The following is a 65539-nucleotide window of genomic DNA, read 5'->3' on the forward strand; positions in this document are numbered from 1 at the left end:
CTGGCCCGGAATTCCTTGAGAGATTCTTCAGGAAGTCGCTTTATCCCGAACAGGTTGCTTGGTCTCTTGGCCATATCTCGCTACTTGCGAATTGTTGATTGAAAGCATTGATCAATTTCGCAAAATTCTTAATACCTCCATTTGGGAGATTGATGAACCATTGTAATGCTGCCCTGATCGGGGTTGTGCCAAAGCCTTTGCACATGCAGACTTGCCCGAGTTCTGGGTATTGAGGCGACCAACATTTTTTGTTTGAATATGGCAACATGATTTTGTGAATCAGAAGTTCCATCATAAGTTCTCATGGATGGGACCGTAAATTTCTTGGGTAGATCAATCTTTGCAATTTCATCTGCAAAGGGTGAATCTGCAAAGCTGTCAATTTCTACTTCAGCCACAGGGTCTGGTACTCCGGGTATATTTTCTATTTTGTTGTGGAGTTTTTGGATTTCCTGAAGCATAGCCATCATTATTGCGGCTTCAGTTTTGTTTGTCTCATCATTGGGAATGGTTGGAGTGCCGGATAATGTATCCTTCTCCGGGGTTCCAAAATTAGAGAAGTCTATGTTTTTGATGATGGATGAGAATGGGGTTCCTGGTTCGAATCTGGTCTTGGAGCCCGAAGCCTGATTTTCCAATTTCTTCCTCGGCTAGACTCGATTCCTTGACCTATTAATTTGCCTTCACTGAGCTGCTTTCTCTTGGATTGTTTCCAATTCCTTGATTTTGGCCAGAGCAGCCGCTAATTGTTGTTCAGCGGTGAGTTCCACCATTTTTGTGTGTGAATATTAATTGAAAGATAATAAGGAGAATTTTATTGGTTGAAGAACTAGATGCCCCACGGTGGGCGCCAATTGTTTTAGCAGGATTTTCCTGAAGGGATCCGGCTTAGTTGTATAGTGATCAGGGTATCTAGTTCTATGAAATTAGAATGGAATGAATAAATGACAAAGAAAGAAATGAATATGAAGGATAACGCTTTTTATTATTTTGATAGACCGGGCACAATGTTGTATGAATATCTGAATGCTCAAGAGTAGAAAGATAAAGTATAGATAAAATTAACTAATAATGAATATCTTTTACAATTGTTAAATTCTCCTATTTATAGTTCTCTACCGTCCTCTCAACGTTACAATGAATAACGTTATAGATGTATAACGTTCTCCCCAAAGGTAGGAGTTGTTGCCGGAATAATAGGGCATGCTTCCTATTAGTTCGCTTGACCCGTTCTCAACTCAACCAATCCTTAGCTTTCTCTCTTCTTTCCGTCCAGATTCATGGATTAAATAGTTTTAGGTTTGGACTTGGTCTTCCTTGAGAATAGGTCTTGGTTATCTGGCTTATACAATCGCATTTCTTGTTTATCTGCTTAATCCAGGCTGTTTTTAGTACTCCGCCAAGCTATGATATACTGACTATCAGGCTTCTTTTCCAGGATTTAGTAGTCTTCTTGCCACAATATTCTTCAGCAGCTAAATAGTAGTCAGATTTGTCCGGTTCTTGTCTTGATCAATCAGCCTTGTTGAGTCAGGCCAGGTTATGGTCAGACCAGGCTAAACTGGGCCTAACAGCCGGCGCAACTTACACTAGGCTGGTGGACAAAGTGTTCCAGGATCAAAAAGGGCGAAACATCGAGGCTTACGTCGACGATGCTATTGAAAAAAGCAAGTCTGACAGCGAGCACTTGGCCGACTTGACCGAAACATTTATTTCATTAAGGAAATACAAGATGAAACTTAACCCGATGAAGTGTAACTTCGGTGTCCGGGCAGGTAAGTTCCTCGGCGTACTTGTCAGCGCCAGGGGAATTGATGCCAATCCAGAGAAAGTCCAAGCAATACTGGACCTGCCAGAGCCGCGGAATCGAAAAGAAGTTATGATGTTGACCGGGAGGATGGCGGCTCTAGCCCGCTTCATCTCTCGGTCAGCCGACAAGAGCACCCCATTCTTCAAAGTGTTGAAGGGGAATAAAGACTTGGTGGGGGAGGAGGAACAGAGCACGACTTTCGTGCAATCGAAAGCTCATCTTCAAACTCTCCCAACCCTGTCTAGGCCGATGCTGGGGGAGACGCTATATCTATACATAGCCGTCACCTCGGCCACGGTCAGTGCCGTAATCGTCAGAGAAGAAGACAAGCAGCAACACCCAATCTATTTTATCAGCCATACACTCCTAGCCGCCGAAAGAAATTACCCACTGATCGAAAAAGCAGCCTTTGCTATCGTCGTTGCCACAAGGAAACTAAAACCTTACTTCGACGCACATCCCGTGACGGTCCTAACCGACCAACTATTGGAGAAAGCATTGGAAAAATTTGAAAAATCCGGCAGGCTCATCAAATGGGCAGTAGAGCTATCCGGCTTCGGCATTCAATACAAGCCGAGGCCCTCGATAAAAGGGCAGGCACTTGCAGACTTCCTGGCCGAGTTCACATATAAAGAAGAACCAAATCCCGGAGTATGGGAGGTATTCACCGACGGGTCCTCCACGACGAACAGCTCAGGAGCCGGCATCCTTATCATCAGCCCAAACGGGGACGAGTTTGAGTATGCCTTGAAATTTATCTTCTCGGCCTCAAACAACGAATCCGAATACGAGGCGGTGATAACTGGAGTCGAGCTAGCTAGAGCTGCCGGAGCAGAACACATTGTGTTGAAGACAGACTCACTATTAGTGACTAACCAAATCAGAGGAGAGTATGAGGCTCGAGACGATGGGATGGTAAGATACCTGGAAAAGGTAAAAGGCGACACAAAGAAACCGAAATCTTTCCAAATCCAATGCGTCCCCAGATCCGAGAACAACCGGGCCGACGCTCTCTCAAAACTTGCCAGTTCAACCATCAAGAATGTCACCAACCGTGCTAGTGGATATCAGGAATGCTAAAAGCATTACTGACACACTCTGCATGGTGGGCGACATACAAGCCGAGACGACGTGGATGACTCCGATAATGAAATACAAACTAACAAATGAGTTGCCAGAGAACCGAAGTCTATCTCAGAAGATAAGAAGGATCGCCGCCAGGAACTTGGTGTTCGAAGGAGAATTATACAGAAGGTCTGTAATAAGGCCACTCTTGAAATGTGTCGGCCCAGCCGACGCGGAGCTAATACTGACAGAGATTCACGAAGGCATCTGTGGACATCACATGGGGGCAAGAACGTTAGCCCACAAAGCTCTCCGAGCCGGCTACTTCTGGCCCACCATGCTTGAGGATTCCAGAACTAAGACCAAGAAGTGTAAGAACTGTCAAATGCATGCTCCGGTGATACATGCTCCTTCCCGAGACCTGCAACCGGTGCTTAGTCCCCTTCCTTTTGCACAGTGGGGGATGGATCTATTAGGGCCATTTCCAACGGCCTCCGGAGGAAGAAAATATCTGATCGTTGCTGTTGACTACTTCACCAAATGGGTCGAAGCCGTCGCAGTACCTGCCAAGACCACGGCGGCCGTAAGAAAAGTGATTTGGGAAAACGTTATAACTCGATTTGGATTGCCCCAAGTCATGGTGTTTGACCACGACCGAGAGTTTTGGAGCGACATGGTGATGAACTGGTTAGAAGAACTTGGCATCAAATTCGCATACTCCTCCGTCTGCCACCCTCAGAGCAATGGGCAGGCGGAAGCAGCCAACAAGACGATCTTGAACGGATTAAAAAAGAAGGTTGAAGACCTAAAAGGAAGGTGGGTTGATGAACTACCCGGCGTCCTGTGGTCACTTCGAACCACGGAGAAAGAAGCAACAGGATACAGTCCATTCCACCTTGTCTATGGGTCCGAAGCCGTCCTGCCAATTGAAGCATCGGTGCCGACATTCAGAACGCAAACCTTTGACCCAGCCGAAAATGAGGAAGGCCTGAAAGCCTCCCTAGACCTGGTCGAAGAAAGCCGAGACACGTCACGACTTAACTTGGCAGTATATCAAAACCGAATGAGAAGAGCATACAACCGTAGGGCCCACAAAAGAGACTTAAGAGTAGGAGATCTAGTCCTAAGAAAGTCAGCCGCAACCAACAAAGGAAACATTCATGGTAAAATGACGGCCAACTGGGAAGGACCCTACAAAGTGGTTGAAGAAATGAGGCCGGGTACATACCGGCTGACAGACATGGAGGGTGTTCCTCTAATGAGCCACTGGAACACGGACAATCTAAGGAAATATTTCATATAACGGCGGAGGTGTCCAAAACCATTGTGGGCACCCCAACGTGTGATTATATCTTATAAAAAGTGATCCAAGTTTTCCATCAAAATACTTGTCATACCAAAGAGGACGCCACGGCCAAGCCCGGGCAGTCACTACCGGAGAACAAAAGCGTATTAAGCACTGTTGAGACGCAAATCTGACTGCCCCGGCCAATCCGGGAGCGGCAGAGGAAGCAATCAATATGTCTACATATACGGAAAGCAGTTAACTGCCAACAGCAAGTTGTTACTCGCCACAACGACCAGCTTGCTTAGGAACGTATAAGCACTGTTGAGACGCAAATCGGACGCCTCGGCAAGACCGAGAGTGAAAGAGGAAGCGGTCAACACGCTCTGATCTGAACACCTCGGCGTTACCCCGAAGAGTGACGGGGACACAACGGCTGATACGTAACATGTTCACAACGGTGGTTGGGATAGCAAATCTGTCCGCCTCGGCTAAGACCGTGCGCGTAGGAGGAAGCGACCAACATGCCAACATGTTTAAAAAAAACGTTAAGTACAGTTGAGATACGCATTCTAACTGCCCCGACTAGGCCGATGGTGGAAACAGAAAAGAAGCGCTCAATTAATAACGTAAGAAGACAACTCAGACAAAAATGAGAAAAAGACCTCGGCCAAACCGGAGGCAAAACAAACAAACTCTTATTGAAATGTTTACAGGTAATACAAGAAAGAAGTCGACGGCCGTCCCCATAGGGATAGCCTAAACACTACCTACCAAGGTTTGCAAAATAAAAAAAAAGCGAACAGCAAAAGGGTACAGATATAAGACATGAAGTGCCAAAAAGGTGGCAGGGAGGAAAGGCTTAATAATTGGCCCCCGAACAGCTGAAGCTATCCGAGATGCCGGGTGAACCTGGTAACGACCGCCCGTCTCCCTATGCCTGCTGCTGCTCGCCACCGGCGACATATCAAGAAAGATCGTCTTCAGTCGGCGACCCAAAAGCCGACTTGGCAGCTTCAGTTGCCTTTGCCCTCTCAGCTTCCTCCCTGGCCGCCTTCACCTTCTCAGCATGGGCCGCCTTCTCCGCGGCCTCCTCTTTCTCCTTCTTCACCTCTGCCTCCTCCGCAGCCTTCGCCTCCGCAGCCTTCGCCTTATCATCAAGCTTAACATCAAACAGCTCGTCAAATTTTTGCCATGGGAAGGAGCCTTCAGGAAAGAGCTCTCCGATCACTTCCCTGGCGGCTTCTTCGGCCAGGTCCCGGTATTGGGCGCACATGTTAGGGAGGACGACGCTTTGGAGCGTCTCAATGTCCTCCTCCCTCTGGGCGATGATAGCCCTCGTGTTCCGATGCGCCTTCGACTGGGCCACATACAGGGACTTCCATTCCTCCCTCTTCTCAACAGCAAAATCGAAGGCAGCCTGAAGCTTGTCACGATCCTCCAGCAGCTTAGCGGCATCAGCCTTTGTAGCCTCAACCTTGGCTCTCTCAGCAAGGACCACCTTTTCAGCAGCCTCCCTAAGTTTTCGCTCAGCAAGGACCGCCTCTTCAGCCCCGACCTTGGCCCTCTCGGCTTCTTTCTTCGCAGCAGCGAGCTCAAGCCTGAGCCGCTCAAGCTGTGGGGCAGCTTCGGCCATGACCTTTTCTTGCTCCATAATATGAGCACCGACCATGTCAGCCCACTTCGCCAGCATTTTCCTAATCTGGGCGGGGGAAGGCTTCAGGGAGGAGGAGTCAACGACGACGTTTTGATTGCCCGTCTGCACTGGCCGCCTCTCCAATTGCCGTTCAGTGGGACCGGTAGCCGACAGCGGTTGATCTATAAAAAATTTAAACAGAGCATCCATGTCAACAGTCATTGACACGTCAGAGAGCCTATCATCAGGAACGCCTAATGAACCAGCTAAGTCTGAGCCACAGGTTAGATCCGTACCAGCCTTGGCCTTCTTGGTTGGAGGACCCCTTTCTTTACCGGCCTCAGAATCGCTGCGTGATGGCGGACTCGGTCTCTTTTCTCTTATTCCAAGAGGGAGGGGGACCCTCAGCAACGGTGACCTCCTCCTCGGTAATATCGACGACCACCACCTTCTCCTTTTAGACCGCAGGGATTGAAGGTTGAACTGAAGTTGACGCCGTCGCCGCCATGGACGCTGCCTTCCGTTGACGGCGCGACACTTTACTGGCAACCTTCGCATGGGCCGCCGTAGTATCTAGGGCCTTCAACTGCTGATCCATGAGGTCGTTTGGCGCCGGTCTGCGATCACGTGTCTCGGCCTTAGGATGCAAATCAACAACTTTCCCGTCCTTGTTGAGTCCCAACCTCTTGAGGATATCCTCAGACAGATCCGGGCCAAAACGGTCTGCAAAAGAAACGAAGCAGGAGTTAAACGAAAGAAGTGAAACCAAAGTTCAAGTACAGAAACATAAAAAGCAAAGGTGGGCCTCACACCGACCCTACTCACCCCGTTCGAGGGCCGGTATGAGGCCGACGTGGCAGAGCAGCTCATCCTGAAGAACGATCTGCGTCGGGGGCATCCATCCCTTCGACGTTCCATCCTTCTTGGCCTCAAACAGCCTCATCGCCCGCTTCTCATCCTCATTAAGATAGACCCTGCTGGCGTCCATCTTGAGCTTACTCCGGGAGACATACTTTTCACGCTCCCCCCGATTCTCACACCGCAAGTTCACACGGTGCTCAAAGGACCGGGGCAATGGATAGTCCTTCGGAACCTCAACGTAAACCCACCGCCCCTTCCAGTCCTTACAAGACATCAGCTTGGAAATGGTGACGAAGCCCGGCTCGGTCTGTATGTTGTACCACCCAGAGCCGACTGCGGTAGACTGTCTAAGATGGTGAAGCCGGCGGAAGAGGTTCACCGTTGGGGCCTCCTTCTTAAAAAGACAGAGCCACACAAAGCCAACAATCGTCCTGATGGCCAACGGATGCAGTTGGGCCACGGCGACGTTCATGGCTTTAATTATGGCCATAACGTATTCATTCAGAGGAAACCGGAGCCCATACTCCAGGTGTCTGATGTATACGCCGATACAGCCCTTGGGAGGGCAGCAGACCGCCTGACCTTCCCCTGGAATAACAATTTTATACTCCCTGCCAAAGGAGTAATGGTGTTCAAAAAGCTCAGAACCGGAGCAGCTAGCGAACTTATCGGTCCAGGCACGACTAGGACCGATCGAGCAGGCATCACCGTGATGCAAAACAGGCGGCCTCTCTACGGCAGAAGGGGTCGCCTCATCATCAGTACCCTCAGAATGGGTCCCTTCATCATCATCATCCTCCCAATCCTCCAAAACTTTTGGATCAACTTCAGGAGAAGGAGACCTAGGGCCCCCGGACCTTAACGGGATGGCGGCCAGTGGCTCCCCTTCATCAAGACACGACGGGGAGCCCCCCGGCGCAGGATTACTAGGTCCGGCATCAGTAGAAGACATGACAACGAATATTTAACAAGAAAAAAAGATTGAAAAATTTGTTTGATTACCTTGGAAGGAAATGTTACACCGAGTAACGATTCGAGAAATTAGAAAGAGAAAGGAACTCTGCGAAAGAAAAACTAAACAAGAGGAAATTTTTGAGAAAATGAAATTTGGAAGGCCAAAAGGAGGGGGTAACTGCCCTATTTATAGAGCAGAGCTCACTCAATCCGACCAATCAGGGCAAAGCCCATGAAGCGTCAACCAATCAACGCCGAGCCACGTGTCAAACATGCAGCCATGGAATGTCAATCGACAAACAGTTACAAGACTTCTTCAACACGCTCCTTGACAGAATGACAATCGACGTATCTTCTTCAACACACTCCTGGGTACCTACTTACCAAACGGCCCGCTGTTCAACCAAGCCTGGCAGCACCGGTTGGGGGCAATCAAAACGACACGGCACTCTCAACCTCGGTCTCAACCAGCACCATTTTCTTTTTTCCACATCTGATGTCCATTACACATCCATGTGGAGGGGGGATAGTATGATACGGCATGAGCAGAACCAAGCCAAGGAAGAAGAAGCCGATGGAGAAATTCAACATGCGCAGAATATACGCTCAACACACATCGGAGCCCATACCACGGCATAGACTACGCTGGGGGCAAATTGATGGGGCATATTCTGCACCCGCTGACCGAGTCAACATATTGAGCAAGGTCAAAGATATCCGCAGCAAGTCAACGTATCGATGCCCTAGCCGTCGGCCTATCGGCTGTCACTTGGGTCCCGGCTAGGACAACTAGCCAGTCGGGATACATATCCGCGTACTCATATCCAAGACCCCTCGGCCGGCCTGCCATGGGTCCATCGGCCGAGGGTAGAACGGTCTTTCCACCTGTTAGCCACTTGGCCACTTGGCCACTACGTGACAAAATGTGAAAGTCTATAAATACTCCTCAACCCTCATTGAGGAAAGGATCCAAAATATAACCTAAACCACTCATAATCTGGTATAAACTCCCTTATCTCTCTACAATATACTTTGCCAAGTATCACACAACTTAATCTCTTTAAGTTTACTGACTTGAGCGTCGGAGTGAGTACGCTCGGTGCCAAGCCGAGCCCTCAGTTTGTCCATTGTTTCAGGAGAGGCCAAAAGGAAGAGTCAAGCAAAGTCATCATTCAGTAAGCTCACGTGGTAACAACACTGCTCCGTAATCACACCCGGAACATCTTCAACTTTGCCCGTCCAGGAAATGGTCAGCCTCCAAACAACACAAATCTTCAGCATTAGCTAAGCCATAAACTATAAGGTCATCCCATCCTCAGCCTTGCACGTTTGTTCCCATTCCCAAATTGTACATTTGTACTCGAACACCAAAAACCAAGATGAGTTCGAAATTAGAAATTTTCTTGTAATCTATCCCTACTGATCTATTAGCTTAGCTACAGGCTAGAACACTCCTGTTCTTTATTTCGTTATTTATATAATCGTTTTATTGTTGTCAAAAAAAAAAAAAAAAAAAAATCCAAGATGAAAGTTTCAACTTTTTGTTACCTTGTTATTTTGCTAGTTTGTATGTCACAAACTGGTTTTACTGTTGCCCAACCTGGTATTCAAGGTCCTACATGCTCCGACACAAACGGAAACTATACTAACAGTAGTACTTACAACAGAAATCTGAAGACTCTTCTTAGTAAAATATCAAACACTCAAATCACGAACGGATTCAACAAGTCCTCAGTCGGGCAGGACCCGGATAAAGTATATGGAGTCGCGATATGCAGAGCTGATTACTCTCCTTCTGATTGCAGGAGTTGTCTGCATTACGCATCATTGGCCGTCCCTGCGAATTGTCCCGTACAAAAGGAGGCCATTGGGTTTTACTATGGAAATTGTATGCTTCATTATTCGAGTCAGGTAATTCCCAGAGTCGGAGAGAACAGTCCTAACTATTCACAACCACAAGCTCCATTGAATATTCAGGGGCCTGATCTCAGGAAAGCCAAACAATCACTGGGTAATTTACTCGAACGACTACAACGTAGCACATCAGCTGGGAATTCAAGTTATAAATTTTCGAAGGGAGTCGAACAGGTCACTGATGACCTTAAATTTTATGGTGTGGCTCAATGCAACCCGGATTTATCGACCGTAGAATGCTCGAATTGTCTGCAACTGGCTAGTAACAGTTTACAGCAATGCTGTAGTAATCTGACTGGAGGAGGACTTAATGGACCCTATTGCCAACTGCAATTTGGGAACTATCCACTACTACTCGATGGGGTTGGTGACGGTTTGCCGCAACCATCTCTACCGGCTGCTGCCAATCAATCCGGCGATAGCAGGGTAAAATCAGGTAATACTCCCTCCCATTCAACTAGCTGTTTACGTTTCTATTCTCTTGTGACACACTAATGGACTATTTAATCGAATGGGAAGGATTAAGTTTCATACGGTTTGTTGCGAAGGATCACACAATGACATTTTATTTACCCCTGTTATTAATACTCCCTCCGTTCCGGTCAATTGTTTTCCTTTTGTTTTGACACAAAAACCAAGAAAAGAGAAATGAGCCAATTATTAAATGACAAGTGCAACAAATTGGGTGTGAATGATCAAATTGTTCATCAAGTTCATTCTTAAAATAGAAAGGACAACAACTCGACAATAAATGACCGGGACAGAGGGAGTACTAATTACTAGTCTATCAGCCCCGGTCATTTGTTTACCTATTCCATTTTGGGTTGTCTCATTCATTTGTTTAACTTTCTCAATAGTCAAGGGCGAGAACACCTAAGAAAGGGAGAGGATGAATTTAGTGTCTATCTATTTAAAAAATTTTAAGGTTAATGAAAGTTTCTTTTAAAACTCTGGACACCTTAGACAATTTCAATTTTAAAACTCTGGACACTTTAGACATTTTAGAACTCTTTTAAAAATTTCAATTTTCTTGTCAGTAGGGGTTTATAATGACGCAGTAAATGTAGAAATATCGACAATTAAACACAAGTACCCAACTACTCCGTATTTGTCATGTAATTATGTCAAACAAGAAAGTCATAAATATGTTGCTAATTTCAGGAAAAAGGAATGGTGCAAACAAAATGAAGATTCTTGTTGTGGTTATAGTGGCGTTTATTCTGATTGCTGCTGCTATGTTAGGCTTATCAAGGAGAAAGATGAGAAAAGAGGGTAGGTGGACAACTATTTTAAGTCCATAATAATTTCTCTATTTTAAAATATAAAGTTCATCTAAAAAAGCACAAGAATTAAAAAATTAGTAAATTTTCTCGATGTTCTCTTTATGTATTCTTGAATTTAACCATATACCCTAGATTTTTAAAGGTTAAGTTTTATCACAAAAAGGTGTATAATACGGAGTAAGAATTATTTAATGACCTACATCATTTGGATTAGGGCTATAAATGAACTGAGCCTGCTCGACAAGCCATCGGAATCGGCTCGGTCAAAGCTCGGCTCGAGATCGGTCAAACTGAGCTCGAGCTCGGGCTCGAACTAAGCTCAGCCCAAACGGGGAGCTCGTTTGCGCTCGTTATTTTTAAGATTACTTAATGTTTTTCAATATATTTACTTAAATTGTATCAATTTAAAATAAATAAATTAAAATATTAGTTTATAAGTTACATAATAACTAGTTTTTGAACCCGTGCACTGCACGGGTGGGAACGTAAAGTATTATAAAAAGTAAACTTACGTGCTTTTTGAATTTAGTAAATTACTAATTAAACTTTAGAAAATGGTCTACCCATACACTTTTTATAAGTTTGTGTTGCTTAATTGTGAAGTACTCTGCTTTTTTTTCCTCGATTTTTTAAGTTATGAAAAGCAAAAGCTGAAAAGTAAATATAAAATTATTGTAGATTTCATAACATGTTTATTTATGCAATATACATTTAATTTTACTCATTGTTGTACGTTTTATATCATATTACCCCGCTTGTTAGTTCTTCTCTCAATTATTTACCTTTTCTCTCATCACTGACTTGACAACCTTGAAACCCACCAACAGACCTTTCATCACAGTGATGACTGCACTACACTAAACACCTTGAACCACAACGTCCCTCTCAACCCATATCTCAGCAGCCCCCACAAGTAACCATCACACTGCAATCCATATCATACGTCCTCCAACTACTCATCCCCCCTCTTGCCTCCACCATCCTCTACATCCGCCCAGCCCCACCCCATGCGTGACTCCCAACCCTTCTCGTAACCTTATTCAACTCCCCACTCCATCATTACCTACCTATCGTGACCCATCTCCTATCACAACCTCCCACCATTAACACCACCCATTCATTCTCTATTTACTAACACGTTAATTACTCATTATCTTTCAATGTCGTTGATGGGGCATATTCTGCACTGCTGACCAAGTCAACATATTGAGCAAGGTCAAAGATATCCACAGCAAGTCAACGACTTAGACAGCCTAGCCGATGCAACCCATCGGCCTGTCAGCCTGGGTCTCGGCATGACAACCTGCCAGCCAGGGCACATACCCGCGTACTCATATCCAAGACCCCTCGGCGGTGAGTCAACAGGGCCCGCCGGCCTGCCATAGGTCCCTCGGCCGAGGGGTAGATCAGTCTTTCCACCTGCTAGCCACTTGGCCACTACGTGACAAAAGGTGAAGTCTATAAATACTCCTCAACCTTCATTGAGGAGTGGATCCAGAAAATACACAACTTAACCTAAATACACTATTCATCTGGTAATATCTTCCTTATCTCTCTACAATATATATATTCCTAGCCAACTAGCACACAACTTATACGTTTAAGTTTACTGACTTGGGCGTCGGAGTGGGTACGCTTGGCTCAAAGCCAAGCCCTCAGTTCGTTCATTGTTGCAGGAGAGGCCGAGAGGAACGATTAAGACCAAAGGAGAATCCAATTCAAGACATCATTCAACAAGCCACGGGTGGTAACTATACTTGCTCTGGAATTACACCCGGAACAATTGGCGCCGTCTGTGGGGAAAGATACTAAAAGCTAGTCACATTCATTCCCAAACAAAACAAAAACCCACCCAAAAAGCTAAGAAGATGTCGAAACAACAAGAGGTATTCGTGGATCGATTTAAACCGTACGCCTGATGATACCGTCCATAGTGGAGTTGCGCGTGACCCTCCACCGGCCGGGTAATTCAACCGGAGTACGGGATGCCAATAATACCAGATACGCCGCCCATATCATACAAAGGAGAAGGTGACCCAAGCGACCACGCCGAGGCCTTCGAGTCTCACATGTTGGTATGGTCACATGCCAAGCGACCATGCCGAGGCCTTCGAGTCTCTGCTGCCGAGGTCTTCGCCCTGAGCAAGAGCGAGGGTCAGAAGTGGGAAAGACCTCCCAGGCCGAGGAGTGACGGTGACACGAGCCAGTACTGCGAGTACCACGGCCACACCGGTCACTTAATCGATAATCGAGGCATCTGAAGAATGCCATTGAAGAACTGATCCGGAAGGGGAGCCTCAGCAAGTATGTAGCTGGAGGCCCAGGACCAAGGTAAATGCAATCGAGCCAAAACCTCGATCACCTCGGCTAAAGCCGGGAGTGACGGGGGAACGAGCCGAAAGATGCAATCGAGCCAAAACCTCGATCACCTCGGCCAAAGCCGGGAGTGACGGGGGAACGAGCCGAAAGATGCAATCGAGCCAAAACCTCGATCACCTCGGCCAAAGCCGGAGTGACGGGGAACGAGCCGAAAGATGCAATCGAGCCAAAACCTCGATCACCTCGGCCGGCCGGAGTGACGGGGAACGAGCGGTAAATGCAATCGAGCCAAAACCTCGATCACCTCGGCTAAAGTCGGGAGTGACGGGGGAACGAGCCGAAAGATGCAATCGAGCCAAAACCTCGATCACCTCGGCCAAAGCCGGGAGTGACGGGGGAACGAGCCGAAAGATGCAATCGAGCCAAAACCTCGATCACCTCGGCCGAACCGGGAGTGACGGGGGAACGAGCCGGTAAATGCAATCGAGCCAAAACCTCGATCACCTCGGCTAAAGCCGGGAGTGACGGGGGAACGAGCCGAAAGATGCAATCGAGCCAAAACCTCGATCACCTCGGCCAAAGCCGGGAGTGACGGGGGAACGAGCCGAAAGATGCAATCGAGCCAAAACCTCGATCACCTCGGCCAAAGCCGGGAGTGACGGGGGAACGAGCCGAAAGATGCAATCGAGCAAAAACCTCGATCACCTCGGCCGGCCGGGAGTGACGGGGGAACGAGCAGTAAATGCAATCGAGCCAAAACCTCGATCACCTCGGCTAAAGCCGGGAGTGACGGGGGAACGAGCCGAAAGATGCAATCGAGCCAAAACCTCGATCACCTCGGCCAAAGCCGGGAGTGACGGGGGAACGAGCCGAAAGATGCAATCGAGCCAAAACCTCGATCACCTCGGCCGAAGCCGGGAGTGACGGGGGAACGAGCCGGTAAATGCAATCAAGCCAAAACCTCGATCACCTCGGCTAATTAAAACCGAGGGCGACGGGGGAACGAGTCGATATGCCTAGATATTTACAACGGCAGTCAGAACGTAAACTCGATCACCTCGGCTAACTGAGACCGAGAGTGACGAGGGAACCACGACTTGCCCTCGGCTAATTAAGACCAAGCTTAAGAATGTATAAGTACCGTTGAGACGCAAATCTGACACCTCGGCAAATTAAGACCGAGCGTGAACGAGGACGCAATCAATAATGGTCTATAGATACGAACGCCGTCGCGTTGTAACCCCGATTCCCTCGGCCAAGGCCGGGAAGCAGCGGGGCCACAACGACCGATACGCTAACATGTTTACAGCGGCGGTTGGGACACGCTCCTTGACAGAATGCCAATCGACGTATCTTCTTCAACACGCTCCTTGGTATCTGCTTGCCAAACGGTCCACTCTCAACCCTGGTCTCGGCCAGCGTCAGTTCCTTTTCCACATCGGATGCCCCTTACACATCCATGTGGAGGGGGGATATGGTACGGCCTAAGAAAGACCAGGCCGAGGTAAAAGAAGCCGCCGCAGAAGAAGCCGATGCAGAAATTTTTTTTACAAATTACTTGCGCAGAATATACGCTCAAGCATACATCGGAGCCCATACCACGGCATAGACTACGCTGGGGGAAAATTGATGGGGCACATTCTGCACCGCTGACCAAGTCAACATATTGAGCAAGGTCAAAGATATCCACAGCAAGTCAACGACTTAGACAGCCTAGCCGATGCAACCCATCGGCCTGTCAGCCTGGGTCTCGGCATGACAACCTGCCAGCCGGGGCACATACCCGCGTACTCATATCCAAGACCCCTCGGCGGTGAGTCAACAGGGCCCGCCGGCCTGCCATAGGTCCCTCGGCCGAGGGGTAGATCAGTCTTTCCACCTGCTAGCCACTTGGCCACTTGGCCACTACGTGACAAAAGGTGAAGTCTATAAATACTCCTCAACCTTCATTGAGGAGTGGATCCAGAAAATACACAACTTAACCTAAATACACTATTCATCTGGTAATATCTTCCTTATCTCTCTACAATATATATATTCCTAGCCAACTAGCACACAACTTATACGTTTAAGTTTACTGACTTGGGCGTCGGAGTGGGTACGCTTGGCTCAAAGCCAAGCCCTCAGTTCGTTCATTGTTGCAGGAGAGGCCGAGAGGAACGATTAAGACCAAAGGAGAATCCAATTCAAGACATCATTCAACAAGCCACGGGTGGTAACTATACTTGCTCTGGAATTACACCCGGAACAGTCGTAATGTTATGCATTAATTGTGAGATAATTTTTTGAAGTCACTTCAATTTATATAAATTGAAAATAATATGAAGTATTTAAATTGATTTTTTAATAATTTTTTTTAATGACTCTATATTATCTATTAATTACTCGTGATCAGATATATTTTATGGAATTGGTTGAGAAGAATCACAATAATCATTTATGCATTAATGGTCATTCATTAATAAACGCAATTGCTAAATCCTACACACCATTTTACTACATCATATACATTTTGTCACTTTTTTCCCCTCATACCCTTTCTCTTAAAACACAAAAAAAAACTCTATCCCCTCAATAGCCCCCATACCCAATGACCCAAACCCCTCCTGTCGGCGCCGCCACCTAGCAATAGTCACACCCTCTGGTCTCACCGGTTGATGCATCGAAGTCCTAGATTTCGCCGGTGTCCTTGTGTGCTATCATCTCCTCATTCCCGAAAATAGCACCGCACCATAAAATTCGAAACCCCACCATTTATGGCTCCAAACTGTCGCCGTCACATCAAAATTGAGACTATAGTGACAGATCTTCATAAAACGACGTTGTCGTCGGAGATATAGTTTCGCGAGTCCCCTATAATATTATCGATTTGTGTGACATAGATTGCATCAACAAAAGATGTTCTTTTCAGTACTGGTAAAATTTACACACCGGAGAAATTAATGGTCAAATTGGATGCGTCGTTTGTGCTCGCCGGAGGCCTCCCTGACACCGTAAATTAAGCAGTAGAACTGTAGAAGACGTTCTTCTTTTCTCTCTCTATTAAGGGTTGTTTGTGGGTATGGAATGGGAGGGGCAAAGTCGGAAAAAGTGTAAATTTTGTGTAGGATTTAGTAAAAGTGTGTAGGATTTAGCAAGTCCCTTAATAAAATACAATAATTTGTCTAATCGATATATATTTCGTTCTATCGTTCTATTCCAAAGGCACATGTTAGAAAAACCCTTATTTCTATACGTGTGGACGTATAAAAATTTAAATTAATACGTCAAATACAAATATATGCCAAAAATGGAAATAGATAACTATTGACCGATAAACCCAAAAAAAAGAAAATAGATAGCTATTGACCAGAACGATGAGAGTATTTTGAAAGGATTTAAAAAATTGAATAAATTAAAATATTATCCCTTAGTATTATAAAGAATGAGACCAATGTCACTTTTAGAGAGGAAGTGGTAGTCACTTAAGGCAATATCCGTAGTTTAATTATTTATCATAATAAATTTATAAAGAGGACAGTTAATTTCGAATAAATTTTAGAGAAAATAGGACAATAAAAGTAAAATAGGGGAAGTATCACTCTTGTGTTACATATTATATTTACAACCATGTTGTATATTTATGAGCGTGAATAATCTACACGTTTATAATTGGTGCGGGTTAATATCCGTATACTACCCTTTAATTGCAGGACTATAACGTAAATTTAAACATGCAATTTATAGTCATAAAACGATAAACACAATGAAATGATTAATGTATAGAAATAACCTCGGGTCCTTTAAAATTGCGGCGAAAAAGAAGTAAATCAAAGCGATTTCCTCCTAATTGTTACACCCAAGACTTTGTCCGAGATATGCCCTTGTGCTAGAACAGTGTTCTCCGATTGCCTTGCAATATAGGGAGAACGGATGTGAGTTTTGTCGAGATGAGAGATCTCGGGTTTTCAGAGAAGAATGCTCTTCAAAACCCTAATTTTTGTTTCAAATGATGATTAGGTTTAACGAGGAAGGAGGAGGTCTCCTTTTGTTCTCCTATTTCGGCCAAAACCGTGACCCACAAGGGGAAGTGGGCTTCCACTTCCTCTTGGTTTTAACTCGAGGTCCGGTTCGTTAAATACTAAAATGTATATGACGGGTTTGTATTATAAACTGTTATCGGTTATCGGAAATTAAGGCATCAGCTAATAATACGGGTTAGCTGAATTATTAATATGTGTCCGACAAAACAGTATTGTATAATTATTTTTAATATACATTTAATTAAATATAAATCACGTATATTTAATTTTACGAATTAACTGGTTAATTCGCCTTAGCCCATGATATTTAATCCGTATTAAATATAATATCTCAACATCACATATTTGACTAATTACTAGTCAAATAACTCGGACTAACTGGTTAGTCAATTTTGGCATCTACATGACAGTATTTTCATACCGTCACATCTCTCGAACGTATCCTATAGGTGTGACTTTTAGGGACCAGTTGATCACCGCCATCTGTATGACAATAACGTCAAACTTATCTAGCAAGCCAACCGTTATTGAAAAACGTGGATCAACTGATAATAATACCAAAGTATGCCCTTTGATCCTTTTAGAGGTTTATAAGTCCTTGCACTAGCTGTTAAGGACACCAACCCCAACAAGCTCCCACTTGTCCGTACAAGTGCATGTGCAATGACGTTATCCGCACTAACTGGAGGACACAAGCTCCAACAAACTCCCACTTGTCCGAACAAGTGTAGGTGCGATAACCGATTCTCATATTCATTTAAAATTTCTCCCACTCAATGTAAAACAATTTGCAGATCTGGATCCGCAAAGGTCGTATTTTACAATCGATCTGTATCTAGAGTGGTTTCCCCGACTAGAGAGTAACTTAACTGATAAAACGAATCCGTATTCGAGCATGGCCATGCATTTCGATTCTGACTCCTCGAGTGGCCCCGAGAAATATCGAGTACACGATAAAGGCTGAATATTTCCTTCAACTCGACTCCTTCCGATCTAAGCACGCATGAAATGACCAGAAAAAATCTACTTGGCCCCCTGTTACGGATGACCGTGAGAAAGAAACCAAAGTCACCCAAAATGCCTTAGTCTCAAGAGACAGTCGATAGTCAAGAGATTCGACTCTAAGGATCACCATGGAAGTCCTATCCACGACCGGGCAACGAATGTTATAAAACATTTAGGACTCCACGTCGATGTCACAATGGTGTCCTACGAGATATCCGTATAACTCGCCTCTGTGATTGGTCAGTCAACCGGTTGACTTATGGCTCGTTGAACCCACCATCAACCAACGTCACAAAATAATTGCCAGAGTTATCAGCTCATGTGGGCAATTAAGGACTAACAAGATATGATGTTTGTTGATTCACTTTGTGGTGTTCAAAATCGTCGTACAATTCCACATGAAAAACAAAATATATATATAAAATATCAAAACGATGATGTCGTATAGAGTACAAAGGAGAATGAATCTGATCCATAAAAGAGTACTACAACTTAGGAACACGTTTAATTCCCATGGAATTAACGTGCCCTTCATGCTTATCTTGTCGTAATGCTTTAGTGAGAGGATCTGCTATGTTATCATCTGTAGCAATCTTTTCTATCACTACTTCCTTTTGCTCCACGTAATCCCGGATTAGATGAGCTTTCCGTTGTACATGTCTAGACTTGTTGCTAGACTTTGGCTCCTTAGCTTGGAAGATGGCACCACTATTGTCGCAATAGATGGTGATCGGGTCATTCGAACTAGGCACTACAGATAGCCCATGTAAGAATTGACGCATCCATATCGCTTCCTTTGTAGCTTCAGACGCGGCATAGTACTCGGACTCGTCGTAGAATCTCTGTAACATTTGTTTCGAACTCTTCCAGTGATGCAGCGCCATTAAGAGTAAAAACGAATCCTGACTGAGATTTCGAGTCATCACGATCCGTTTGGAAGCTAGCATCTGCGTAACCGGTTGCGCATAGCGTTTGAGAGCCTCCATAAGTCAATGCCCAATCTTTAGTCCTCCGGAGGTACTTAAGAATGTTCTTGACAGCCAACCAATGTGGTTCACCTGGTTCTTTGTTGGAATCGACTTGTCATACTCAATGCATATGCCACGCCCGGACGTGTGCATATCATGGCATACATGATTGATCCTATAGTTGAAGCATAAGGAATCCGTGTCATGCGCTCTTTCTCTTCCGGTGTCTCTGGTGCCTGAGACTTGCTCAAATGCACCCCTGGAGCCATAGGAAGAAACCCCTTCTTGGAGTTAGTCATGCTGAATCTCTCTAGGACTTTGTCTATGTAAGACTCTGATCGAGAGATAACATCCGACGTGATCTATCTCGATAGATACGGATGCCCGTAATTCTTTGCGCCTCTCCCGGATCTTTCATCCGGAAATGGTTTTTCAACCATACTTTCACCGAAGTTAAGAGAGGTATGTCATTCCCAATCAGGAGTATGTCGTCAACATACAATATTAGGAAGACAATCTTGCTCCCACTCGACTTGATGTATAGACATGGTTCCTCGACTGATCGAGTAAATCCATTTTCTTTTATCACTTGGTCGAAGCGATGATTCCAACTCCGTGATGCTTGCTTAAGTCCATAAATGGAACGCTTAAGCTTGCACACTTTCTTAGGATGTACTGGATCGATGAAACCTTCGGGTTGTACCATGTACAACTCTTCCTCCAAAAAACCGTTTAAGAAGGCGGTTTTCACGTCCATTTGCCAAATTTCATAGTCATGAAAAGCGGCGATCGCTAAGATAATCCGAATGGAACGCAAGATGACTACGGGTGCAAAAATCTCATCGTAGTGCAAACCTGGCACTTGGGTGAAACCTTTAGCAACTAGTCGTGCTTTGTAGATATCTTCCGACCTTCCACAGAATGCTTTATCTTGTAAAGCCATTTGCATTGAAGGGGACGAACCTTAGCGGGTAAGTCAACAAGATCCCATACGTTGTTCTCATACATAGAGTCCATCTCGGATTTCATGGCCTCAAGCCATAGTTTCGAGTCGAATCTGGTCATGGCACCTTTATAGGTTGCGGGTTCACTACTCGTTAAGAGTAGAACGTCATCTATGTCATGTTCCTCGACCATACCAATGTATCTCTCCGGAGGAATAGAGACTCTTCCCGACCTCCTAGGTTCCTCGGGAATATTCACCGCAGTAGGGATTGAAGGAATAGGTTCCTCCAATAGTTGCTCGGTATTTGGTTCTGGAATCTCCGACAGTTCGAAGGTTCTATCACTCTTTGCATTCTCGAGAAATTCCTTCTCTAAGAATGTCGCACTAGCCGCAACAAAAACACGTTGTTCGGTTGGCGAATAGAAGTAATGACCACGTGATCCTTTAGGATAACCTATAAAGTATGTCTTGACCGATCGCGGGCCGAGCTTATCTTGGTCTCCACTTGACTAAGCCTCGCAGCCCCAAACCCGTATAAAGGACAAGTTAGGGACCGTTCCTTCCATAGTTCATATGGAGTCTTGTCAACAGCTTTAGACGGACTTCGGTTAAGTATTAGAGCGGCCGACAAGAGAGCATAACCCCATAATGAATCAGGTAACACCGTGTGACTCATCATGGATCGAACCATATCAAGTAGTGTTCGATTTCTCCGTTCGGACACACCATTCAATTGAGGTGTTCCGGTGGAGTTAAGCGTAGGGCAATCCCACGATCCTTTAGGTGTTGATCAAACTCGTGAGAAAGATACTCGCCACCACGATCCGAACGCAGTGTTTTTATCTTTCTACCCAATAGGTTCATGACCTATTCTCGGTATTCCTTGAATTTCTCAAAGGATTCACTTTTGTGCTTCATTAAGTAGACATATCCATATCTACTCAAATCGTCCGTGAAAGTGATGAAATACCTATAGCCTTCTCGTGCGGTGATTGACATAGGGCCACATACATCCGTGTGTATGAGTCCTAATAGGTCGCAGCCGCGCATTCCAACACCTTTGAAGGAAATCCGAGTCATCTTACCGATGAGACATGATTCACACGTGCCAAATGATTGAAAATCAAAGGCCGAGATAGCTCCATGTTTGATGAGTGTTTTACGCGTTTCTCATTAATGTGTCCCATACGGCGATTGCCAGATACGTTTGATCTTTGTCACCAACCTTTAACTTTTTATTCATTACGTGTAATATTTCCGAGGTCTGATCTAAAACATAAATTCCGTTCATGGAAAGCGCCTTGTCAGTAAATCATATCGTGTAATGAGAAAATGCAAGCATTGTTTTCTATTACAAATGAAAAACCAAGTTTATCAAGCGCAGAAACTGAAATAATGTTTTTGGAAAGACTAGGTACATAATAGCAGTCATATAATGACAACTCAAATCCGCTTGGAAGCTGGATCACATATGTCCCCTTGGAGATGGCAGCTACTCTTGCTCCATTCCCAACACGCAGGTCCACCTCACCCTTTACGAGGGGTTCGATGTTTTGAGCCCCCGCACATGATTACACAGATGAGAACCACAACCAGTATCAAGTACCCAAGTTCCGTAACTTGCGTGGTTAATCTCGATCATATGAATAAAAGTAGAAGAGAGAGAAGACATACCAACAGGTTTAACACGACCTGCCTTTAAGTCCTCATGATAAACTGGACATGTGCGTCTCCAATGCCCAGTCTTGTGGCAATGATGGCATTCCATGTTTTCACTCTTGCTCTTTGTCATGCCTCGATGAGTTACTTGCCTCACCAGGACCACTCTTCCCCGAACCCGACTTCTTGAACTTCGCCTTACCTCATCGTTAGGTTTTGCCGGAGCTTTGCCCTTACCTTTCCCTTTGTTTGACACAACGAGAACATCCTGTTTCGAACTCCCACTGAACTTCATGTCCTTCTCGGTCTGTACGAGGAGGGAGTGCAATTCATGGGGAGTTTTCTTCAAATCATTCATATAGTAATTCGCTCTGAATTGCGAATAACCATCGTGGAGTGAGTGAAGAATACGGTCGATAACAATATTCTCGCGATGTTACGATTAAAGGTCTCAGTTTCTCGACATTCTCAATCATGCCGAGAATGTGTGGGCTAACCGGTTGGCCCTTCTGGAGTCTCGCATCAAAGAAGCGAGTGGTATGCTCATAGGTCACGATTCTCGGTGCTTTCGAGAATTCCTTAGTGAGCGTGGTGAAAATCTTGTTTGCACCTTGGGCTATGAAGCGTTTCTGCAAATTGGGTTCCATTGCAAAAATAAGTACGTTCTTTACCGCACCCGCCTCTAAAGCGAAATCGTTATACTTGTCGATTTCGTTAATTCCAGCCGTGGGGCCTGGGTTTAACGGCATGGGCTCAAGCAGATATTTGAGCTTTCCGTCGCAGCGGCAACATTCCGTAATCGCCTCCCGATCCGCGAAGTTGGATCCATCATTCTTGATCGAGTAGGCGATTCATCCGACTCATGAAGATCCTAAGCCAGGACTCACGGTCCAATGTGGCACTTGGCATTGGGTTATCACTTGAACCAGCCATTTGATGTTTAGCAGTTTAAAATCGTGATCTACACTGAAAAAGAAAGAAAAACAAAACGAAATAAGCAACTCATCGAGGTGATTTAAGTCTATTTTAAAATTCATTTTAAACATGTAGACTCTCGCACTTGCATAATTGATCTCCCTCTAGAAAAGATACAAGTGATCCCAAGACTCAATTTCTGTAAATTGATAAGCCAACTGTTTAGCTAATTCTTCCGGAAGAACTCTTGGTCGATAGATTTCCGTAAATCCTATCTATAGTCCACCATGATCACAGGATCGTACGAGTGACCATAGTGTTGAGATAAAATAGGTCAATCGGTTCCAACTTACCCGACGTAGAAGGGGTCATAGTATGCCTACCGACGAAGAAGGGACTCATTGGAGTTTGACCTATAAAGACCGTTCTCAATTTTAGTTTATACGAGGAAGATCCCATCAACAAAATTATAATTCATTTTAAGTGAACGAATAACTAGCGTCTGTCGTGAATGAATTTATTTGGATGATGGCTTAAAACGTGTGACATGAGAATGTCAATGAAAACTAACTCGTGACCTCTACATGTGTCAGTTTTCATGCAATAAATTATAGGTGGTTTGGTTTTTAGGCGGAATATGATGCAAATAATCGTTGCGAAAAATAAATAAAGGAATGCAATACGTAAATAAAAATTTCCTAGTGTGGCCTATCCTAGTATAAGAACAAAATACAACTTTGGAATCCACCGTTGGACCCGAAAAGCTTGTCTTGATGTTCCATCTTGATCCAAGTAGCGGGAGTGAGCATCTGGTCTCCGTCTTTGGTCTTCTCAAAAATTACAATTAAAATTACAAAATATAAACCTAATTACATTCTAATAAAAACTGTAATTACAAGTGAAAAATCCAAAACGGAGATACGAGATCTCAAAATACAACCAAGACCGTGTTCCATCATTACGGTAACACGTTCTACTAAGGCCACACTAAGTTACAACCGTTTGCACAAATTAAATACGTAATAAAATGGCATTCACGACATTCATAAATATACGATAAATAAAATGCATCAACTAAAAAAAATTCATTCGTGACATAATTCCGTAATTATGTTAAAATTATCCAAACCACCTTTTAATGATTAAAATTCATGTGATAAAACCGCTTCTATCATTTAATTTTAATCCATTACAATCCGTCATTTTAAAGACGCTTTAAAACAACTATATGGTACGAGAGTGAACCGATTCACTATTAAGCGAGTGTACTATATCCGTATAAAGTACATATTGAAGCCAAAAGAAAATTTAAATCAAAAGAAACAAATTTTCAAAGCTGTCAAAGCAAAAAACCCTCGATCCAGTGACTCAAGTGATCGATCGAGGACAAAAAGGGCTCGATCGACTGAACTGCAAGTCGATCGAGAAGGTTGCCAAACAGAGAGTGCTCGATCGATCGAATCGGTGGTCGATCGAGTACTTTTATCGACTAATCCGCTCGATCGAGTACGAGGACAACTCGATCGAGCAAAAGAGGGTTCGAGAAGGGTCGATCGAGCACAACAGGGACTCGATCGATCAAAACAAGACATGAATGGCACTCGATCGAGTAGAAATACGCTCGATCGAATGCAAAATTGGCTGAAACTTCAAAACCCTCGTGAAACAGTTTTGGCGAGACAAAATGAACGCAATTTTGATCAAAACTGATTGAAAACAATATCTAACAATTGACAAAAACTTGACATGTTGCTATAATCTCCGTATAAAATAACAACATGTAAAAACAACAAGAAATTTGAAACAAAAAGCAGTGTAAAACATGGCACGGTTTGGTTTTCGAGACAAAACAACAACAAGAGCAACCGTGTAAACAAGACACGGTTCCCAAAACAACCAAAAAAACGCAGCAAATTAAAAAAAAATTTTGCCGAGTAAAAATATGGCTGGCTGCCGAGACAAATTTTTTTAACCAAAATTCATCGTTTCAACAATCGTTTGATGAAAAACACATATAAAAATTTACGTGGCCTCGCTCTGATACCACTTGCGGGTTAATATCCGTATACTACCCTTTAATTGCAGGACTATAACGTAAATTTAAACATGCAATTTATAGTCATAAAACGATAAACACAATGAAATGATTAATGTATAGAAATAACCTCGGGTCCTTTAAAATTGCGGCGTAAAGAAAGTAAATCAAAGCGATTTCCTCCTAATTGTTACACCCAAGACTTTGTCCGAGATATGCCCTTGTGCTAGAACAGTGTTCTCCGATTGCCTTGCAATATAGGGAGAACTGATGTGAGTTTTGTCGAGATGAGAGATCTCAGGTTTTCCAGAGAAGAATACTCTTCAAAACCCTAATTTTTGTTTCAAATGATGATTAGGTTTAACAGAAGGAGGAGGTCTCCTTTTGTTCTCCTATTTCGGCCAAAACCGTGACCCACAAGGGGAAGTGGGCTTCCACTTCCTCTTGGTTTTAACTCGAGGTCCGGTTCGTTAAATACTAAAATGTATATGACGGGTTTGTATTATAAATCGTTATCGGTTATCGGAAATTAAGGCATCGGCTAATAATACGGGTTATTTGAATTATTAATATGTGTCCGACAAAAAAAGTATTGTATAATTATTTTTAATATACATTTAATTAAATATAAATCACGTATATTTAATTTTACGAATTAACTGGTTAATTCGCCTTAGCCCATGATATTTAATCCGTATTAAATATAATATCTCAACATCACATATTTGACTAATTACTAGTCAAATAACTCGGACTAACTGGTTAGTCAATTTTGGCATCTACATGACTGTATTTTCATACCGTCACATCTCTCGAACGTATCCTATAGGTGTGACTTTTAGGGACCAGTTGATCACCGCCATCTGTATGACAATAACGTCAAACTTATCTAGCAAGCCAACCGTTATTGAAAAACGTGGATCAACTGATAATAATACCAAAGTATGCCCTTTGATCCTTTTAGAGGTTTATAAGTCCTTGCACTAGCTGTTAAGGACACCAACCCCAACAATTGGGTCTAGTATCATGCTTACATCTGTGTCGTATATCATGTTAATAACTTCGTAAAGAAACGAATTATACCATGTGCGAAGTTTTAAAAATGTTTTTAATAAAATAATTGTTGCAAATACAGATAGAAAAAGGAGGATAAACTTATTAAGATTATGAAATGGTAGTTGGTACTCGATCTGTTGCGGTTTTTTTTATTCCATTTTGGAGGGTCTCGGTCAATTGTTTGTCTTTATATTTTAGATTAATCTTTGATGGTTAAAACAAAAAAAAATTGAATCCTCCCCACTTAATTTAGTCTACTTGTCATTTAATAATTGACTCCTTTTTTTCTTTGTCTTTCTGCCAAAACAAAAGGCAAACAAATCAATTGTATCTTTTTATTTTAGATTTGCCTTTAATAGGCAATTGAATTCTCCCCATTTTGTACTTGTCATCTAATAATGACCCTTCTTCTTTCCTTGTCCGAGTATACTCCATTTTATTATCCTACTTCTATTTTGAAATGATTTTAGGGAAACAAATTCATAATAATTTTATTAATATAATCGAATTACCAACACTACACCATTACATGCACATTCAAAAGTTATAATATAATACGTTGGATATCCGAATACTTACTCTTATCGAAATATGAGACATGAATATAGTTAACAATAAACATTTCCATTTATTTAGAGAGATTTTATGGAGAATGATATGCAATATCGATTTTTGTTATATACGGAGTATCATCTTTCCCTGCAATAATATTATGCGATGGAACTTGGAAGATACAACTTTAAAATACACAAAACATAGAGTAATATATACATAGCTATATCATATATACAACTAATATACTCCATATAAGGATTAAAGATGGCAAAATATGAAGATTGTGAAAATAGTAGGAAGCACAATAAGTATGTTTAAAATTGATGAGAGACAAAAATAAAATAAAATTATAAGGATATGAGAGACTAAAAATTACGTCCAATTAGTAACAAAATAGTAAAAAACTTCCTTTTTTTAATGCCGTGACTTTAACTTGTTGATTATATTTCTGTTATGGAATTTTTGGTATTTAGGGCAATTAATTATTAGGCCAATATTCTTGTCAATAATGACACCCGAGATTCTTGCCATTAATGATTAAATTTATTACTTTAGACATAATTTATGTAGGATTTTAAAGACAATCAAATTAATTGTTATATATTGCATAATTTTTGGTATTTAGGGCAATTAATTATTAGGCGAATATTTTTTGTGTGATAATCGATTTGATTTGGGCGAAATTTTTGGCGAAATAAAATTGACATATTTGTGATATTTTAAAAATATTAAAAAGATTATACTTTCAACCATTAAATTGGGTAACAAATATAATCTTGGGCAAATATCTCCTTAAAAGATTATACCGAAAATTATACTTTCAACCAGTTAAAATGGGTAACAAATATAATCTTGAACAAATATCTCCTTAAAAGATTATACCAAAAATATGTTTAAAAATATGTTAAAAAATCAACAACTTCCAGTTTTTTTACCAATGTTTACGTGATTGCCTTTCTTTTCTTTTTTTTTTCTTTTTTTAATAAAGTGGAGAGTGACACATGGCATCTGAAGGGGCTATGACACGTGGCAATCAAAGGGGGTGGCGGTTATTGCTTTAATATAATATATGATTATTATAAGATAACAAAAAGATAATATTCTCGTTTTGAATTCAAATTTTCAAATAAAAAATTATGTTATAATTAAAATAATGCTCGGAAAAATGGTACGCAAACAAAGCTCGGGCTCTGGTTTGGGCTCGTAAAATATTATATGAGCTGAATTTGGATAAGTAATCAACTAAAAATTTTTGTGTTGATAAATTACATAGAGAAATGTTGTATTTTGAAATTTTTTCTCTTTTAAATGAAACTGAAATAAATTTATTAGACCATGTTCTTTCCGCAAAAATTATCTCATATTCAATTCCGTTTAGCTTATTCTGTTTAGACCATGGATTTAGACTAAGGCATTAGTTATATGGAATTGTTCTAGACCTTCTAGTGTAAACTTAATTGGTTACCTTTATTTTTGGAAGGTAATGGTCATTTTAAGCTTCTAGAATCCTTGGAACTTTATTTCAGCACCATACAATTTGCAACTCATAACTTCTCCGATGATAACCGGCTTGGTAGTAATAGTAGTACTGCTACCCCCATGTATAAGGTATATTACTCCGTCCATTTCATTTATATTATCATTATTATTTTCTATTTGGTAATGATGCAGGTCTTTGACTTTCACGATCTCCAAGACAGCACTTTAACCATATTTTTTTTAACATTTATATACGGAGTATTATTTTATTTTTGAAGTTGGTGTGATGCTTACACAGGGTGTGCTTTCCGATGGTCAAGAAATTGCGGTTAAGAAACTCAACAAAGGAGGTAGAGAAGGTAGAAAGAAGGTCGATAATGAAGTTCTATTATCAGCCACTTTCCAACACAAGAACCTTGTGAAATTCTTAGGCTCTTGTGTCGAAAAGGACATACGGATTCTAGTTTACGAGTTCCTTCCAAATGGAAATCTCCATGACCTTTTATGTGGTAATTGCGCTTATTTATCTTACATCTTTCGATAACTTGAGCCTCTGTTTTTATCGATAACTCTGTATACATTTGTAGATCCTGTCAACTTACAGCGTCTGATAACTTGAGCCTCTGTTTTTATCGATAACTCTGTATACATTTGTAGATCATGTCAACTTACAGCTTCTGATAACTTGAACCTTTTTTTTTATCGATAACTCAGATCCTGTCAAGCGAGCGAGACTAGATTGGCCAACAAGGTATCATATTATAAGCGGACTTGCTCGGGGTCTCCTCTATTTACATGAAGATTCTCAAGTAAGAGTTATTCATCGCGACCTTAAACCCAGCAACATACTCTTGGATGTACAAATGGATCCAAAGATTTCAAATTTCAGGACGACAAGTATGGTTCGTGCAGATCAGACTAAGGCCGATTCTAGAGTTGCCGGAACCTAGTAAGAATTCAAATCAACCCGAAATATTACTTACATATACTCCGTATATATTTTCTTATTCAATTTATTGTAGATTGCACACGATAAATCAATACGAAATATTACTTATATATATACTCCGTATATATGTTCAAATGCAGTGGGTACATGCCGATAGAATATGTACAACACGGGCATTCCTCTACGAAGTCTGACATCTTCAGCTTTGGTATTATACTTTTGGAAATTATTTCGGGCAATGTTATCAGTCGATTTTCAGACGGAGATAATGGAGAAAATCTTCTAACTTATGTAAGTTCTTAACAGATTGCCTCCATTTTCTAAATACGATGAATTTGCTACTTCTATAGGGACATATCGCGTACAATGGTGGAGCTGAGGCTAGCGGGGGCCCTCGCCCCCCTGGCAATTGAGATTTTCGAATTTTTTTGTTAAATTTTTCGATTTTTTTTTTAGTGTACCTTATATTCCCCCTAAGCTCAAATCCTGGCTCCGCCACTGATCGCATAACCTGGTTGATCATACTAATTATGTACGATAGTTCGACATTAGCTAGGGCCTAGGAGTATACTTCAGGCGGGCTAAAGAAAGGATATTTCGTGTTTTTATTTTCAGGCATGGAGGAAATGGAACGATGGTAGCGTCTTGGACGTGGTAGATCAAGCACTCTCCGACATAGAAAGACACGTAAATCAAATACAAAGATGCATCAAAATTGCCTTGTTATGTGTTGAAGAAGATCCAAGACATAGACCAAGTATGTCTACCGTTGTGTTCATGTTAAATAACGATACAGTCGATATAACAGAGCCGATAGGACCAGCTCCCCTCATCCTGAGCGACACGGGTCTTCACTCGAATTCTCATATGACGCTAAGTTATTCGTCCCATGAAACTTTCTTAAATGAGGCTTCTATTTCCACCCTTGATCCTCGTTGAGTATAATTAATATACGATGGAGCGATTTTATTATCAGTAGTTAATTAAATTGAATTATGAGATTCAATGAAATTTGATTTGTATTCCTTTATTTTTTACAAAAAATTCATAGTTACATGCAGATAATCCTATACAGAAATTGCCTGACTATAAAACTTCAGTGCTCAATTATTTGCTCCACATTGCGACACAAATTACCTAACATTTACGTCTGTGAAGACTGCTTCTGTAAAAATTGCATTACCATAGGTTGACCCTTTGGACAACTCTCGCCTGTACGGAAAAGCAGGAGGGGTAGTTAGGGGAGCAAGAGCGACTGATTCATTGCTCAACATGGACATTATCATTGTAATTGTCGGTCTTCTAGCAGCGTCTTCTTGGATGCACAACAATGCAATGTGGACGCATTTGGTCACGTCAGTGACCGGACAATCTTCTTTGATATTTGGATCCACCAGGTCTGAGATGGCTCCTTCATTCCATAGCCTCCATACCTGTGTTTCGATCCAATTTACTCATAGAATTAACACAAATTCCAAATGAAACGGGTTCACACAATACTTACATAATTAAGTAGGTTTTCATCGTCTTCCTGAACAATGGCGACATTGTTCCTTCGTACACTGACTACTTCCAGAAGTATGACACCAAAACTAAAGACATCGGATTTGACAGAGAAGTGCCCTGTTGTAGCATACTCCGGTGCCATGTATCCGCTGCACCATGTCATTTATAAGTCGCCTTCCAACAATGAGTTTAATCAAGGATCAATAAAGAGTGTAGATTAAGCAGATAGGATGCTAAACTTACAATGTTCCGGCTACTCTACTTGTATTTCCTTGCGTTTGATCGTTTCCAAAAAGTTTTGCCATTCCAAAATCTTCAATTTTAGGATTCATCTGTATCGCTTTTGCCATCGTCAACTAGTAAAATCACGGTCTGCTTTCTAGTACTAAGTGTAAAACACAAATAATTTTCTCGAATTCCAACAAGCTTGCAGAAGGTGCCTTCGGTACTGTCATTAGGTGAAGTTATTCATAATACATAATCTAAATAAGTCATCATTATGAAAACTAAAAATTAGTTTTCCGATCACTATTTCGTGTAGAGATGCAGACGTCAACTAGATATGCTAGCAAGGTCTTTCGGATGTATAGAGCAATCATCATACCAAATATTCATGCACATTCACGCAGATGTAATACATAATAAAGCGATATTATACAATTACTACTCCAACGCGAAATAGCGTATATGGCAAAAAAAATGCTAATCCAAATTAATTATGTTGATTAAACTATCAGCTTCTGCCTCTAACAAGAAGTGGAGAGGCTAATTCTACTCCGGTAGGTAGCTTCATGAATAAATCATCACTTCTTGCCAATGTTCGATCCCCTAAATCAACATTAAGGAATCGAGCCAAGTTAATCTCTTGGATTGTCGATAGTAGAACTTGCTCAAGCTCAGCTCCTTCGCTCCATCCATGTATCTTGGCTTTAATCAAACTTGGGTTTCCAAAGATTAAGTCCCAAGCCGGGAAGTTCTTTCTTGGCATAACATGATCACCATCCCTTAGTTTTAAAGACGGACAATAATCTCCACATCCGTCTCCTAAATAGATAATCTTCTTGTTCGCTTCTTCGAGTAGTATCCTTTTAATCACTTCTCCCTTGCACATATTTGGTGGGCATGGATTACAACATCCATGAGAAGATGTAACGAAATCTTGATGATGAGAAAGTATCCTCAATCTTCCTTCTTCATCCACATAACTCGGGTTTGTGTGAATTTCTAAGAAATAATCCCTTACGCCGAGATGACTTAATATGGTTTCGATGAAGAATGTATTTGCATCGCTCACAACTCTTAAATCACATCCCATAGCATGCGCGGCTTTAATGGCTGCCACAACACGAGGATGAATCGGAACCTTTGTTAAAACCTCGGAAACTTGATCAATACTACATCCTTGTGCATGAATTTCTTTCATCATTGTATCCATAAGCGTGTTCCATGACATGGTAGGAAGAAGCTTATCAAAGAGCTTCGTAAACCTTAACTCATCGACAACCCAATTATCACTATCGACGTCAATGATCGTCTTATCAAAGTCGAAAATCGCAATAATACCCTCCATTAGCTAAGTTATGACGGTATTATTAGCAATGTTTTTGGTGTTTTTGTTGTTGATACTATATTTCTGATGGATTTGAGTTGAAGGGTATTTATAGGTATGTGGGGAATTATTATGGAGCGGGTGGAGTGATTAAAATGAGTATTGTTATGGAGTGAGGTGATTAAAATAAGTATTGTTGTGGGGTGACGTGATTAAAATAAGTATTGTTGTGTGATGACGTGATTAAAATAAGTATTGTTGTGTGATGACGTGATTAAAATAAGATAAAGTATGTGTATTGTGAGGTATTGTTGTGGGGTGAAGTGATTAAAATAAGTATAAAACTTTACTAAATAGGGAAAGAGGGAAGATACTGTGAATGGATGAAAAATGAAAGATAGAGAGTTATTTAGAATAAGAGGGAGTATTAATTAGTAAAGATGTTAATTATTTTATTAGTGTAAATATGTAAATATTTTATACCGTAGTTTCCGTATTATATTTAGCCTTGTAATTAGGTAACGTATATGGACTCGATATTGTAAATTCTCTAGTATATATACAACGTAATGCTAATCACCCTAATTGGGGGATTACAAACTAATATGGTATCAGCTAGGTTAACCTAAAAATAAACCCTAGACGATCGCCTCCCTGCTTCGGCTGTCATCTTCTTCCTCTCGACTGTCTAATCTCCGCAGTCACACACCCCATCTCGATGGGAGACAAACACGAAAACACATCATCATCTAAGCCTTCCCTCCATCCCGTGTAAACAGTCTCGAATATTCAACACAAGATCCGTGTTCTCGACGGAACCAAGGTCACATACGCGTCATGGGTTCGCCTATTTACGCTTCACGCCAAGGCATACAAAGTTCTATCCCATATCGACGGTACCGCTCCACCCGCGCCTACTGCCGAAAACTATGTTGATTGGTGTGAAATTGATGCTCACGTCCTCCAATGGATCTACGGAACGCTGAGCGATGACCTTCTTCCCCGAGTCCTTGAAGACGAATCCACGGCATACGAGGCATGGCAACGTGTTTCCGCAATTTTTCTTAGCAACAAGGGGGCGCGCGCCGCTGCATTGGAAAGCGAGTTTAACAATCTCAAACTCGCCAATTTGCCCTCCCTTGACGCATACTGCCAGAAGTTGAAGGACCTTGCTGGCCAATTAAAAGACGTCGACGCGGCTGTAAGCGATAAGCGGCTCGTTTTGCAACTCGTTCGAGGTCTACCTTCATCCTACGACACTGTCGCATCTTTCATCAACCAATCTCTACCCTCTTTTGAAACCGCAAGGAGTATGTTAGAGTTGGAATTGAATAGGCAAAGTGCCCAAGAAGAATCCTCTGCCTCCGAGGCATTGGTTATTTCGAATCCTCCGTCTTCTGATTCGTCGGGGTGGAGTGACAAGTCCAAACAGTCTCAACAGGCGCCTCGTAACTCAAATTATCGAGGTAATAATTATGATCCAAATTTCAATTCAAATAATTATAACCATCGTCGTGACAATCGCAGCAACAATACTGGTAAGCCACGCCCTCCCTCTGGTTCGCCAAGTTTTGGTTCTCAAAATTCTGGTTCGACGAACTCTGTCGTGTCGTGGCCGCCTGTTGCTGGTCCGTGGCCCTACCCCTGGACTCCGCCACCATGTCCCTATCCCACCTATCCAGGGTGGTCCCAACCGTGGCAAATGTGGGGTGCACCGCGCCCAATGAGGCATGCTGGCCGTGGCTCCACGGGTCAGGCCCATGTTGCTGAAGCCGAGACTCCTCAGCTCACGGATATTGGACAGCCTTGCACGCATTGGGGTTACAACAACCGGCCGAAGGCCCTTGGTTTATGGACACTGGCGCCTCGTCTCATCTGACATCTGACGCAGGTACACTGATTTCTCCTTCTAGTGCTAGCAATATTCGTTCTATTTTAGTTGGTAATGGTAATAGTATTCTAGTTCGTGCTTCGGGTACCTCGACTTTACCTGCCAAAGACCGCACTTTATTTCTTACCAATGTCCTATATACACCCCATATAATTAAAAATTTAATATCTGTCCGACAATTTACAAAAGATAACAATGTATCCGTTGAGTTTGACCCGTTTGGTTTTTTCGTGAAGGACCTTGAGTGGGACTACGATCATGAGGAGTGTGATAATGGCGAGCTTTACCCCGTATCTTCCGAGTCCAAGTCTTCCTCTCCGGTCCAATATAGTTTTCTCACCCATTCCAGTGATGTTTGGCACAGCCGTCTTGGTCATCCCGGGTCAAACATTCTTCAGCTTCTTAGGAGGCAGTCTTTTATTAATTGCAATAAGGAGTCGAATAATAATAGTCTTTGTCATTCTTGTCAGATTAGTAAACACAAACGATTGCCATTTAATGATTCTACTTCTGCTACTTTTGCTCCGTTTGATATTATCCATGCTGATTTGTGGACAAGTCCAGTTTTGAGTAAAAGTAATTACAAATACTACCTTGTGCTTATTGATAATTTTACGCAATTTGTTTGGGTTTATCCTTTAACTGCTAAATCTGAGGTCTATCACAAATTCACTCAATTCGCGTCATATGTTCGCACTCAATTTCACAGCCCCATTAAACAATTTCAATGCGATTTAGGCCGGGAATTTGACAATAACTCATTCAAAGAATTCGCTAATAACAACGGCCTATTATTCCGTTTCTCATGTCCACAAACTTCCCCTCAAAATGGTAAAGCTGAGCGTATGACTCGTCGATTAAATGAAATAGTCCTAGCTCTTCTTTATCACGCCTCTGTCCCTCCTTCCTACTGGGTTGATGCCCTTCATGCTGCTGTCCACCTCCACAACATTCTACCTACAAAAACTCTCCGCTTCCGCTCTCCTACCTCTGTCCTTTTTTCGAAGGAACCATCATACGACCATCTCCGTGTGTTTGGGTGTGCTTGTTACCCAAATTTGTCCGCTCAACGTCCACACAAATTAGCTCCTAGATCCGTTCGGTGTGTCTTCCTTGGTTACCCTTCCCAACACCGCGGGTACCGATGTCTTGATTTAAACACGGGTAAGCTCTACATTTCGCGCCATGTCACTTTTGATGAATCGAAGTTCCCATTTGCAGAAGTCCCTCGTGATAAACCCGAGTGCTACTCCTTTCTTGATGTTCCCCTTAGCCCCTCCCTATACGACTCCTTCACCCCGCCACAACCTCCACCATAGCCTACCCCTACGCCTCAGACACCCTCTGCCCCGCATACCCCTGCCCCGAATACCCCTCCCTCCCCTGTCTCTCCACTCCCGCATACCCCTAACTCTCCCCGTACCCCTGCCAATACCCCTGCTCACCAGACTCCCACGCCTGCCTCTCCTGCCGTCCCTTCCCTTTCCCCACCTCCACCACCTCCCCCCCCACCCCCGCCACCAACACACTCCATGCGAACCCGGGGTATGGATGACATATTCAAACCCAACCTCCCTAAATCCGCTCAACTAGCTCACCCCCCTACAACCACCTCATCCATTTCCCCACTTCCCAAATCACCCCATGAGGCACTTCGGGACTCGAACTGGACTATTGCTATGCAGGACGAGTTTCGAGCACTTAAGGAAAATCATACATGGGACTTAGTCCCTCGGCCTGTGGATACTAATGTGATACGGTGCTTATGGTTGTTTCGGCATAAATTTCACAGTGATGGTTCTTTGCAACGGTACAAAGCTCGACTGGTTGTCAATGGTAAATCTCAACAGGTTGGTGTTGATTGTAACGAAACTTTTAGCCCTGTTGTTAAACCCACTACTATTCGTACCGTACTCAGTATTGTCGTGACCCGCTCTTGGCCCATTCATCAACTCGACGTTAAAAATGCATTCTTACATGGTGATTTGGCCGAGACAGTGTACATGCACTAGCCCCCGGGATTCGTTGATAAATCAGCTCCGTCTCATGTGTGTCGCTTGCGAAAGTCGTTATATGGTCTTAAGCAAGCCCCTCGTGCCTGGTTTCACCGATTTGCGACATTTGTTATTTCACAAGGATTTAAAAGTAGTGTATGTGACACTTCTCTTTTTATATATCGTTCCGGCGCTAACACTGCTTATCTTTTATTAAACGTGGACGACATTATTCTCACTGCTTCCAGTACGACCCTGTTGCAGCGCATTATTGGTTCTTTGTCGCAGGAATTTGTTATGACTGATTTGGGGGTTCTCAATCATTTTTTGGGTATTATGGTTACACGATCTGGCACTAGTTTATTTTTATCTCAGGCGAAATATGCTGAAAGCATCCTCCGTCGTGCCTCCATGAGTTCGTGTAATCCTTCGACTACACCTGTCGATGTGGGCTCTAAACTCGACGCCGCTGCTGGTCCTTTGATTTCTGACCCGTCTCTTTATCGCAGTTTGGCTGGAGCCTTACAGTATTTGACTATTACTCGGCCTGATATTGCGTATGCTGTTCAGCAAGTGTGTTTGTTTATGCATGCTCCAAAAGAACCTCATCTCCATTTTTTGAAGCGCTTGCTCCGCTATGTGAAAGGTACACTTGCTCATGGTCTTACACTTTCCCAGTCTCGTTCTTTATCCATTACAGCGTATTCTGATGCCGATTGGAGTGGGTGTCCTAATTCCCGTCGATCGACATCTGGCTACTGTGTTTTCTTGGGAGACAATATTGTTTCATGGTCCTCTAAGCGTCAACCGACTGTCTCCCGGTCTAGTGCAGAGGCCGAGTATCGTGGGGTTGCTAACGCCGTTGCTGAGACTAGTTGGCTCCGAAATTTATTGTGTGAATTACATGTTCCTATTTCTCGTGCTACTCTGGTTTTTTGTGACAATGTTTCTGCGGTTTATTTGGCTGGCAACCCGGTTCAACATCAGCGCACTAAGCATATTGAGATTGATATCCATTTTGTGCGTGAGAAAGTTCAAGCTGGTTTGGTTCGTGTCCTTCATGTCCCTTCTGCGCATCAATATGCCGATATTTTTACAAAGGGGCTTCCCCGATATTTGTTTACTCGGTTTAGATCCAGTTTGAGCGTCCGCCCTCCTCCCGCTCCAACTGTGGGGGCGTATTAGTGTAAATATGTAAATATTTTATACCGTAGTTTCCGTATTATATTTAGCCTTGTAATTAGGTAACGTATATGGACTCGATATTGTCAATTCTCTAGTATATATACAACGTAATGCTAATCACCCTAATTGGGGGATTACAAACTAATCTATATATATATATATATAAAAGAGAGTTTTTTCGAGCGATTCTAGAGCGTCCACATCATCAAAAATTAATTTAAGAAAGTTTTATAAATAATATTTTCCACATAAAAAATAAAGTGGAGAATCTTTTAATTATTATAATATCTATGTTTCCTATTTTATATTCATGAGAAGTTTCTAATTTTTATATAAAAACTTTGACATTTCATTTGGCAAAAAAATGTCGTTATAAAAATTATGAAGATAATATAATTAGATTCGTGGTAAAAAATGCTTTTATTAGAGTATAGATTTCATATGATTTGCACATATTAAAGATGTTGTACTACTTCTTAATATGTTATATGTCCCACATTGAAAAACAATGTTAGTGTGGTGATTATAATACGTATAAACTATAGAATTGTCCCACATCGATAGATTAACATAAGGTGAGTGATCCTATGATTATAAATAGGAGTCATCATTGGAACCTCTATACCAACCAAAAACTTTTTGAGTCTCTTAAGTATTGTTTTGGAGGGCTCTTAAGAGTTTATATCATTATCTTCACAGTATGATCTATATATATTTTCTATATTATGTATTACATTCAAGTGATGTTTATAATCTTTATAAAAAAAACTTATACATCTCATTTCCCAAAAAAGTATTATAAAAAAAATTATGAAAATTATATTATAATAGATTCTTGGTAAAAAAATGCTAGCATTAGTATATAGTATCATATTATTTGCATATATTTTTAATTATGATAAAAAAAATTAAAAACAAACATATGAATATTAATAAATAGTACTCCCTCCATTCAAGACCAAATACACATTTTCATTTACACACTTGTCAAGACACAAATTACAACGTAAATATCTTTAAGTTTACATTATAAAAAATTTAAAAATTTGATATTCTCATTGTACTTAGGTGAATCAAATAAGAAACCAGATGACCATATTTTGTCTTACATATTGCAAGGAATCATAAAGATTCTATTCGTTCATGAATAGTGTAAAAAAAAGGAATGTTGTATTTGGTCTTGAATCGAGGGAGTATAGTATTTGCTCATTATAATTAACCCGGGTTAGATGTCGAATTATGTGCGAAAAAGTTGGTGTATTTCTAAGTATTTTATTTGTCCCACATTGAAAAATATGATGGTGTGGTGAATATATTACGTATAAATAATAAAATTGTCCCACAACGAAATTTTAGCATAAGGTGGGTGATCATATGATTATAAATAGAAGGCATCCTTAGAACCTAAATACAAACCCACAAAACCTTCTGAATCTCTTAAGCATTGTCTTGGAGAGCTCTTAAGAGTATATCATTATCTCCACGGTATGATATATATATTTTTAATATTATGTCCAAGTGATATTTATAATTTTTATATAAAAACATATACATCTCATTTAGCAAAAAAGTAACATAATTTTTTTTTTTGAAAAATTATACAATTAGATATTAAACTGGGTTAGATGTCGAATTATGTGCGAAAAAAATGGTGTATTTCTAAGTATATTGTTTGTCCCACATTGAAAAATAATGTAGGTGTGGTAAATATACTACATATAAACCCACATTAGAAGATTATCATGAGGTGAGGTATCACATGATTATAAATAGAAGCCATATTTGAAACTTAGGGGTATCAATCTAAATCTTTTGAATCGCTTAAATATTATCTTAGAGAGTTTTTATAAGAGTTTGTATTAACGGCAAACCTTAGCTTTGTTACAACAATACCATACAAATATTAATCATGTAGATATTTATAAAAGCGATTATATATTACTATATTACTGATATTATAATGTTTATTTTAAGACAATCGATAGTATAGTTACTTTATTTAAGACAAAATCATAATTTAAAAATAGAATGGGTGCTAAATATACATAAATTGGTTATTAATGTGTCATATATAATGATAATCTCTGTACTAAAATAGAAAATTTATAAACTATAATACAATCAAGTGTTGCATAAAAAGATTTTGAATCCATAAATAAATCAATAATGAGTTTTTTTACTTTCATAAATAGTAGAATTAAATCTTTTTAACTTTCAAATATAGGTAATTATTATGCCTCATTACATTTGAGTAACTAAAATACATCATAATTTTTAACCATTAATCAAAATCGCACCAGAAAAAGAAAATATTTTGCATTTGTTTATACATTTTATTGCTACCTCAATTACATCTTAAAAATCGTGTTAGGAAAAAAATGTAATTTAAATCATATCATTTTTACATATTTTAATTATGACAAAAAAATGGAAAAAAACGCACGAATATAAATAGATAGTATAGTATTTTCTCATTATTAAATCGGGTTGGATATCGAAATAGATGCAAAAAAGATGGTGTACTTTTTCGTGTGTTATTTGTCCCACATTGAAAAATAATGTGGGTGTTGTAAATATACTACATATAAATAGTTGAATTGTCCCACATCGGAAAATTATCATAAGGTGGGGTGATCCTAAAAATTAATTTAGGAAAGTATTATAAATAATATATTTCAATGTAAAAAATAAAATGGAGAATCTTTTAATTATTATAATATTTATTTCCTATATTATATTCAAGTGATGTTTCTAATTTTTATATAAAAACTTTACATTTCATTTGGCAAAAAATATCGTGAAGAAAATTATGAAAATAACATAATTTGATTCGTGGTAAAAAATACTATCATTAACGTATAGATTTCATATAATTTGTACATATATAAAATTGTGTACTTCTTAGTATGTTATATGTCCACATTGAAAAATAATATGGGATTATATAAAAATAATAGAATTGTCCCACATCGAAAGATTAACATAAGATGTGGTGGTCTTATGATTATAAATATGAGGCATCATTGGAACTTAGGTATCAACCCAACATCTTTTGCGTCTCTTAAATAAGATGTTTTGACTTTTGATCATATCTAAATAAATGATTAGACATAAGATGTAAATATTAAGACCTTATAACCAATTTTTTGTTACTAAGTTAATTACCCCGTTGCAACGCACGGGCATCCAAACTAGTATATTTAATATGCACAAATATAATATATGTATTTTATATTTTGAAAACTATTAAAAAGTAAATAAATCAATACTATATATTAAATCCAGAAACCAAGGGATTTCAATGTAATTAAAGAAAGTTATACAAATTAATTATACTATATAGTTTTAAATCACTAGCACCGTGTGATGGACCCGATTAAGGGATCTCAATGCAAATATTATATAGTTTGGGTTAAAATTAAATTATATAGAAGCTTAGTAATTTTCCTAAACATTTGTAAGAGACTAAAACATGGTCAATTTCCTTAAAATAAAATAATTAATTAAGATAGTCAATTTCCTTAAAATAAAATAATTAATAAAGATGGTCAATTTCAAGGATACTAAAAGAAAGAAGATGCTTGGTAATTTTCCTAAATATTTATATAAGACTAGAAGATGGTCAATTTCCTTAAAATAAAATAATTAATTAATATAAACATGTACACTTATGGTATTAATTATTATCATCATAAAATTATATATTAAATTTAAAATCTATGCAATTTTATTAAATTTTACAGTTTATTAGATGTATAGAGATGTTAATTATTTAACATACAAAAATATAATATGAGTAGGTTATAAATAATTCAAGTTAGATTCCATAATATATAATATTGCATAATTCTTTCGTTTTGACTTAATGCATATATGTAATATATTTATATAAATATATAATCCTCTTAAAGCTGCATGTCTAAGTAATAAAAGTAATTTCGTCAGTAAAGAAAAGAATTGTAGTAACATTGGATATAGTTATATGATACTAATCACTCATTTGAATAGTAAAAGTAACAATATTATCAGCGAGATTAGTGAAAGTGGTAGAAACAACAACGAGAGTAGTGAAATAATCAATATTAATGCGGCAATAGTGAAAGTAACAATAATTGGCAATAGTGAAAGTAACAATAATTACGACGGGAGTAGTGAAATTATCAATATTAATACGGCAGTTGTGACAAACTGACAATAACAATAATTACGACGGGAGTAGTGAAAGTAACAATGATTACGGGCAATTAGTGAAAGGTTATTACTATTGTTTCATTAATAAGAGTAAAATATTAATAGCGGGAGTAGTGAATTTGTTTCAAAATTTATTTCATCGTTATTTTGGGATATGTCGTAGAAAAATATATTAATGATAAATTTATGGGAAATGCAATTTTAATTCATTTTATTTAATGAAAATAATAATAATGGTAAGTAAAGGTAGCCCGGGCGAAGCCGGGCACCAATACTAGTCAAGCTAGATTTCCAAAAATATAATATTTTATAATTATTTCGATTTGATTTAATGCATATATGTATTATATTTATATACATATATAAGACTCTTAAAATTGTATGGCTAAATAGTAAAAGTAATTCTGTTAGTAGTGAAAAAAATTATAGTAACATTGAAATAATGAAAGTAATAAAAGTAACAATGAGAGTTTTATAAAATAAAACAAATATAAACAATTTATTGAAAAAAAAAAAGACTTTTCTATGGGAACGAGTTTTATATCGGTTCTTCAGTCCATGCGCCATTCTTTTGATTGACTACAAGTCAAAGTCCACCCCCAAGTCACATTAGTTTTACGTCAGTTTACTCGTTGATAATGACTGAAAGACCTTTACGGTCCACAACTATGCAGAGTCCACGATATCATTTTCGTTCATTAACGTCGTCGGATTTGATATTTCAATGGCACATATTTGCCGAGAGATGCATCTCCTGTCAAATATCTTACTTAATGAGTAGTGGTTAACTGGTTATTAGTAGCAATCTTATTCTCTGTCCTTGTCAATTTAGAAACTAGAAAATTTTTGTTCATTAGGTTGTTGGACTTGGTATTCAGTGACCCATGTTAATAAATACTCTATGACAATTTATGGATTTCCTGTCAAATACGTTACTTAATATTGATTATTAGTCGCAACCTTATTCGCAGTCCCTGTCAATTTAGGCAACTTATGGATTTCCTGTCAATTTAGGCAACTTACGTAGTACTACTATGACAATTTATGGATTTCCTGTCAATTTAGGCAACTTTTGTTCATTAAGATCAGATCGTCAGACTTGAGACTTGGTATTTCAGGGACCTATGTTAATAAATGCAGAGTACTAAGACAATTTAAGCATTTCTCGCTACATACGGAGTATGTATTAGGGCCGAATAAGGCCACATAATATCCGTATCATATTGCCTTGATTTTATGTGATATGATATGGATATTGTTACGATATTGTGTCGATATTTTAGGGGTTTGTTTCCCTTTTATTAGGATACGATATTCTCTTGTAATCCTATATAAGGAGCTTCATATCATTGAATACATACAACATTATAACGTCAAACAACCCTTATTCTCTTTAACAGTATGTTACTTAACAATAGGTCTTACATATATACGTTACAAGCTTGTGACGGGTTAAGTATTATTCACATGGGTAGATAAGATAAAAAGTAGAATGCATAGAGAATCACAAATGACTTGTCTTTATTCTCTTATGTGAGTTTTATTTGACCCGTCACAAACTTGTGACGGATATCAGCCGTCACAAATGAGAATTTGTGGTTTACTTAATATATCGGCTATTAGTCGCATTCTTATTCGTTGTCCTTGTCAATTTAGGCTTTGGGTAGAAATTGTTGTCCATTAAGGTTGTCGGACTTGGAACATCAGTGACCCATGTTAATAAATACTCGTACGCAGTACTAAGACAATTTATGTATTTATGTATCTCCCGTCAAATACGTTACTTAATTAATATTGGTTATTAGTCGCAATCTTATTCGTTGTCTTTGTCAATTAACGCTTTGTGTAGAAAATTAAGGTCGTCGAACTTGGTATATCAGTGACCCCATGATAATAAATAGTCGAAGTAGTTATTAGTCGCAATCTTATGTTTCTCCAGTCAAATACCTTAATATTACGTAGTTATTAGTCGCAATCTTATTCGCAATGCTTGTCAATTTACGCTTTGTGTAAAACAAATTCGTTCATTAAGGTCGTCGGACTTGGTATTTTTCAGTGATCCATGTTAATAAATGCTCGTACGTCGTAGTACTAAGACAATTTATGTATCTACCGTCAAATACGTTACTTAATAATATTGGTTATTAGTCGCAACTGGATTTGGTAAACGGGTCAGTCGGGTTCGGATTCGGATTGGGTTCGCATCGGCCATCGGGCCAGTTTGGGTTTGTCACATTTTCGGGTTAGTTCAGGTCGGTTCGGGTTATTTCGGGTTGCGGGTCTGTTTCAAGTTTGCTGATCGGCTGTTTCAGGTCAAGCGGTTCGGGTCATTTTCGGTCAATAATTAGTTTCAAGTTTTTTTGGGTCTGTTAGAGTTATATTTATCGGGTCATTTTCGGGTTGGGTGGTTTCGGATGGGGTCATTTCGGGTCGGTTCTATTACAGGTCAAGAAAGCTTGGGTCATTTTCGAGCCGGATCGGGTCAACCTTTTCGGATCGTGTTTCGGGTGCTGAAGTTCGGGAAGGTCAACCTTTTCGGATCGGGTTAATTGAGTTGGGTCGATTTTGTCAGGTTTAATTTAGTCACAACCTTATTCACAGTCCTTGTAAATTTACGCTTTGCGTAGATAACTTTTGTTCATTAAGGGTGTGTTTGGATAGCAAAAGTGGAGGGAAAGGGAGGGGAGGGGAAAGGAGAGAAGGGAAAGAGAGAGAAGGGAATGAGGAATGGGGTGTGGGTGTTTGGATACAAATTCCATCCAAATCTAGCTTATTGCGGAGAGATGTTGATTAGGCTTGGAGGAGGGAAATTGAACCCTTCAAATATTTCCCCCTCCACTTCTCTCCATCGTCATTTGCTATCCAAACAAGGGATTCTAAATCCCCTACTTTCCTTCCATTTCTTTTCCCTCCAAATCTCTCAATCCAAATACACCCTAGGATCATCGACTTAGTATTTTAGTGACCTATGTTAATAAATACAGAGTACTATAAGACAATTTATGCATTTCTCGTCAAAAATGTTGCTTAATATCGGTTATTAGTTGCAATCTCATTTGCTGTCCGTGTTAATTTTACGCTTTGTGTAGTAAAATTTAGTTTAAGGAGCTGATAAGATAACTAATTATATAAAATATTTGACAAATTAGTTGGAAAGATAGCAGATTTTTTGGTGAAATAACCTAAAATGATATAATAACTACAAAGTATTATTTAATATTATAGATTGTAAGGTAAAAAAGGAAGATAAAATAGGATCCGATACCTTATTTCTTATGAGTAGGGATCCTCTGTCCCAAGCATTTGGTGTTCCAATATGTGTGCCACTCCAATCACATTCTAACACATCAACAAATTAATATAATTATTGCAATATTTTATTTTGCAACAAATGATGTGTCAAAAAGTGAGTGGAGTGACACACACAATGGGACACAAAAGTGGGACAGAGGATCCTTACTGATTTCTTACTCCTACCTATTCAACCTAAAGTTCTCTCTTTCCTTTTTCATGGTAATCACGTTTTGTTCCCTCTTTTCTTATTTGGAAACCTTTATGTGGTTCAAATTCAATTTCATGTGGAATAGGGTGTTTTGTGTGATCCAAATTCATTTCCTTAATTTTTGCGCAAAAACAAAGGGGAACCATAGGCTGAATAGGAGGGGGTATATTTCAGGTAGACCTGACAAACGTGTCAATCGGGTCGGGTTTGGGTCGGCCAGTTCGGGGCAGATCATTTCCGGTTTGTCACATTTTCGGGTTAGTTAAGGTGCATTTCAGGTTACAGGTCTGTTAAGGGTTTGTTGGTCGGGTCTGTTTCGGATCAAACGTGTCGGGTTATTTCGGGTCCGGTCATTTTCGGGTCAACGATTAAGAGAAAAAAGTCGTTAAAGTTTTTATGGATCATTTAGAGTTATGTTTTGTCGGGTCATTCCCGGGTTGAGTGGCTTCGGGTCGGGTCATTTCAGATCGGGTATGTGATGGGTCAAGAAAGCTCGGGTCATTTTCGGGTCTGGTCGGGTTGCGGGTCACATTCGGGTGATGTAGTTCAGGTCAATTTCGGATCTCGTGTCAAGCTTTTCGAGTCGGGTTGATTTTGCCAGGCCTAATTTCAGGTACCCTCGGTAAAATAAGCTATTTGTCAAACACCTATAAAAGAATAAAGCAGGTGAAATTTTGGTAAAATAAACTACTTTAGTCAACTAAGCTACCTAAAATACCTTGTCAAACAAAGTTAGACTTCGCAAACGAGTCAATAAGGTGGGTTCGATTCGAGTAAGTTCGAGTATGTCATATTATCGGGTTAGTTCAGGTCGGGTCGGGTTGTTTCGGGTCTTATGTGTTTTTCGGGTTTGTTAGTCGGATCATTTACGGATCAAGCGGGATGGGTTAATAATTCGGGTCCGGGTAATTATCGGGTCAATGATTAAGAGAGAAAAAGAAGTACATTTAGTATTATTAGACATAGCAAACGAGTTAATCTGGTCGGATTCGGGTGGGGTTATTTTCGGGTGGGCTCATTTCCGGCCTGTAGTCTTCGGGTCGGATAATTTCGGGTTCGGTTCATTTTCGGGTCAGCTATTATCAAGTTTTTGTGGATAATAATCAGTTGGGAACAACAAATATTCGGGTCGGGTTTTACTGGGTCGGGTCAATTCGGGTTTTTAGTTCGAATGTTAGGTCGGGTCAATTTTGCCAGGTCTAAGTATTATTACCTATTTTTAGTTTATTTTTGTAATTGATTCTTTATTTTAACATAAATTATACTAAGTGTACTTTTAAATTAATCATTTCAAGTTTTTTTTTTCAATTAGAGCTATGTTTTGTCGGGTTATTTTCGGGCTGGGTGGTTTTAGAGCTGGTCATTTCGGGTCGGGTCAGTGCCAGGTTCACATACCTCGGGTCATGTTCGGGTCGGGTCGAGTCAAGTCGGATTTCGGTCACATTTGAGTGTTGTAGTTCGGATCAATTTCGAATCTAAGCCTTTTTTTTTAATCGGAATGGCTTTACCGGGTCTAAACAAAGTCTTAGTCTAAACAAACCTTTCAAGTTTTAGATACCCTTATTGCTTATTTTCTCCCTTTCCCCTTGCTCGCCTTTTGGGTTTCTTCAATTATGACTATGAAAAGCCGACATTCACCCGAACATGTTACTATCAACCCTGGCTTAACTTTCACCCCCAAAACATCACAGAATACATCAAAAATTTAAAATCAATAATCAATACGAGTACATAACTCCAAAATACGACTTAAATGTAAAATTATCACCCCGCCCTTCTAACGCTACTACGGAGTAATAAACAATATAAACTGCAATCACATGCTAAAAAATCACATTTCACAAGAGAAGATTTGATCATGGACCCAAAGGGCCGATAAGAATTACTCCGTAAGTAAAAGGACAACGAAGACGTTGTCATTGTTTTTAAAGCTCTTTTAGTCAAGTCATCTCAATGCACTTACCAAACAATAACCAATTAATCACTCCTAAAACGAATGTACCCGTTTTAATAATAAAACTAGTTAAATAGCATTTTACTTGTATCAATGGGAGAAGTGTTTTTTAGTAATCTTTAGACACTTTACTTTTGTCTTATGACTCCTATATGGAGCTAATAAACTTGACCTGACTCAGTAATCCTGACTGACCTGCCAAAAACTCGGCTCGACATCCGATAAAACCTGATAATCAGTGACTCAACCCGACCCGACTAGTTATAAACCTGACCCGATATGGACCTGATTAGCTTGTAACCCAACAATTATTAAGCTTAATATCAATCAAAATGAAAGCGGTTTAATATTTAGTTTAATATGTTTAACTTAATAATAAAGTAACTAAATCAAATAATTGTCTAAACTAAACTTGATGGTAAAAACTGAACTAATGTGATAAAGTAACTAGACTCGATAACGACCTGACCCAAAGCCAACACGACCCGGTGCACGAATCGACCGAACCCGACAACGACCCGGCTCGACCCGAAGGACATGCTTATCAGCTTGACCAGGTATGACCTGAATAATCGATATGACCCAACCTAGCTTGACCTAACCCAAAACCTATTGGCCTGATTGTCATCTCTACTCCTATAGTCCTATCCATTCTATTTTCACCGTAATAAATTTAAGACCGATATTCTCGTGTTAAATAAGAATTCGTGGAGAACAATATAAGTAAATGGTACTCCGAGTGAAGAACATAAGTAAATGGTACTCCGAATAAAAAAGAAAAGAACTTGATAGTAACCAAATCAATTAAAACCACAAACCTTGCAAACTCAAATGAACTCTCTAAAGCACATCATACTACTCAATCTCACCATACTTCTCTTGTTTGTTACTTGTACAGTTTGCGAACCTGAATACAGAGACTATTTTTGTGATGAGGATTTTGTTGGTAACTACACTAGTACTAGTCAATTTCGGAAAAACCTCGTCGTTCTCTTAACTACCATAACCTCCAACACACACATAAACTACGGTTTCTACAATCTATCAGTCGGTCAAAACCTCGACGTTGTTAATGGAGTGGCTTTATGTAGGGGTGACATTCCTACACCGGACTGCAAGACTTGCATCAGTCACGCGGCGACTAAGATCACCTCCGTCTGTCCGAACCAAAAGAGCGCAATTGTATGGTTCGATACGTGTATGCTAAGGTATTCGAGTCAGAGCATATTCAAGGGTGAGATGTCCCAGCCTCGTTATAACGAAGTTACAGGTGGCCCTGCACCGGACCCCGTGAGGTTCAACCACACTGTCTCAAGTTTGATGAGTCGGCTTGCGCAAGAGGCGGCTTTGGGGGATTCTCGTCGGAAATTTGCTACCGGAGTAGCGAATTTCAGTAAGACGGTTAGGGTGTATGGGCTGGTACAGTGTGTACCAGATTTGGAGGACTATGATTGCCTTAATTGTATTAGACTTATTACCAATTATACCCTTGCGGATTGCTGCTATGGCGAGGTTGGGGTTGAGGCTGCTGGTTCAACATGTAGTATTCGGTTTGATAACCGTTTGTTTTATCAGCCGGCTGTTGTCCTACCACCATTGTTGTCAGTTGTACCATCGCCGTCACCACTGTTGTCGCCTCCTCCTCCTTCTCCGATGATCATGACAAACGAAAAAGGTACTTGAACTAAAATTTATTACATTATCAAAATATGTTTAGCACATTTTAGTAGCCATTAGCACGGGCCGACCCGGCCCAGCCCGCTTTCGCCCGTTATTTATGCACCTTGGCACGCCCCGCCCCGCCCCTCCCCGCCCTTGGACCGGGCCTGGCCAGGGCCCTAAAATTCCAGCCCGGCCCGCCATTTTAGCAAAAAATAAAATAATAATAAATTGGTAAGGCCCGCCAGCCTGGCCCGCCCTTCGCCCGCCTCGCGCCCTGGCCCGGTTCAAGTATATCCCAGCCTGACCCGGGTCTGACTAGCAGAGCCCGGCCCGGCTTGAGTACAGGTCTAGGTTCGACTATCAAATTAAAATAGCAGAATTAAAAAAAGAGCGTTTTATAGTTAGATTATATGACAATTAGATTGTTTTCATGTATAAATTGAATATGTTGATACAATATGCGCGCTCCTATTAACAAAATGTTGAAAAATTCCGACTAATATGTTATTAGAATACTAGTTTAGATCCCGCGGAATGAATGCGCGGTATTTATAGAGTTAATAATATAGATCTCGTGCAATATATGCACGTTATTTATAGAGTTTTACTTTTTAGTGTATTATTTATAGAATTTAAATTGACAATTCACTTATTTTTCACGTTTCTCATTAATGTATTTTGATTAGAGAAATAAATAAAAGTTTAAATGTAAGAAATAATAAAATGAGTATTTTTTTTTACCGAGAAATTAATGATGTTAACTTAAAATATTTACTAATATAACATATTTTTTAGCTACAAATTTTTATCATAAAAAGTCAATGAATTTTAACAAATATTTACTAATACCATATTTTTTAGCCGCAACTTCTTATCATAAAAAGTCAATAAATTTTTATCAATAAGTTCTTTAAAAAAAGAATTTCCTTATCCTAAAAAGATCGGAGATAAATTTGTGCAAAATGTGAAATATTAAATGTTATAAATATTTAAATACAAAAGATTATATGCATTTATAACTTATCACGTCTCACATATATTATACGCTAAAAATATCAAGCACTATTCTAGGAAATATTTTTAGGCAGGAAAAATTGGAGTTTCGCCTATTCATTTAGTAAATAGGGGATTTCGTTTATCAAACGCATGAAATTAGTAGATTGATTGGTCAATATATACTATTTAGGCCGGAATATACTAGTTTCACCGACTATGCTGTTTATCAAACATGGCTTATCTATGGCTCTGTTTGGTAAATGGCATATTGGCCAAATTTCAGCATATTGGAGAAGTTTAGCATGTTTGACTTACGAATATGCTATTTAGAGCGTTTGGTTAATGACATATTGAAATAGCATATTGGGGTCCAATATGCTATTTTGCAATATGCTGCTCCTACTAGCATATTAGGTTAGCGGATTGGAATGAAAAAATATTGTCATATTTACCCCCTTAAAAAATATTACCTTTCCTTTTATATATTTAATAAATAATTTATTCATATCCTTATTTGTCATTTTACAAAGAATCTAACAATCTGCTAATCTAAAACTGTCAATTACCAAACACCTCTAAAACAATTCTGCTAAATAAATCTGCTAGTCAAATCTGCTAAATCATTATGCTAGTCAAATCTGCTTTCTAAATCTGCTTCTGCTAATATTAATCCGCTGTTTACCAAACAGGGCCTATATAATTAAAACATTACTACACATTCTTTTACAGGAAGCAGGACAATAAGAGTGGCTATAGCTATTACCATTCCTGCGGTTGCTTTTCTAATGGTTATTGTGATTTTCATGGGTTGCTACATAAAAAGAAGAAAAGTCTCATCAGTCGAAAATCAAAGTAAGTTTGCATTAAACTCAGTAAGTCTCTCTGAAACGGCAGTATCCGTTTTAAGATTCAAATGGGTCAATATGCTCACAATTGCATATATAGGACAAATTGTTTGTTAGCTGCTAGATATTTTGTTTTTGTCTCATCTACCCTACTTCATCAGTTTTAAGTTTAAAACGGATATTGTCGTTCTAAACAAGAATTTGTGCGTTGAATTATCTTCTACTCGTACAACAAAGTACTAGTACAACTGTAAAATACTCTGTTTTAAGTAGCTTTTTTTTAGCATTTTAAGTCTATATAGTTATTCTGCTTCTCATTGCTTGATTTGAACTCCACTCGTAGATGACGAAAATGATGAAAGCGGGATGGTCGAGTCATTGAAGCTGGATTTCAACATTGTTAAGGCCGCAACAAATAATTTCTCGAATTCCAACAAACTCGCGGAAGGTGGATTCGGTACTATCTACAAGGTATTAAATTATTGGGATATTCTCTCGTGTACCCCTGAACTTTTTCGTTTTCTATTGTGTACCCCTCGTTTTTCGCAAAAAAACTTTGACCGATAATAATTCTCTATTACGAGTTTAGAAAACGGTAATTTTTTTTCCTAACCAATTATCTCGTCAAAGCCTTTAATTTGAAAAAAAAAGTCACCGCTTTTTGAACTCTTAGCCGGTAGTTATGGTTGGTCAAACATTTTTTAACGAATAAACTTTGACCGACCATAATTCCCGACTACGAATTGAGACATCGGTGAATTTTTTTTCAAACGGAAGACCTCTTAAAGACGGTCAATTTGGAAAAAAAGTTTATCGTATTCTGAACTGGTAGCCAAGAGTTATTGACGGTCAAAGTTTTTTTACATGAAAAGAGGGGTATATCATAGAAAATGAAAAAGTCGAGGGGTACACGTAGGGGTGCTAACGAGCCGAGCCGAGCCCGAGCTTGGCCTTGATCGGCTTGTGCTCAAGAACTAAAACTCGATCTCGAGCCGATCTCGAGCTTACCCGAGCTTGTAGAAAATGTGCTCGATATCAAGCTTGTGAGCTTTAGCGCGAGCTCGAGCCAAACTCGAGCTCAAATCGAGCCTATATATAATGGTTAATTTTTTTATTTTTTTCTTCCGATATTTTCAATAACAAGGCTCGAAGGTTAAATGTAAAATATTTGACAAATCAGTGAGACATTTCATATACGTGATACAAAGATATAATCATGATAAAATATTTTTATAAAATATGAGCAATATCTTATATAATCATACAAGTTCGAGCCGCTCACGAGCTTTTCGAGCCGAGCCAGCGTTTGCTCGGCTTGAATCATTAAACTCTCGAGCCGAGTCCGAGCTCGAGCCGATCTCGCACGAGCCGAGCTTTGACCGAGCTTTTGCCGAGCCGATCTCGAGTTGCTCGCGAGCTGTCTCGTCTCATTAACACCCCTAGGTACACGAGAGAATATCCCTAAACTATTTTAGCAACCATAGTCGCGTAGCATTCTACGGAGTATATGTTAAAAATACTGATCATTTGTTTCAGGGAGTTATTCCGAGCACGGGGCAAGTTATAGCAGTTAAGAGGTTGTCGAACAATTATGGACAAGGTGAAAAGGAATTCCAATCAGAAGCCTTATTACTTGCTAAACTTCAACACAAGAACTTGGTAAGGTGTCTCGGTTATTCTCTAGCGAAAGAGGAGCGACTTCTAGTCTATGAGTTTGTACCCAACAAAAGCGTCGACCTCTTTCTGTTTGGTAAACCCTCTGAACATATTTTTGCCTTTGTACTTATCATTGTTTTCTTGAAGCGACCAAATGGATCCTCAACTTCTATTTCATGGTTGTGTGTAGACCCGATCAAGCGGGTGCAGCTACATTGGGAGAAACGTTACAGTATTATTGGAGGCATTGCTCGAGGCCTGCTTTATCTTCATGAAGAGTCGCGACTATTAGTTGTGCATCGTGATTTGAAAGCGAGCAATGTTCTACTAGATGCAGAGATGAACCCAAAGATATCAGACTTTGGTATGGCGCGATTGTTTAGTGCTGATCAGTCGCACGCTAATACGTGTAATATTGCAGGAACAGAGTATGTTTTTGTTTTCTAATGTTACAGATATACTCCGTATATGTTGCATAGATTTAACTCGCAAACTCAAAGACAAGTTGTTATGATTGTAGTGGATATATGCCTCCGGAGTACGTAGTTCATGGGCACTTCTCCATTAAAACAGATGTATTCAGTTTCGGCGTGCTAGTCCTGGAAATCGTAAGCGGCCATAAAGTTTCTGAGGCAAGGAATGGAGAAAGTCTCCTTAGCTTTGTAAGTGCAAACATTATATAATGTAAGACCGTCTCACTGTGAGCATTGTTCCCCTTTTACCCCAGATGTCAGCTAGCGTAGCTGGTAAAGTCATAAGAGATGGTACTCATGACCCGGGTTCAAATCCCGTCAGCAACATATTTTCAACATATTTTACCATTTGCAAATTATGTTTCAGGCATGGAGAAACTGGTCGGAAGGAAAAGCATTGAACATAGTGGACTCGACGGTGTCAGATGTTAATACAACAGAAGTGCTAAGATGTGTCCATATAGGGTTGTTATGTGTACAAGAGAACGCAGCTCGAAGGCCTATCATGTCATCAGTTGTTCTCATGCTAAACAGCCACTCTGTTACTCTCCCAATTCCATCAAGACCCGCTTTTCTAGTACAGAACGACATGGATTCTACTGCGTTGCACGGTGAGCCACAGTAGATGATTCCATCAATGAAGCTTCTCTGTCAAGCCTCGCCGCTTGATAAATTACTACTTTTATATGTACTAATTCTATGTTGTAAAATTATTTTCATATTTAGATTTACTAAACTCAAAAAAGGAGGAAGTCTTTGGGCTAGGTGCGACCGAAAGGAATCAGTTGAACACCGCCTTAAAAAACAGTAACGTCTAACTCTAGTCAGCTGAGCGTTACCGATATACGTTGATCAACTGATAAAATAAATATTATATCCCTAATATTCCAAACTTATTGTATTATATTAGGTTTTTCCCAACCAAATAGTAACAGTAATATAAAACAAAATCATTAATATTTGTGTTCATATAATGCACAAAAAGGCGGTATTATACAAACGACTAACCCGAAACAAGAGCAGAAACAATGGCTTCCAGACAGAGTTTTAAGTTTTAACAACAAAAAATATGCTAATACAGATTAATTATGATGATTAAGTTATCAGCTTCTGCTTCTAACAAGAAGGGGAGTGGCTAAATCTACTCCGGTAGGTAGCTTCTTCAATAAATCATCGCTTCTTGCCAATGTTCGATCTCCTAAATCAACATTAAGGAATCGAGCCAAGTTAATCTCTTGAATTGTAGATAGTAGAACTTGCTCAAGCTCAGCTCCGTCGCTCCATCCATGTATCTTGGCTTTAATCAAACTTGGGTTTCCAAAGATTAAGTCCCAAACCGGGAAATTCTTTCTTGGCATAACATAATCACCATCCCTTAGTTTTAAAGACGGGCAATAGTCTCCACAACCGTCTCCTAAATAAACGATCTTCTTGTTCGCTTCCTCGAGTAGTATCCTTTTAATCACTTCTCCCTTGCACATGTTTGGAGGACATGGATTACAACATCCATGAGAAGACGTAACAAAATCTTGATGATGCGAAAGTATCCTTAATCTCCCTTGTTCATCCACATAACTCGGGTTTGTATGGATTTCCGAGAAATAATCCCTTACGCCGAGATGACTCATTATGGTTTCGATGAAGAATGTATTAGCATCGCTCACAACCCTTAAATCACACCCCATAGCATGCGCGGCTTTGATGGCTGCCACAACACGAGGATGAATCGGAACCCTTGTTAAAACCTCGGAAACTTGATCAATAGTACATCCTTGTGCATGAATTTCTTTCATCATTGTATCCATAAGTGTGTTCCATGGCATAGTAGGAAGAAGCTTATCAAAGAGCTTCGTAAAACCTAACTCATCGACCACCCAATTATCACTATCGACGTCAATGATCGTCTTATCAAAGTCGAAAATCGCAATAATACCCTCCATTATCGAAATTATGACGATATTGTTAGCACTTTTTTTTGTGTTATTGTTGTTGATACTATATTTTTGATGGATTTGAGTTTAAGGGTATTTATAGGTATGTATTAGGGAGAGATTAGCTCTTAATTTACGCTGAAAATTATAATTAGATGCCATTATGCCAAAGGAATATTACCTTAAATCCTTAACTAAGTAAGGATTGTACTCTAAGTAATTAAATTAAGACTACTTTTTTCTGTTTTTAGGTCTAGAAAACACGTTTTAAGGTGTTAAACGTGATTCTAGCTAGGTTTGTTGGATTCTAAATATGATTAGGAAATATATATGGAATATTCTAAGGAATTAATTTAATTTTGATTATTTCGTGTTACTTAATTTTACATTACCAAATTCACAATAACTAATGGAAGATATGAGCGGGAGTGGCGGACCCAGAGATTTGAGAGTGGGGTTCACAATTGAGAAAAAAAAAAAAAATGAACCCAATGATTAATGACTGAATTTATTATCCCCATTGCATAGTAAACATCATTTAAAAAAAATTCACAAATACGTACTAAAGATTTAAAATCATCCTATGATATATCATTTCCTCAAGTCAAGACGCTTCAATGCTTCATATAGTGTTCTATTCATGGTGTTTCGTCTGAAACAATAAAATAGAGTTTTGAGACCACTTGAGAGTTAAATGTGCCCATTTTATAGTCAAATGTGATCATAATGGTCTAACTAATATTTACAACTTATGACGTTTTTTTTCCCTAAGAGTGGTTACATTTGGCTGTAAAGTTGTCTCAAAACTCCATCTTATTGTTTAGACGGAAATGACCAGTCTTTGAAACAAGAATTTTAATTTTTATGGAATTACCAAATTAAATTTTCCCCACAATTTTACTAAAGTCCACACACTTTACCCCTAAAATTTCATCGTTACACATCATCTTAAAAAACAAATGGTTAATTGTTGATTATACTCTTATAAAACAAATTTATAGATCTCAATACCTTGTATAATTTTTTTTTTAAACTTACGTACCACTTAATAAATCACTTCAAAGTAGTTATTTGTTTCCCTCAAGGAAAATGAGATCAGTGTTTTATTCATTTGGTTTGATTTTCTTCTCAGTTGTCATCCACTAACAAACACCTATAACTGCCCCCCCTTGTGGTCTTGAGGCAAAACTAAAGTGAACCGATATTTTTATATTCAGCTTATTAAGGCACACGTTAAAAAAACCGTTTAAAATAAGGCAATACTCCGTATTATACTACAGTGTAATTTGCAGACATATTTTTTCCATATTCATCTAATCATGCTCGTGAGTCGTGACCTATACACGATTTTAATAGTATGAATAGAACAATATATGACGTACGGTTCTTAGTTCATACGTCTGGTAAGTAGTTTCGGCCTTACCGCTACAATCTTCAATTAATTAATGTGAATTTCGTGATGTAAAATTATTAAGCACCACATATTATCAAAATTAAATAAACTTCCAAGATTATTCCATATTTCCTAATCATATTTAGAATCCAACAAATAAACCTAGAATCAAGTTTAACAGCTAATTAAAACGTGTTTTCTAAACCTAAAAACAGAAATATATGCAGTCTTAAGCTAATTACTTGGAGTACAATCCTTACTTAGTTAAGGATTTAAGGAATATTCCTTTCGTATAATGGCATCTAATTATAATTTCAGCGTAAATTGAGAGCTAATCTCTCCATAATACATACCTATAAATACCCTTAAACTCAAACCTATCAAAAATTAGTATCAACAATAACACAAAAAAAGTGCTAACAATATCGTCATAATTTCGATAATGGAGGGTATTATAGCGATTTTCGACTTTGATAAGACGATCATTGACGTCGATAGTGATAATTGGGTGGTCGATGAGTTAGGTTTTACGAAACTCTTTGATAAGCTTCTTCCTACCATGCCATGGAACACGCTTATGGATACAATGATGAAAGAAATTCATGCACAAGGTTGTACTATTGATCAAGTTTCCGAGGTTTTAACAAGGGTTCCGATTCATCCTCGTGTTGTGGCAGCCATTAAAGCCGCGCATGCTATGGGGTGTGATTTAAGGGTTGTGAGCGATGCAAATACATTCTTCATCGAAACCATAATGAGTCATCTTGGGGTACGCGATTATTTCTCGGAAATTCACACAAATCCGAGTTACGTGGATGACGAAGGAAGATTGAGGATATTTTCGCATCATCAAGATTTCGACAAGTCTTCTCATGGATGTTGTAATCCATGTCCTCCAAATATGTGCAAGGGAGAAGTTATTAAAAGCATACTACTCGAAGAAGCGAACAAGAAGATTATCTATTTAGGAGACGGATGTGGAGATTATTGTCCATCTTTAAAACTAAGGGATGATGATCATGTTATGCCAAGAAAGAACTTCCCGGCTTGGGACTTAATTTCTGGAAACCCGAGTTTGATCAAAGCCAAGATACATGGATGGAACGACGGAGCTGAGCTTGAGCAAGTTCTACTATCTACAATCCAAGAGATTAACTTGGCTCGATTCCTTAATGTTGATTTAGGGGATCGAACATTGGCAAGAAGTGACGATTTATTGAAAAACCGACCTACTGGATTAGATTTAGCCTCCTCGCTTCTTGTTCGAGGCATGAGCTGATGGTTTAGTCACCATAATTATTCTGGATTGAGATTTTTTTGTTATAAAAATTATGTAAGCGGTCCTTAATTCGCATTAGACTAGTCATTGTATAATATACCGTCTTAATTATTTGAATTATATAATTTAAATGTTCATATGTAGTTGATATCACTTCATATAATCTATATATTTTTGAAATACCTTGAACATACATGACCCGAAATTACCTTGAACTGATCAGACACAGACCTCAATTGATTAATTATACAAAGTAATGTTCTCGGAAAATAATAAGCACTCGCTGCCTCGTCTTAACTCGTTAAGGTTATCAGATAAGTTTATTTCGGATCAGGTTATCATTCTTGTAGATGTAGATCTTACTAGAGACTATTAATTATCATTTGGAATTACTTTGATCTTGATCAGATCAGATGATCTGCAAACAATTTTCGGCGGAAGAACATTCTTAAAATAGTGTTCAACTGTAATTCTTGAGTAACTGCTTCACCATGAAGAACACCGGCCTATATATTCTGAAGACATTTTCTTTCATGGAAAGAAATTTTCTAGCAGAAAGTTTCCAACCAAATAGTAACATACAGCTCAACACAAAAGTCAACTGTTGGAATCAATCAAGAAAAACTAGATTATTTGCAACTAGCAATAACAAAGAAACTTGTATATAGTACTATAGTAGTCACTCACGGTAGCTCGTCAGGCTGTGTGCATAGCCAACATATCTCAACACGTGTCCTTTCCAGCGTATTTTTTCCACACTTATGCGAGTCTCGGGAACCTTCCCAAAAGGTCGCCAATCCTAAGACTAGACCAGCCAAACACGCTTAAGTGTGTAGTTGATTAGAACCAGCCAAGCACGCTTAACTGTGTAGTTCTTTTGCATGGATAACCGAAAAAGAAAGTGCGTGCTTTGTTGATATGAGTAATACATTCAATCCCTTTAAGCACTAGTCATTTAAACCTATCAATAAACCTCTTCAAAGTGGTACCCACCCGAATAACGTATTCAATTCAGTGGAGTATTACAAAAACTGACCTGAGTGACCTCATTGCTACATTTACTCACAACTCACAAGATATGTTGCCATGTATGTTTATTACTTAAATTATTATATTTTGAATAAGTTTGTACTCCGAAATTTAAAGTCAAACAGCACTACATATTTAAAAAAAAAAAAACTTGCTTAGCATTATGCAGAGACAAGTTATGGCATCCTCACTTCATCCCCACATCACAAAACTATCTTTTCTAATTCTTGTTCAACTTCTACTCCAAATCAACAATCTCGTTCCTGTCGAATCACAATCGCATCCTCTACTAGTTAACTACGTGTGTGTCGACGAAAATGGCAATTTCACAGAAAACAGCCTTTATCCAGACAACCTAAATACACTTCTAACCGATTTGGCAACCCAATCAGCTAACTATTCCTTCAGCAGCTCTAGCCGCGGCCAAGGCTCTAACAAAGTCTATGGTCTATTCAATTGTCGAGGCGAATGCATCTAACCCTGATAAGTTCGAACGAGTATTGTCAAATACGATGGACGCCCTGATTAATAAGGCAACAGATGAGAATACTTCAAATCATTTCGCAACAGGAGATGCGCCTCTTTCGTCATCTTTGACTTTATATTGTCTAGTGCAGTGCACTCCTGACCTTACTGGACCCGACTGCTACTCATGTTTGCGTGCTGGGTTTGATCAAAGTCGTGTGTTTGATTGTTGTGGGGGCCCAAGACTGAAGTTGTACGTTTTTGGGCCTAGTTGCACGGTGATGTGGGATACCGCACTTTTTTACACTGTCAGGCCTTCGCCTCCACCTCCACCTCCACCTCGAACATTACCTTTACCTTCAGGTAAATCCTAATATACGTTGATTCTTCGATCATTTATATGAATTAATTGTTGGTCGCCCATGTAAGACTGTCTCGTATAAGTTTTGGGATATTCTCTTGTATACCCCCAAACTTTTTCGTTTTCTAAGGTGTATCTTCGTTTTTCACACAAAAACTTTGACCGACAATAATTCTCTGTTACGAGTTCAGAAAGCGGTAATTTTTTCACACAAAAACGTCATATATTAATTATATTATTTTTCTTTAGTTATAATAATAAAAGTTTCAAACAGGCCGCGCGAAGCGCGGGATACTACCTAGTATACTATATACTGTAGTAATAAGAAAGAAATAATGTATGAACCATTCTTGTAGATCTTATTGAGACTATTCAGCATCATTTGCAAATAAATACAAAGGCCTTCTCGAGCATCCGTTCATTCATTCAAAAATAACTCTTCTATACAATAAGTAAAATAAAAAAAAAACTAGCACAGAGCAAGCCTTCTCGAGCATCCATTAATTGCCACTTTACTTTACCATTTTAACTAATAACTAGCACAGCCAGCCTAGATGATTATTTGTATACACATGTGACATGACCCGGGCAACACCGGGGCTTAAACTTTAGTATAAATGTATTGTGAGACAAACCATACAACAACTAATAACTACCAAAAAGAAAAAAGAAAAAAAAAAGATAATAAGTACTACTACTTGTGAGGAGTCTCACATTAAGATTAATGTGAAACCGTCACATGGAAGAAATGGTGAATATAAATCCCTCATATATACAATAAATAATGTCACTTACCAATCAATCAATCTTCATTTTCATCATCATTATCATCAAGCTGCTCCTTAAGAAAATGGTTCAGGTCATTAAATGGCAGCATTGAATACTCCACTCCGTCGTATCTGATTTGAGTTAGTTTGGGTGCCACTAAACGTCCGAGTGAGAATGCGTGGAGATTACGACATTCAAAGATGTCCACAACCTCCAGAGAAGGTAATTGTAGATCGCCATCATGATTTTGGTTTCCTGGGAAAAAGCACTGCATCGTGTAGCATCCAACTAGCTTCACCTCTCTTAATTTGTGTGCTGTTAGATACCCGGTTGAAATGGACTTGAAATCACTGCAGCCCCAATATGACACCTTTCGCAAAGACGGCAACTCGATTGTATCCTCTAGATTACCTACCAGTAAGTGTTGCAGGTTATCACAACTTTTGATGGACACGTCTTGTAAACTGGGAGCGAAAATTGGGCCTCGCCAAAAGTGTTCCAGATTGGGACATGACTGGATTACAAGTGTTTCAAGTGTTGGAAGAATTAAGGCGGCTTTCTTTTTCGGCATGGAAGAAATGCCTATACAAGAACCCAACTGAGATAAATGTAACTGCTTGAGCCGTGGGAGCTTGATTTGCGAATCAACGTTGATCACAAGTGCTTTCATGTTATGACAACGCTCAATTGAAAGAAATTCAAGTTGATGTAATGAATCAAGGACATCAGCTGAAGTTAAATAATCCCACTTCAATTCAACCAAAGTGAGAGAAGCAATACTCTTAAAGAGATGCAGAGGTATGATATTCAGTGATGGCAATCGTTTCAACTCCAATGTATTAACCTGCCCGCAAAACGACGTCAAAGCATCATTGACAGCATTGTTGTCCTCTTTATCAAACAACTCTTTCAATGACTCGCTACCCTCAACCTTTAACCCTTCCAAATTTGGCAGCTGTGAATATTTCCATACAAACCCATCCTTCTCCCCCAAATTTGATGATGAAAATACAGCATCACCATCCTGAAAATGAAAATCAGTGAGAGTGAGGGAAGAGAGATTCTCCAGGACTATGCTCGGGATCTGTTGCAACCCCGCTGAGCTACCTAGCTCCAGTTGTCTTAACATTGGAGCTGGATTTAACTTCGTCGCCAATGATTGCTTATCCCATAGTCTTGTCACTTCATCATTCACACTTATCACCTTTAGCTCTTCCAGACATTGAAAATAAATCTACAATTAGAACAATTCCGTTAGCTAATTAACTAAGGAGCATATGTAAACAATGGTTGACAAATAACTGGTCACCTTTTCATTGAACAAGGCTGAAGAATTTTCTAACTTGGCAAACATTTTCATGCTCTTAAGCCATTCCAAATTCAACGTTTTTAATTTTGGGAACTCGAGTTTGGATCGTCCCCTGTAGAAACTCTCAAGATTGTCCGACAACATGAGCTTTAAGGACTTTAACTGGGGAAATACAATACTCTGTTCACCAATCTCTGATTCTTCTATTTCTTCATGAGATATGACTTCATGCATCTCATTGCAGCCACTTATATATAAGTTTTCAAGTTGTAAAAGGTTAGAAAATACAGAAGGTGAGCCGACACTTGACAACTTTTGGCAGCTGAGAATTTGTATATCCTTCAAATTCTGAAATGCAGGTGTATGAACATCCTTGCTCCACAATTTACCAACATTGTCGCAGCTTGCCAATTTAAATTCCTCCAAGGATGGTAATCCAATCTGCAGCATTTCAAAGATACATGTTACGCTCTTTGTAATGGTAAAAATCATCGATGTATGCATATGAAATGCTACAGAATTCAGAAGTAACAAAATATAATGAATAATAATAATAGAGTTATCCTTTATATGATAATCCGTATTTGACAAGTACATTAGTCCAAACTTAATGAGAGTGATACAGTATATTTTAATTACAGAATATGAAGGGACGCAATGAAGGGTAAATATTTAATCTCACATAACAATAAGATAATTTAGAAAGGAAACAAATAAATTAAGAGAAAACATATGTTCCAAACTTCACAAAAAGTAGACAATTAATTTTGGTCCAACCAAACTTAACAAAAAAAGAGTAAATTATCAATTACACCCACGTCAAATACACATTTTTACATTAACTCCCACGTCAAATTTTTTTATTAAATTACACCCAAGTTAATTGCTCAGTTTACAAATTGCACCCAATATCGGAATCCGGCCAAATTTCCGTCAATTTTCAAAATTTCTGGGATAAAACATATTTTTAGGACGATTTTGCCCTTCTGCCTTTCTTTATTAACCTTGTGTGTGTTTGATGTTTACTCTCTCATTCCCTTCCCTTCTTCATCCTTCTCTCTTATATTTCCCCTAATTTGATTTCCTTCATTGTGTTACTAATCCTCAAGGTAATTCATTCCCCATTGTTTTGTTTTTGTTCAATGTGTTCAATTTTATTAATTTGTATTTAATGAGCTGTTTCAGTTCCTCCCGTTTATCGGCAACCATTCCTGCAACAGACCAAACATACGAACGTAAATGAAATAACCTAATTTAATAGCCATCAATGACCAAAATTAATCAAGAAATTGAAAACCAAGAAAATCAGAAAGACGTCTCCTTTTGCGCATTGTTGTCACGCAGACAACTTCACTTTCCCCCTCGAAGGTCCAAATGATTCAAGGGCGCTTCGTTACATCAATTCCTCGAATGCCCATCAATTATAAACCAAGAAATTAGGGTAAAAAACAAAGAAAAAAACCGTAAATACAAACCAAACCTTAAATGCATAAAGAAACAAGAGTACAATTCAAACCTTAAATGCAAAGATAAAGTCGCAAATTAGGATAAAAAATTAGGATAAAGTCGCAGATGATTACTAACGTGATTGATGGTGACGGATGATCAATATACTAATAATTAAGATTTAATTGGGGGAATTTGAAAGGGGACGATTTTGGGGAAATATTTTGGATGAAATTAGGGTTAACAGTGAAAGGGGGGAAGTGAATGAAGAGATAACAGGTTGATTCACAATTAGAAACACGCGGGGGCAAATCTGTCATTTTTACGTTTTTCACACGAAAATGGGATGGGGTGCAATTTTTAACCTGAGCCATTAACGTGGGTGTAATTTAAAAAAAAAATTTGACGTGGGAGTTAATGTAAAAATGTGTATTTGACGTGGGTGTAATTGATAATTTACTCACAAAAAAATCATACTTCCTCCTAGTCTAATTGTTGGTTCCCTTTATTTTGGGTACCAAAATTAAGAAAATGAATTTGAACCACACAAAATACCCTACCTCACATAGAATTGAATTTGAACCACACAAAACTTACCAAAAAAAGGAAAGGGGAATCAACACCCGACTAGCATCAAAAAGGAAAGAGGAACCAACAATCAAATTAGGAGAGAGTAGCATTTTTGGTCCAGCCAATCAGAATTATTTTGCCTTTTCCTATAAAAAAGCAAAAAGATGACAATATAAATGAGGTGAAGGGAGTCTGAAGAACAAAAAGCATACCTTCCCACCAAAGAAATATCGAGGCCCCTGCAAAGCGTCATAGCTATTTGAAAACTCCTTTGGTCCAACCAAACTTAACAAAGAAACAAGACCGTCGAGTTCCAATGTTTTTAAAAATGGTAGATCGGTAGCTAGTACTTCTTCATCCTCAATGAATATGAACTCGAGCTTTTCACAACGAAACACCTGTATCTCTTCCAAGGTACGTGGGACAAGAGGTAGTCCATTTCGTAACTCATTCAAATCAGATAGTTTAATAGTTTGTAGGTTAGAAAATGATCCTCGTGAAACATCGGCATTACACACAATCTCTAAACTCTCTAAATACCCAAGTGTTAGTGATTGTAGACATGGAAAAATTATCATGTTATTAAGCGTGCGTCCATCGATAATGCATTTGATATCATCACAGGCATGAAGGTGAAGAGATCTTAGGCTTCTAAACCCCTCTTGGTCCAACAGTGGGATAACATCTTCCAAATTTCTACTTCCCGACATCTTTAAATAATCAGCCTTCTTAAGCAATACCTTGACGCAACTAATTTTTAAAAATCCAATCACGTCGTCAATGAACGCAAGATCTAAGGCACGCCAAAAGTTCTGCAAATCCTTTCCAGGAGTTACGCCGTAAATCCCAAGACAGATTCTGAAGTTATCTAAATTTTTGATAGTTTGGCCGTCAAACGACAGTTCTTCTATATCCTCTTCATTCATCTCAAGTGCATTCAAGTAAGGTAGTCTAATATTCACAATAGCATTTGCTTCTTCAAATTGAGATTTCTTTTCGAGAACCGACTGCCTCTCATTACAGATGTAGAGTCCTTCTAATGTAGAAAATTTATTTAAGACGCTGGTAGGAATTAGTGGTAACATACTAGACATACATCCACCCAAATCTAGTATTCGAAGTTTGCGTAAATTCCCAACTTCATTGGGTATGTTTTCCATAGATGATCCGCGTAAACTAAGAACAAGAAGATTTACTAGCTCACCAATTTCTCCAATATTTCCCAACCTACAACCCTCCATGCATAAGGTTCTCAACTCCTTTAATTGCCGTAGGGATTTAGGTAAGCTAGGTTGAAAGTTCATGTTTGACAGAGATAAAACCTCTAGATTCACCATTCCATTGAAGAATAAGTCATCAAAGTTTGGCACCAGGTCACCTTTCAGTATCAGAATTTGAAGCTTACAAGCTTCTACTCCACTAAGACGAGAATAATCATTCTTAGACGTCAAGGACATAGCAGTGTATTCTTTAAAAGTCTTGTCGTCCAGCCAACGTGGAATGCCTTCCACCATGAACTTATGCCCCTGCCCTGCAAGTAAAGGCAAATAACCATTTAAGCTATTTTTTTTTTTTTTAGGTGTTAGTGCAAACAATTAACTGATAAGGCTTCGTATCCTAGATTTTTCCTTTTCAGCTAAATAAAACAAAATTCGATATTATGCCACGCCACGCACCTTTTGACGCAAATGAAATTGCAAAGGCTCGCACGATATCATGAATCTTGACATTCCCTTTGACATCACCTTCTAGTAACATTGATGATAACATAAGTTCATTAACCCATGTAGCAGCTTGCTCCATGGCTTCGCAAAGTTTGTTCACATGTTGAAACAAGTTGAGCCCTATGCCATATCTGATTAGGCTTTCAATTGATATACTTGAACCAAGAGGGGATAAACTAGCGAGTAAAAAGAATATCCTCTTTTCTTCCACATCAATAAAGTTGTAACTCGTATCCAAGATTGAGTAGATATGGCGATAATCACCCGTAACTTGACCTGAAATAGGTTTTTCCAATTCATTTGCAAATTTTTGCCAACTATATAAGTCTTTATCTTTTAGCGAATTGGCTGTAGCTACAATAGCGAGAGGTAAGCCTCCACACTTGCTCAACAATCTCTCAACCACGTTTCTATATTTTGCAATATCAACTTGATTTCCTGTGTGACTCTTAAATAGCTCTCTTGATTCATTTTTATTCATCAGACCTACCTTGATTATATTAGCATCTTGTACACCCATGACTCTACAAACGTCTTTTTCTCTGGTTGTCAACAAGATCTTACAGGTGTGCGGAATCCCAATATCATCTAAACTCAACCTTTTCCAAACATTGTCCAAGATTATGAGTACTTTCTTCTCTTTCTCTGAGATTAGCCTGTTATATAGTCTAGTAGCCCTTTGAGTGATATCATTCACATCATGCAAAGGCAGATCAATTGATTCAGCGATGGCCCTTTGTATGCGCGCAATGTCTGGGACATCTGAGACTTCCACCATTGCTTTTATGCTGAATATACTTTTGACCGTCTTCTTGACTTCTAACGCCAATGTAGTTTTCCCTGTCACACAATGTTTAAAAGATTTCAATCAAATTAAAACAAATAACTTCTACACAATAAGCCAACAAATCATCCCAGCCCAAAAGGCTAAAAATCATATTCGTTACTGTAGTAACATTGGTTTATCATATTCATAAGGGTTTTTTGTCAAAAACTACCTTATATTTAGGGGTATTTGTAAAAAGACTACCTTATATTATTTTTCTTGATTTAGACTACCTTTGTTTTCTTTTTTTGGGTCAAAAACTACCTATGCTGAAAATATGGTAAAATTTGGACGATTTAACGACATTAACCTATCTCA

The 65539-nt window shown here is 39.3% G+C and overlaps 7 protein-coding genes across 8 annotated transcripts; 4 read left to right on the forward strand and 3 right to left on the reverse strand.

The window, feature by feature from the left end:
- The first annotated feature begins 9060 nt into the window (after positions 1-9060).
- On the forward strand, positions 9061-29741 carry LOC141591374 (cysteine-rich receptor-like protein kinase 7). Its single transcript, XM_074411684.1, has 7 exons — positions 9061-9961; positions 10687-10797; positions 27769-27896; positions 28066-28276; positions 28482-28716; positions 28857-29007; positions 29332-29741. The coding sequence occupies exons 1-7, from the start codon at positions 9136-9138 to the stop codon at positions 29653-29655; spliced, it is 1986 nt and encodes a 661-aa protein (XP_074267785.1). The 5' UTR covers positions 9061-9135; the 3' UTR covers positions 29656-29741.
- A 1214-nt stretch (positions 29742-30955) lies between these two features.
- Positions 30956-31792, reverse strand: LOC141590779 (inorganic pyrophosphatase 1-like). Its single transcript, XM_074411337.1, has one exon. The coding sequence runs from the start codon at positions 31790-31792 to the stop codon at positions 30956-30958; it is 837 nt and encodes a 278-aa protein (XP_074267438.1).
- A 134-nt stretch (positions 31793-31926) lies between these two features.
- On the forward strand, positions 31927-36841 carry LOC141590780 (uncharacterized). The gene is made up of 6 exons (XM_074411338.1): positions 31927-31930; positions 32551-33618; positions 33663-33746; positions 33852-34318; positions 35348-35512; positions 35945-36841. The coding sequence occupies exons 1-6, from the start codon at positions 31927-31929 to the stop codon at positions 36839-36841; spliced, it is 2685 nt and encodes an 894-aa protein (XP_074267439.1).
- Positions 36842-47214: 10373 nt separating this feature from the next.
- LOC141593037 (cysteine-rich receptor-like protein kinase 15) lies at positions 47215-52872 on the forward strand. Of its 2 annotated transcripts, XM_074413981.1 has the most exons (7): positions 47215-48163; positions 49876-49998; positions 50335-50462; positions 51528-51741; positions 51838-52075; positions 52168-52309; positions 52488-52872. In XM_074413981.1, the coding sequence occupies exons 1-7, from the start codon at positions 47320-47322 to the stop codon at positions 52743-52745; spliced, it is 1947 nt and encodes a 648-aa protein (XP_074270082.1). In that variant the 5' UTR covers positions 47215-47319; the 3' UTR covers positions 52746-52872. The 2 variants fall into 2 exon arrangements, with proteins under 2 accessions (XP_074270082.1, XP_074270081.1); XM_074413980.1 differs by having other exon boundaries at positions 51528-52075.
- Positions 52873-53063: 191 nt separating this feature from the next.
- LOC141593039 (inorganic pyrophosphatase 1-like) lies at positions 53064-54113 on the reverse strand. Its single transcript, XM_074413983.1, has one exon. It carries the CDS (start codon positions 54058-54060, stop codon positions 53224-53226), a length of 837 nt encoding a protein of 278 aa, XP_074270084.1. The 5' UTR covers positions 54061-54113; the 3' UTR covers positions 53064-53223.
- A 1743-nt stretch (positions 54114-55856) lies between these two features.
- Positions 55857-56900, forward strand: LOC141593038 (inorganic pyrophosphatase 1-like). The gene has a single exon (XM_074413982.1). The coding sequence runs from the start codon at positions 55887-55889 to the stop codon at positions 56721-56723; it is 837 nt and encodes a 278-aa protein (XP_074270083.1). The 5' UTR covers positions 55857-55886; the 3' UTR covers positions 56724-56900.
- Positions 56901-59349: 2449 nt separating this feature from the next.
- On the reverse strand, positions 59350-65220 carry LOC141593036 (putative disease resistance protein At4g27220). Its single transcript, XM_074413979.1, has 4 exons — positions 64348-65220; positions 62884-64202; positions 60656-61096; positions 59350-60580 (listed from the first exon to the last, which is right to left on the reverse strand). Exons 1-4 carry the CDS (start codon positions 65171-65173, stop codon positions 59381-59383), a joined length of 3786 nt encoding a protein of 1261 aa, XP_074270080.1. The 5' UTR covers positions 65174-65220; the 3' UTR covers positions 59350-59380.
- Positions 65221-65539: the final 319 nt, after the last annotated feature.

The sequence above is a fragment of the Silene latifolia genome, chromosome 7 (assembly GCF_048544455.1).
Source record: "Silene latifolia isolate original U9 population chromosome 7, ASM4854445v1, whole genome shotgun sequence".
Taxonomy (NCBI): Eukaryota; Viridiplantae; Streptophyta; class Magnoliopsida; order Caryophyllales; family Caryophyllaceae; genus Silene; species Silene latifolia.

Excerpts from the sequence above, each read along its gene's own strand:
- LOC141591374 (XM_074411684.1), top strand. The coding sequence starts at position 9,136 with ATGAAAGTTTCAACTTTTTGTTACCTTGTTATTTTGCTAGTTTGTATG. Across the intron at positions 27,897-28,065 it reads CTGCTACCCCCATGTATAAG|GGTGTGCTTTCCGATGGTCA; the intron begins GTATATTACTCC and ends ATGCTTACACAG. Across the intron at positions 28,717-28,856 it reads TCTAGAGTTGCCGGAACCTA|TGGGTACATGCCGATAGAAT; the intron begins GTAAGAATTCAA and ends GTTCAAATGCAG.
- LOC141590779 (XM_074411337.1), bottom strand. The coding sequence starts at position 31,792 with ATGGAGGGTATTATTGCGATTTTCGACTTTGATAAGACGATCATTGAC.
- LOC141590780 (XM_074411338.1), top strand. Across the intron at positions 33,747-33,851 it reads TATTCTAGTTCGTGCTTCGG|ATAACAATGTATCCGTTGAG; the intron begins GTACCTCGACTT and ends AATTTACAAAAG. Across the intron at positions 35,513-35,944 it reads TCAATGGTAAATCTCAACAG|GAATTTGTTATGACTGATTT; the intron begins GTTGGTGTTGAT and ends TCTTTGTCGCAG.
- LOC141593037 (XM_074413980.1), top strand. The coding sequence starts at position 47,320 with ATGAACTCTCTAAAGCACATCATACTACTCAATCTCACCATACTTCTC. Across the intron at positions 48,164-49,875 it reads GATCATGACAAACGAAAAAG|GAAGCAGGACAATAAGAGTG; the intron begins GTACTTGAACTA and ends ATTCTTTTACAG. Across the intron at positions 50,463-51,527 it reads GATTCGGTACTATCTACAAG|GGAGTTATTCCGAGCACGGG; the intron begins GTATTAAATTAT and ends CATTTGTTTCAG.
- LOC141593039 (XM_074413983.1), bottom strand. The coding sequence starts at position 54,060 with ATGGAGGGTATTATTGCGATTTTCGACTTTGATAAGACGATCATTGAC.
- LOC141593038 (XM_074413982.1), top strand. The coding sequence starts at position 55,887 with ATGGAGGGTATTATAGCGATTTTCGACTTTGATAAGACGATCATTGAC.
- LOC141593036 (XM_074413979.1), bottom strand. The coding sequence starts at position 65,173 with ATGGTGGAAGTCTCAGATGTCCCAGACATTGCGCGCATACAAAGGGCC. Across the intron at positions 64,203-64,347 it reads AATTTCATTTGCGTCAAAAG|GGCAGGGGCATAAGTTCATG; the intron begins GTGCGTGGCGTG and ends CTTTACTTGCAG. Across the intron at positions 61,097-62,883 it reads GATATTTCTTTGGTGGGAAG|ATTGGATTACCATCCTTGGA; the intron begins GTATGCTTTTTG and ends GAAATGCTGCAG.